At 36.9% G+C, this 72,089-nt stretch overlaps 4 protein-coding genes and 2 long non-coding RNA genes across 8 annotated transcripts; all 6 read left to right on the top strand.

Annotated features, from left to right (window-relative positions):
- The first annotated feature begins 9,836 nt into the window (after positions 1-9,836).
- On the top strand, positions 9,837-15,072 carry LOC118492427. 2 transcript variants are annotated; one of them, XR_004893659.1, is made up of 2 exons: positions 9,837-12,432; positions 14,711-15,072. It is a non-coding gene; the product is annotated as an uncharacterized LOC118492427 (long non-coding RNA). The 2 variants fall into 2 exon arrangements; XR_004893658.1 differs by having other exon boundaries at positions 14,743-15,072.
- Positions 15,073-26,664: 11,592 nt separating this feature from the next.
- Positions 26,665-27,777, top strand: LOC110942253 (extensin-1). The gene is made up of 2 exons (XM_022184005.2): positions 26,665-27,387; positions 27,521-27,777. The coding sequence occupies exon 1, from the start codon at positions 26,710-26,712 to the stop codon at positions 27,364-27,366; it is 657 nt and encodes a 218-aa protein (XP_022039697.1). The 5' UTR covers positions 26,665-26,709; the 3' UTR covers positions 27,367-27,387; positions 27,521-27,777.
- Positions 27,778-36,039: 8,262 nt separating this feature from the next.
- LOC118492211 (extensin-1-like) lies at positions 36,040-36,748 on the top strand (the record flags this gene model as incomplete). Its single annotated transcript, XM_035990073.1, has 2 exons — positions 36,040-36,590; positions 36,640-36,748. Coding segments are annotated over 2 exons (660 nt in total), but the record flags the coding sequence as incomplete, so codon positions are not given.
- LOC118492428 lies at positions 36,749-37,092 on the top strand. The gene is made up of 2 exons (XR_004893660.1): positions 36,749-36,783; positions 36,887-37,092. It is a non-coding gene; the product is annotated as an uncharacterized LOC118492428 (long non-coding RNA).
- An 8,385-nt stretch (positions 37,093-45,477) lies between these two features.
- Positions 45,478-46,627, top strand: LOC110942252 (extensin-3-like). 2 transcript variants are annotated; one of them, XM_035990425.1, is made up of 3 exons: positions 45,478-46,126; positions 46,175-46,317; positions 46,421-46,627. In XM_035990425.1, exons 1-2 carry the CDS (start codon positions 45,504-45,506, stop codon positions 46,290-46,292), a joined length of 741 nt encoding a protein of 246 aa, XP_035846318.1. In that variant the 5' UTR covers positions 45,478-45,503; the 3' UTR covers positions 46,293-46,317; positions 46,421-46,627. The 2 variants fall into 2 exon arrangements, with proteins under 2 accessions (XP_035846318.1, XP_022039696.1); XM_022184004.2 differs by having other exon boundaries at positions 45,478-46,317.
- Positions 46,628-66,672: 20,045 nt separating this feature from the next.
- Positions 66,673-68,153, top strand: LOC110942250 (extensin-3-like). Its single transcript, XM_022184001.2, has 2 exons — positions 66,673-67,640; positions 67,959-68,153. The coding sequence occupies exon 1, from the start codon at positions 66,690-66,692 to the stop codon at positions 67,617-67,619; it is 930 nt and encodes a 309-aa protein (XP_022039693.1). The 5' UTR covers positions 66,673-66,689; the 3' UTR covers positions 67,620-67,640; positions 67,959-68,153.
- Positions 68,154-72,089: the final 3,936 nt, after the last annotated feature.

The following is a 72,089-nucleotide window of genomic DNA, read 5'->3' on the forward strand; positions in this document are numbered from 1 at the left end:
AATAAGGGTATTTAATTTAGTTTTATAATTAACAAAATGTTAAATGAAAAACAGTTGAACAAAAATACCCCTGCACAAAAAAACAAAATAGGCATGTTGGAACAGTAAAAAATAAGAGTTTTTGAATTTTGGACCAAAATAACAATAAAAATGAAACCACACGGACCCAGATTTAAAAAGTTTGCGATTTGGACTAAAATGACAAAAGTGCCCAAACCACAAGGACCAAAATGACAGTTTACTCTTCATATTATAACATCTTTTAACAAGTCCATAAACAAGATTGAAAAGGGTTTTATGCATATAGAATTAATAAAAAAGTTGAAAATTTCAACATGAATACACATATCCCAGCCTAAATTCCAATATAATCGGTGGTGGATCTAGTATTTATTTTTTGAGGGGCGATCGAGAGGTTTAACCGAACTTTTAAAAGAGCCAATCAGCATTTGTGCTTATAAAATACACTATTTTTTTCTGGTGGCACCCACCCCCTTACCCTTACTACAGAACTTAGTCTTAAGAGCATTCACTTTGGGTTTGATTCATTGTTCGTGTTCGTTTGTTAAAAAATATATGTGTTCGCGAACCGTTCACGAACACTTATCGAATGAGATTTTATGTTCATATTCGTTTGTTAAGAAAATGAACTTGTTCGTGTTCGTTTGTGTTTGTTTGTTAATTTGAGGCAACAAACAAAAATGAATGTTGACGAACACAAATGAGCACAAACTAATGTTCATGAACACAAATGGAAACAAACAGACACAAACAATCGTTCATGAACAGAATATATAATACATCGACACTTATTAGATATTTAATTTGTCGGAATTTTGAAGTATTTAAATAAATATAAAAACTAAAAACACCAATAAACTATCGAACACAAACGAACACACGTTACCGAACGTTCACGAACATAAACGAACAAACACGACCTCTGTTCATGTTTGTTCATTTAACTAAACGAACGAAATTTCTTGTTCGTGTTCGTTTGTTTAATAAACGAACGAACACAAACGAACTTCCCGCCGAACGGTTCACGAACTGTTCGCCGAACGTTTGGTTCGTTAACAGCCCTATACAGATCCATATAATTACACTAAAAATTCTTACTTTTTCTCTCCCTTTTTATTTAAATAATAATTTTGTACCTTTATTATTTTTTCTCTCTCCTCCACTCATAACCATCTTTAAAAATATTAAAAAATTATCAGGGATAAACAGTGTTTTCTATATATTTACAAATAAACAGTAACATTCTCATATATATATTTTTTTCTCTTTCACTCATTACCACTTAAAATCATTCCTTATAATGTAAGTTTTCTCACTCACATAAATTTAAGAGATACACTGTGAATACTCTAAAGAGTAAAATATTTATTATATAGTTACTTAAAAGGCTATGCCGATGGGTCAATCCAACATAGCCATGTGTCCCTTATGGGTGGTCAAAATTGTTTTACGTATTTAATCCTTAGACCATGTGTAGTGGTACACATGAATAATGCCCCCACCCTTGGGCGTTTTGCGTCATGTGACAGTCCACTCAGTACTAGGACGTTATGGGGCGTTTTTTCGTAAATGGGTGTAGTGAGGATGTGGGCATTGTGGGGCATTTCCAACTTATAAATTAGCAACATTTAGTTGCTTTATGTAGTTGTAACTTGTGGATGGGGAGTTTTTCAAAATTTTTTTGCATTTTTCATTTTTAACACCTTAGAGTTTTTTAGTTTTAACCCTAAGCTTTTTAACTTTTCAATTTAACCTCAACACTTTTTAATTTTCAACTTTAGTCTCTCATACTTTTCATTTTTTGCAAGTTTTTCAGTTCACGCTTCGTTCTAAATTTTGCGAGTCAACACGCAGCAACGTGCGTGTGGGGTTCAACGCTTTTTTGTCTACTTCTTCACATTTGACAGGCCAGTTGCAACGCAATTCTTTTTCTCCGTTTGATAAGTTTGTCGCAACTCGCAGATCTTAGATCAACTTAGTTATTCTTTTCTACGTTTTACGTTTCTGTCTAATTTCATATGGTTAACGCATCACATAAAGTTCGGACTAATCCATTTGATGTTTGCGATGTACCGCGTCGCAACGCGCGCGGGTGTTATTGCTAGTTATTTTAAAATTGGTGTAATAGAATTAAAAAAAACCCCCAAAAATATTTCATTGGCCACCATCTTCTTAATCAGGGATTTTATTAAGTACGCCCAACCCAAAAAAACCATAAAAAACGCCCCTGGGGGTGGTTGCGGGGCATTATTAGGCGTTTTTAAGTGAAAACGCCAAAAACCCCACTACGGGTGTTCTTATCATGAATGTCATACACCAAACATGTTATAAATTGTTGAAACAAGAAATATCAAACATGTAATTTTTTAAGTTAAATTTGGAGGTGTTACTGTTACTTTTAACAAACCACATATATTCTTTTTGTATCAACTTTTAATTTTAATTTTATGATAAAGTGCATAAGAATATGATAAAAACTTTATATAAATCAATAATCACCATTTTTGCGTACCAATGAGGCAATGATTTGATTTAGTAGGAACAAGTTATTTTCCATTTTTAATATTATTATAACAAATTTGTAAGTATTAATATTAACAATTTCAAACATTCTTAACTAACTTTTACTTGTTCTTGATTGTTTGAACTTAACTAAAACCCCCGAGAAGAATTCATAAAGGAAATTATATACTTAGAAAAGGGATAAGAAATTAAACACCTTGAAAGACCAAGTTTAGTCCTACCTTACAAATCAAACATATTCAGATTCTAGATGAAATTTTTATTAACCAAGATGCCTGCATAGTATAGGTGTTAATAATATTTTACATCGATAAGTCACATTCACTAAACGCTCCGATTAGTTTTATAGGGGTCGGGGGACCCCCCGAACTTTTCGCTCAGTAGTGTTCTGTATGTAGTTTTCGTATAGCATTTTTTAGGTATATATGTTTTCGACCCCTCGGTTGGAAATCTCAAGCTTCGCCACTGGCTCCGATCGTTATGAGATCACTTGTCGTTGGAAAGGATCTTTGTCAACTTTAAGAAGATGGTGAGAGGATTCTTGGTCTAGATGTGTTATATTAAGTGTTATTATTTCATCAATCATCAGTGTTTGTTATTGGTCTACATGACATGATATACCCATTTCTTTTAATTTGTTGGTTTAATTTGCATGTGTTCTATGAGGAAGCATTAGAATGAAATAAAAGAAATAGTTCGATACATTCAATGTACCATGGATATATGTTTATATTTTACTAACATGTATAAAATAAGCTTAGTTGATTTTGTTGATGCAACCATAATGGTGGGTCGCAAATTGGATATCTTTTATGATTAACAATATTATAATTTTTCATGATGTTCAATAAAGGAAACAAAGTTTTTAATAAGACATTATTATAAGGGTATTAGAATAACTATGTACTTTTATTTAACTAGGTTTCATTACACTTTGACATAGTGTAAATAACAAAGTGTTGGATATTCGTCTTTGACGCTTCCGTTTATGTAAATCCTTCTGCTTGAGTAGTAGCTCTGTGATTTTTCAAATGGAAGATTATGGGTTAGAGTCTCACCTGAGACAAACTTTGTTTCAGGTTGAGCCATGGAGTTTTCCCGGGTTTTCTCCTGGGAAGGTGGGCCAGGTCACCACGTTGTGTTCTTAGGGCGAAATAGTGATCCGCTTGCCATGGTGATGCGGATGTCCGGGCCTTTGTTGTTAAAAGAAAATGTAAGATTCTAACATCCTCACCATGTTTATACAATATGATTTTTTTTAAAGATTTATGTGGTTTTTATATAATAATCGAAATCATCAAAACCTAACATATTAATTAGGCTCTGGTCTAAATCAATTCAGAAGTTTAAAAATACAATAAATAAATGATTTGATTTGATCTAATGTAAATAACATAATTTCATCTATAAACATAGCCAACAAAAAGATTTGTTGCACTTAACTTGGGACTACTTAAAAAAGACATTTCAAAACTTTTGGTATCAGTTAAATATTTGAATATCTTTGATATATAAAAATGTCACATATGATTATAAGGGTAAGATCAAATAGAAAGTTTATTTTGGCTAGGAAGTGTAGGAAGCAATAGGATTATGACATGTAGCAAAATTTAAAATAAAGAGGAAGGGTATTTTAGTCAATCATATCCTTTTTTTTCTTCCTTCTTCCCAGTAACATCAAAACCCACCATTTTCAAAATCCATCATCTTCAACCATTTCTTCACTTTCTATCTCAATAATCACTATATTATAGTGCGATTTTCGTCACCAATCAATGATTCAAACACCCGATCAACGTGTTCTTCAGCTTTTTTGAAGAAAACCCAGTTTAATTTCATACAAAATCTCGTTTTTTCTGGTGATTTTGAAGATAATCACTCGATTTGTTCGATTCGATCTCTGATAAGTGTTTCAATCATTCAAATTTCGTCAATCATTGAAGAAACCGACTTCGATCCATGTAAGAAATTCTTTAATTTCATTTTTATTATCTGAGTTTTTGATTTATTCATTGCGTTTTACAATCTTGGCGGGGGTCCGGGGGCGGCAGCCCCTGGTAGCAGGGTCCCAGGGGCGGCAGCCCCTGGCGGGGTCCAAGGGGCAGAGCCCCTGGCTGGGGTTGAGACAGATTCACAGACAGGTCAGCTTGTGTCCATTGCGTTTTAGAAATAAGAGAGTTTTATGTGTTTTCTGGCCATTCCGTTTTAGAAAAAACACATTTTTGAAGTGTTTTTAGTTCATTGCGTTTTAGGTAAACACATTTTTATTTGTTTTCAGTCCATTGCGTTTTAGAAAATACACTTTCTTTTGTGTTTTTAGGCCATTGCGTTTTAGAAATAAGACATTTTTATGTGTTTTTTGGCTATTGCGTTTTAGATAAACACATTTTTGAAGTGTTTTTAGTTATTGCGTTTTAGGTAAAACAGATTTTTGAAGTGTTTTTAGTTATTGCGTTTTAGGTAAAACACATTTTTGAAGTGTTTTTAGTTATTGCGTTTTAGGTAAAACACATTTTTATGCTTTTTCAGTCTATTGCGTTTTAGAAAACAGACATTTTAAGTGTTTTCTTGCCATTGCGTTTTAGAAATAAGACATTTCTTTGTGTTTTTGGTGCATTGCGTTTTAGGTAAAACACATTTTTATGTGTTTTCAATCCATTGCGTTTTAGAAAGCACACTTTCTTTTGTGTTTTGAGGCTATTGCGTTTTACAAATAAGACATTTCTTTGTGTTTTCTGGCCATTGCGTTTTACAACTAAGTCATTTTTTTTGTGTTTTTGGTGCATTGCGTTTTAGAAAAATGTAATTTTTTAGGTTTTTTTTCATTGCGTTTTACGTAACTGGAGGTTTTTCTATTGCGTTTTACGCAACTGGGTTTTTTTTTTTTTAAATATAGCAATAGTATACTCGTTTTAAAGATAAAAAACGCTCGTTTTTTTTGGTGCAATTTTTATAAAAAAATAATGTCGAATGAAAGAGTTATTAACGTTTAAAATATGGGGGGAATTGGAGGAGAGAGAAACTATTGGCTTGGATTGACTAGAATGTTCCTAAACAAACTCACTGCCTCTTTTCTCCCCTTCAATTTCCCTGATTTAATCTTAACCCCTTGATTAACTAAATGAATAGTCAAGATCACTTCCTAGACTTCCTAGCCAAATAAACTTTCTATTGTATCTCCATCCGTGATTATAATTCGAAAATTGCAACTTTAATAACCAGTTAGAAAATAAAGATTTAGATATATAGTTTTTAAAATTGATGATTGAATTTATCAACATTTTGTTTTGAAAATATGCATTAGTTAGGTCGGTTTGAATTATTTTGTTGAAATATGAAACTTGTTTGTGTATAAAGTTAGTTAATTTGTTGACGTTTTAGACACAAAGTCTTAGGGTGTACGGGGTGTAAGAGTGGAATGCATTCGGTGACCCCATTCACCTAAGGGGAACACCGCCGCCATCCCTTAGGTGAGTGGGTGAGGGTAGGGGTGTTCAAAACTATCCGTATCCGAAAATCCGATCCGAAATATCCGATATCCGAATCCGAAATATCCGAAAAATCGGATATCCGAAATTTCGGATATCCGAAATTCGGATATCCGAATTTTTCGGATTCGGATTCGGATAGTGATTTTCAAAATTTTCGGATATTTCGGATATCCGAAATATCCGAAAATTTGATTTTCATTTTTTTCGGATATCCGAATATCCGAAAATATCCGAAGTATCCGAAAATATCCGAAAAATATCCGAAATATCCGAAAAATATCCGAAATATCCGAAAAATATCCGAAAACTTATATTCGGATATCCGAAACTATCCAAAATATCTGTTTCCGAATATGAAAAAAATAATAAAAATTAAAAATTAAATAAAAAGTTGGATTTTCGGATATCCGATTCACTATCTGAATCCGTATCCGAAATTTCGGATATCCGAAATTCGGATATCCGAAATTTCGGATACGGATTCGGATAGTGAAATCTAGTATCCGAAAATTTCGGATATCCGAAATTCGGATATCCGAATTTTCGGATATCCGGTTTTGAACACCCCTAGGTGAGGGGAGTGAAATGGGTGGGGGTTCACCGAAGAGAGGGGAGGAGAGAGGGAGAGCTTGACCAATCAATGCTTTTCTTTCTTTTTTTTTTAAAAAAAAAAAAAACCAATTCACCTAAAAGGGGAGTGCCGCCATCAATTTAGGGTGTTAGGGGAGTTTAAGAGGGGAGTTGACGTGGCACACGAGGATTGGTTGGCGTAAGAGAGGGGACTCACCTCTTAGGTGAACACCCCTTACACCCTTAGTACGGACTTCAAAATCTTGATTTATCTATTACAGAAAGATATTTCTACGTATGAATTGCCACATGTTAGTTATGCAATAGTGAAAGAGTTTGTAGTCACAAATACTTAAAAAATATTAAGAGTCTAGTAAAAGCAGTGTTGCAGAAATCGGTCTAGGCGGCCGATTAATCGGCGCCTAGGCGCTAGGCGGTCACTTACTGCCTAATTTTGAGCTAGTCGGTCAATTAATCGGCCATGGTCAAAGTCGGTCCTAGGCGGTCAAAAATCGGATTAATCGGACTATATTAATCGGTCAAAATCGGTCAAAATCGGTCCTAGGCGGTCAAAATTGGTCAAAATCGGTCAAAATCGAACCATACTATCTGAAACTTGAAGTATTTATGTGAATTTTGAAGTATTATTTTTATATTATTGGGTATATATATATAATTTTGAAAAAAATACATATAAAAATCCCATTCCGATTAATCCGATTAATCCCGGTTAATCCCGATTAATCCCTAGGCGGTACCTCACCGCCCGACTAGCGCCTAGCGCCTTCTACAACATTGAGTAAAAGTGTTTATTAAAAATTGGCGTAGGGTTTTTAGTCAAATACTAAATATTGATGTGTTTAAAATGTAGAGGTGTGAACAAAACAAGCCGAACGTCAACTTGTTTAGGCTCGACTGGTCGAGCTTGGCTTATTTATTATTATTATTTTATTATTATTATGTATTTTCTTATAACTACTTATATATTTATTATTATCTTATTATCGACGATGAATATATGAACACGAGTGAGTAAGACTAAAGGGATGGTTTTCATATTTTAGGGTGGGGGGCCAATAACTGTTATCAAGCTAGGGGTGCTGCCCCTTGGACCCTGTCTGGGGTTACCGCCCTTTGGACTTTACTCTTAGGGGCGTTGCCACATTGGAACTCTCATTGTTTAAAGGCTTTGCGCCTAATAGCCATTAAGGTTCCTAAAATACTTAGGGGTTGTTTGACAACTTCTGAATTGTTAAATGCTGAACTAGTAAGATGTCTGAACCATAAGTGCGGAACCAGTAAGATGTCTGAACCATTAAAAGTCAGTATAATGCTTAACCGTTTAGAGGCAATTGTCTGACAAATTCAGATTAGAGCTCTTAACCATTCAGACTTAGTATAATGATTAGCCATTCAGAGGCAAACGCCTGAACCATTCAGACATCTGCTTGCAAAACAAACAGTTTAAACCATTAAGTGCTGAATTGGTAAGAGGTCTGAACTATTTAGATCCCCATTAAGAGCTAAACAAACAACCCCTTAGAATCGTAATAAACTCAAACAAATGTGTACTCCGCACCCACCAAACTTCTTTGAAGCATATTATGATACACTTTGGTCAATAAGTCAATCCAATTACACTAAAATAATCAACATCTCGTTTATTGAATGACACTTAATAAAAATTTAAGCTTAGGCTCAACATGTTTAAGCTCGACTTATTTTATAGTGGAGATGCAATTTATTGATTTATTTATTAACCACTAAATAAAGTTCAATACAACAAAACAAAGGAACATCACATATCGACTGTCGAATTTGTCGATAATCTATCAGTGAAAGTGGTTATCAACGAAAATCATTGGTAATGAACCATTAAATGACTATGGGAAATCTTATTTGCGACATATTATGACCGATGTTACCAAAGGATAATCTACGAACTACATTAGCGTTTAAAGTGATCGTTAACGGACTACCTTTAGTTTTACCGACAAAACTACTCTTGGTACTATGTAGGTAATAGTAATTAAGTAAGAAAATAATTAAAATTTTATTAAAATTCTTGGAAATAACAAATGATTTGTACTTGCTGAGGTTATAACAACTACGTCATATAACATAATAGCATACTTATGGATTAGGATGATGAGCATAAGATATCCTAGTCATGGTGCATTAGGGATCAACATTGGTACCGAAGCAAAAAATGAGCCCCTTCTTCCAAATCAATAGCAAAGTATTAAAATGCCGAGAACACTATTCCAACAAACGTGCAAACATTGTATCAATTATTATCACAAACCACGTTCAAATAACGATATGCCATATTTGAAATACATGAAGATTGCCATTTTTAGGTTTGAAAGACTCGATGTTTACCAGCAAGCTTGTGGCTATAGTTATAGAATTTTTAGCGGCAGATAATAAGTGCAAATGGCCTCACACTAACAAACGACTAAAAGTCTGATCGTGAATCCCAAAATCTTACTCTCTTGATTCGACCGGATTACCGACTGTTTCATCATCAGTTGCAGTGGCGGAGGTATAGTATTAAGAGGGGTACCACGGGCTACGGCTCAACTCCGTCTTCGTAGTGTAATTTTTTTTTCGGTTTTATGTAAAGGATACCACTAAATAAATACAAGGATATCCCTAAATAAATAGGATACTTTAATTTATTAAAATTCCAAATTTATATAACCCCAAACCTTTTACAATACTAGACTCATATAATATTTAATCACAAATGATAGAGTTAACCCAAATTAAGTATAATATTATTGAAAGAAACCCACTTGACAAATATAACCCAAGCCCCAAAATAATAAAATATCCTTTTGTTTTGTGTGTGGAAGGTGTTGAAAATATCCTTATATGTTCATTCATATTCTAGACTGCTTATTTATTGGGCTTATGTTGTTGTTGGGCCCGGTCAAGTTATAACTAATACAAGCTGGGCTTGTGATTAATTCATTCGGTTATAACAACTTCTAAATGCATCAGTGTTATTGTTTTAAGTTCAAGGGTGTAATATGAAACTTCTCAGGGGTTCCGATCATATGTGATGATTTATGTGGGTGCAAAGTGTAAATGTATTTTTGCAGGTGTATAAAAGGCCTCTTGTGAGCTAGGGTTTCTGGAACGTTCATTCATCTTATCTCACACTCTCTAACTTTGGGGTTTTTGTTCATACCAGTTGAAGACGAATCAAGTTGAAGACGAATCAAGTTGAAGACGAATCAAGTTGAAGACGAATCAAGGTCTGTTCGTTTTAGTTGATGTTCGTTTGATCTGCTGGTGATATGTCGAAGATTTAGTGAAGATTAATCTCTTCGTCTGTTTAGTATTATTTTCCAGATCTTGCAAATCTTCTTTGTTCAGGTTGTAACATTTCATTCTAGTTGTTTTTTTGTTTTGATTAATCAACTGATCGTTATCAGTTGATTGTGAACTTTGTATTGTTCGTTTTTCTGATCTTACAGTTCTGTAAGATCTTGGGTGGTTTGGGTGTTTTTCGGGTTGGTAAAGATAATAAAAGTTACGTCATGTTTTGTCGCTTCCTCTGTGTTCTTTGTTATTTCTGTGTTTGTGCTGTATATTTTATACCATTTTGACATGGTATCAGAGCTAATAGCTCATGAGTCTGATTTATGGGATTTCCGCTGTGCGTTGAGTTCGTTTTTTGGTTTGTCCTTGTCTCGTTTTTTTTAATCCGTTTCTTGTAGTGTGTACAGGTACAGATCTGGTGGTTCATAGTTCGGAATCAAGATTGGATAGTTTTTTGTTTTTATTAGATTTGATGATCTGGAAAGGGTTTTGATCAGAAAATTGGGAATTTTGATTCTGTTCGATTATTCTCTTGGGTTGTGTTGAAATTGTGGATCTGTTTTTGGTGTTATTTGTGAGTGAAAAAAAAAAAAAACCTAAAAATTAGGGTTTCGTTCATTTTTTTTTCTTGTGCAAACTCCTCGGTTCCAATATCTGACCATTCAATTTTTTGTTTTGTTTTGTTTCAATCATCATTTTTTAACTCATCATCCATAAGAAAGGTTATCCTTTATTCGTTCGAGCTTTAACAAATGTAATCTGCACTCTGTATGTAGTGTTTCTGTTACTGTTGATAGTCTTGGTGCTGCTTATGGTCTCTTTTGTTTTTCGTTGTTTCCAGCCAGTGGTTCGATTTTCTTGTCTTTTTTGTCGCCGGAGTTGTTCTGGTCGCTCAGTGGACCTTGTCTGTTCATGTCACCTGGAGTTTCTTGACCCGTGGTTGTGTGCGGAGATGAGAAATGTGGGAACTAGATCTGATCGGGTTTTTTGGGTGAAAGAGTGCTTTGTAGACTGCTCGTTAAGATCTAAGTCCGTGCTTATGGTTCTTGATATTAAAAGTCAAGGTTAGACATGTTGTTTACCAGATCTGAAGGTGTTCTTCGGAGATCCACAATCCACCAAAAGAACTATTCACAGGGAATCATGAGAAACTTGTTACAGAAGGCCTGTGTGGTGTTACAAGATCAGGTTATTTCTCTTCATTTTTGGTGTTAAGGTTGCTTAAAAATCTCATAACCCTTAGTGAAGGTGTTTTTACCTCTGTTGGATTAAGCACTGTGAGATCTTCCTTATTCCTTTTTTATTTTTTGTCACACGCTTTTGTATTGTTAGGCATATCTTGGCTGGGTTAGGTGGACCAACAATTGGATTAGATAACAGGGTGTGTCATATCCTGTTCTTATGTGTTTGTATATACATGTTGCATTTCTTTGTGATTGTTATAGTTACAGTTGATCACATTAAACACTTATTATATGTTCATCATTTGTGTGATAAGTTTTTATCGATTGTGTGTTTGCATCAACTTTAATTAATCCTTGATATGCCACACTGAGTTGTGTAACTACCTGCATCTTGTTCTGGTTGATTTATTGAGTATGCTATTTGTACCTTCATACTATAGTTGGAGGATTTTGTTGATAACAATTGACAACTATATTATATGGGTCAATAATATGAATTTAACTTGCAAGTTAAAAGAAAATTAGCTTTATTGATAGGACATGCTTTAAATCTCCCAAGATGAGGTATTTTTACTAGACAATGGGAAATATATTTTATGTTCTCTCGTGTGATTCTCTCAAAACGTTTTCATTGTTATAGATTCATTTTTTGTTGAATTGGCTGATATCATTAAATTGAAAGGTTGATATCTATGATGATTCTAAGTGATTATTCATGAGGATTGAGCATATTTGGTTTTGTTTTCCTGTTAGATCTAGTTGTGTGAGCTATAAGTTTTTTGTTGAGACTTTCAGTTTGTTTTGGTCATATTTAGTCATGTATATCGTTCAGTTTCAGTTGCGTTTCTAAGTGTTAGGGTTTGGTGTTAATTGGTGAAATATATCAGATCTTGAATTTCGATTTTACAAGATTGTTGATCCTTATTAATTCTACATGTATTTGGAACTGGTATAGTATATTGTGTTGAATTTCCGTTGTTGTCTTGTGTTCAGATCAGTTGTTTGGTTTCTTCTTCTTGTCTGTTCTTTTTTTTAGCGATTGCAGGTAAAGATCTTGTAAGATCTGTTTGGATTTGGATTTTGTGAGACGCAATCTATTTGATGTTTGGATACCTGCAAAGTCTTGTAACAGTAGTTTGGTGCTGAAGAAGGAGTTCTTCTATCGATTGCTTATTGAAGACCTGTGTTGGTCTCTAAAACCCTTGAAGGTTTTAGGGCAAACCAACCAGAGATATTTTGCTGTGACTTGGCTAGTTTTTTGTAGTTCTTGAAAACTACAGTTGTGATCTCTATTGATATTATACGCACCCTCTGTAAGATCTTTTCTGTCTCGTCACTGTTTTTTTTAATTTTTGTTGTTGTTGGTTAGTTGAAGTCGGGGTAGTGAGGACCGGCATTGTTGTTTATTTGTTATTTTTGATTACGTGACTATTTTGTGTCTTAGATCGTGGCTCCTGTATTAAGACCTGTCCAGGCACTATGAGTGATGAACCTGGAATCTGGAAACTGATACAGCTTCGCCTTAGGATTTTACATCTAGGTTTTTTGTCTATTTGTATTTTTTGTTCCTTGGCTGGTTTATTGGTTGATTCTGTTTGTCTATGTGGTTTCTTGTATAGAAGTGGTTTAAAAATCTGTCATTATATGACTATTAAAATTGCTGAATGTAACTTTGTTTTTTTAAATACCATAAAAGGTTTATAACGGAGTTTTGGTTTTTTAAATTTCAAGGGTTATCCAGGATCTCGAAATTGTGTGTTATAAGAACCATGTCTACTGTATTTTGCATGTCTGTCTGGTCGCTTGATTATCATGATAGAGGATGTTGTCTAAGTAAAAAAATGTTTACCAACTCATACGTTGTTTAGTTTGAAAGGTTGTATTCTGATTGTTGAATCATGTGGTTCAGTGTATTGGTTCAAGATTGTTTCTTGAATTATGTTCTATCTTGTCTAAGAGTTATTGTCTCTTGTTGTATGGTTAGGTGAACCATGTGGTTCGAGTGTTTCTAACCAGTTGTGTTGTCTCAAGATTGTTCTTGGATATGTTTTACAGCCTTGTTTATCTCTTTGGTAGGTGAGTTGGTTCTTTATCTAGTTGAAAAAGTTCTCTGTTTTTATTCTCCTAGGGGTTTTTTAGCTGTAAAATTGTTATGTGACATAGAATTGTGTGATTCTAAGTTTTGTCATAACTGTTTTTTGAATCGTGTGATTCAAAAGTTTCAGACTTGGTTCTGTTTTTTTAAAGTCGTGTGACTTTTTATGGTCTTGAAACATGTGATTCAAGTTTTCAGACATCGTTCTGAGTTGTATAGAGGTTTATATCTCTTTGTTTTTCATCAGATATGTTTCTTGAATTATGATAGAACCATGTGGTTCTTCATTCTTTGTACTATTAGTATTGTATCTGATAGTTGTTTTGTATGGGGATTTGTAATTCCATGTTTGATACTCATGTTTGCGAGTTTTGTCTTAGTTGTGAAAGTCGTGTGACTTTATGATTGTCAGATGTGTATCTGATTGTGTTATGCATTTGGTATGGCTCTTGTGATTTTGTATTTGTTGTGGAGTTGTAAAAAGTTTTTTGCTTTATTCAAATTATCTTTGAGTTCTTCACACGTATTGTTTTTTGGACTTGGTTCTGAATTCTTAGAATCGTATGATTTGTTGTTTTCAGTCTTTGTTCCGAGTTATGTTGTCTCGTGTGAGATATGTTATTCTGGTTACAAATTGTGTAATTCTGTGTTTAACCAGGATTTGTTTGGCTGTGTCTTATAGTCTTGGTTTTTTGAATGTATGTAATGTTAGCCTTGTAAGTTTTCTCTTGTGTAAGAGATATGTTTCTGGTTGCCAGAACCATGTAGGCTTTCATCGTTGTCTGGTGTTCTTATCATAACAGTTTTGTCTGTTTTGTTAGTTGTCTGTTTTGTTAACTGTCTGGTGTGTTCTTGTCATATCGTTTGTAAGAATCCTGTTATACATCAGAGGTCTGTTCACTTTGAAATTGATCTGTATTTTTTGAGAAAGGGATTTTACGCTAGTATTATTGAACCTGAAAATTTTTTTTGCGAAGGAATTGTGTGTTAACCGATGTCAATCTCTTTGTAAGGAACTTGGTAATTTTTGCCATGTTTACCCCTGAATGAAGGGGGCGTGTTAAAAGTGGCTTTTTAGGCTGTCATTCAGGTTACAACACACTATGTGTCATAAACTGGGAAAATTGACATGTACAGAATATGAATGATGGGGGCATGTTGAAAATATCCTTATATGTTCATTCATATTCTAGACTGCTTATTTATTGGGCTTATGTTGTTGTTGGGCCCGGTCAAGTTATAACTAATACAAGCTGGGCTTGTGATTAATTCATTCGGTTATAACAACTTCTAAATGCATCAGTGTTATTGTTTTAAGTTCAAGGGTGTAATATGAAACTTCTCAGGGGTTCCGATCATATGTGATGATTTATGTGGGTGCAAAGTGTAAATGTATTTTTGCAGGTGTATAAAAGGCCTCTTGTGAGCTAGGGTTTCTGGAACGTTCATTCATCTTATCTCACACTCTCTAACTTTGGGGTTTTTGTTCATACCAGTTGAAGACGAATCAAGTTGAAGACGAATCAAGTTGAAGACGAATCAAGTTGAAGACGAATCAAGGTCTGTTCGTTTTAGTTGATGTTCGTTTGATCTGCTGGTGATATGTCGAAGATTTAGTGAAGATTAATCTCTTCGTCTGTTTAGTATTATTTTCCAGATCTTGCAAATCTTCTTTGTTCAGGTTGTAACATTTCATTCTAGTTGTTTTTTTGTTTTGATTAATCAACTGATCGTTATCAGTTGATTGTGAACTTTGTATTGTTCGTTTTTCTGATCTTACAGTTCTGTAAGATCTTGGGTGGTTTGGGTGTTTTTCGGGTTGGTAAAGATAATAAAAGTTACGTCATGTTTTGTCGCTTCCTCTGTGTTCTTTGTTATTTCTGTGTTTGTGCTGTATATTTTATACCATTTTGACAGAAGGCAACGTAAGAAAGAACGTCACATAATTACAATGTGATGGAACGATTTCAAGCTATGGAAAAAAGGACAAATCTATTAGTTATTTGTTTTACTTTATTTATTATCGTTTTTTTATTATTGTATAACTGCACGATAAAAAGTTTTTTTTGGATACCCCTAAATCAATAGGATAGTTCCGCCACTATCAGTTGTGGTACCCAGTACCCACATTGACAATCGACTAAAAAACCTAGGAGAACATCTAATAACAAAAATCCTATCCACATAAGTTCTCACGATCACTAACAGGTTGCTCGTTGTTAAACTGTGCCACCCAAAGATAACAAAATCAAACTTTCCCTCACCATATGTTCGTTGGGGTATTTTCTCATCAATGGAGTGGTGGTCAATTGACAAACGTAAAACCTTTAAACACCTGAGTTTGAAAGGGAAAAATCTTGAGTTCAAGTTTCACTAACGACATAAATTAAAAGAAATTTGCCGTTAAAAAAAAGAACGGTTTTTTAGTTTACAATTTATATTTTCTCTTCTCAGGGGCGGACTTAAAGGATGATCAAGGTGGGCGGGCGCACCCCCGGGGAAAAAAAAATTTAGTGCTAAGTTCCGTCGAAAATCCCGTCCGCACCCTTTGAAATTTTTAGTCCGCACCCCTTGGAATTTTCTGTCCGCACGCCTTGGAATTTTTTGTCCGCACCCCTTAGATAAAAAGTGTTATCAATTTAGATTTTAATTTTTTTTAGTAAACTCTTATTTTTTTAAAAAACACTACCTAAATTATATAACTTTTAATAGCTAAATAACTAAACTCAAATACCCAATATCTTTAACTAGCCCAGTACTAAGTCTTAGCCCAATAAACAAACCCAAAAATCAACAATTTTTTTATTTTGTGGTGGGTTATATATTTATATTTTGTTAGTGATGATGATGATATTTTGTCCTTTTTGTGGTGGGTTATATACGATCACACCTGATGTTTGGGTTTTTTTTAATGGTGTATATAATGTTTAGATAATTTTTAGTGTGATATACATTATGATTTCTAGTGTTTGAATACTTGATACATTATGTAATATGTTATATGAACTTATAGATCAATTTGTTTGTGATAGCCAATAGGAACCATGAGTAGGGACATTATGGCGCGATTTCTCAAGAGGAAAGTTGATACATCTTCCGAATTCGTTGATGTGGATACTCTTCCTTCGGATCCTTATAATCGCAAGCCGATTGAATCATATAACGTGAATCAACGAGATGAGATTAGAAGGGCATATCTACTAAGAGGACCATATCAACCATTTAGTTTGATATTTTTTTGTTTTACATGACCCGACCCGACTCGAACCGACCCGATACGAACCAATTTTTTTACTTATATACATTGGGGCCTAAAATTTTTAAAAATGTTCCGCACCCCCATGAAAAAATTCCTGGGTCCGCCACTGTGTCTTCTAGTTTTTGGGGATGTGCCGAATGTTTATTATCCGTCGGGTGCAAATGGTTAATGATGAGTTTGTGTCTATTTCTTTTGAAAAAAAATTAATCTTAAGAACATAAGTCAAACTAGCATTTAATACTTGCATGATGAATAATTTAAAAACAAAAAACACTATTTATTAAATAATTTATATTTAGCCAGACGTCTCATATTCATAAATAGGAAAATTGATTTTCTATTACCTAGTATTTACATTTAAAGTTTTCATATAAATACATATATTTAAACACTACAATGAAATACTATTTTACTATGATATATTTGTCCACCATCCATTTTGAGGTATATTTATCATTGGTTTTTTTTTGTAGAATTAGATTTGCTATTCAAAAGGGTATAGCGACGTAACTTGTTACCCTTTTACCTGCCATTGTTATGTAATTTTCTTAACTTATGTTATAAAATTTAATTATTTCCATGTAAAAAAATATGGCATAAAAAGTTATTAAAAGATAACTATTAAAACAAATACTTTTTTTCCTCCTTGATTTAAGATTTGCGGGTTTATTTCATCACGATATATCATATCATATTGCACAAAGCATTTGATTAGCATCAAATAAAAGTATAAAACTGTGATTTTTAACAAAAAATAAAGACTTAATTGTTCTCAATATGATGTTTAGTGACACTTGAAAATAATTACTCGACGTTGCCTCTAAAATACCAAGCGTAATACAATTCTAAAGCTTTGTTGTACTTATTTATTAAAACATTAATGTATTAAGCAGTGTTGTAAAAGTTGCTAGGCGGTCCCTAGTCGGCCGACTGAGGAGTTGGGAGTACTCGGAGAGTACTCGGGGAGTACGCGGACATGGTAAATATAAAGAAAATTAATTGTTATATATTATTTATGTGTTAAAATAAGCATAATTCATCTTAACTGAGTATAATTTAAAATGAAACATGTTTAAAGTTCAAATATTCTGAATACAAGTCCGACTAGTCTGAGTACAAGGCCGAGTAGTCCGAGTACAAGGCCGAGTAGGCCGATTTTGACCGAGTTTGACCGATTAAAAGTCAACAAACCGCGTTGACCGCCTAGACCGACTAGGCCGACTACGTCCGACTAGGCCGACTAGGCACCGACTACTCCCGAGTAATCCCGAGGCCGACTAATTGAGACCGCCTAGGAGGAAGTCGCCTCGGAGGAGGTCCGAGGACCGAGTACTCGCCGAGTACTCGGCCGAGTAATCCGACTTTTACAACACTGGTATTAAGTATGCATATTGTGTAAAAAGGTTTATGATCCAAAACCTTGGTTGCCTTATACCAAAAAAAACCACAAGTTGATGTCCCAATGCTTCTTAAAATATTATTATTTTTTATATATCTCATATATATGAGACTTTGTAACCCAGGGGAGGGTTCAAGTGAAAACTCCTTTTATCGTGAGAACTCGAAAACTAACTAAAAAAATCTAAAAACATACTAATTTTTTTTACAATTTTTTTATTAAAAATCTCTTTTTTTATATATAAAAATGAACTTAAAAAAAAAAGAAAAAAAACTTGTAACTCACGTGTGTAATAATACACATGTGTAGTACACATACATATGTGTAGTACACATACACATGTTACACATTTGTATTATTACACATGTGTGCTACAAATTTTTTTTTTTTTGAAAAAAAGTTTTTTTTTTATAAACAAAAACTAGCGAAAATTGGTATGTTTTGCGAACTCAAATTAAACTTAATAACATATCTACTAAAAAAAGACACCTTGTTTGATTATTATCAAAAGATTTAGGTGAAAGAGTTCATATTATATTGCGAACTCAAATTAAACTTAATAAGATGAAGTCTGCCGGCTTTCTAGAAAGCCAAATGAACATGGTCTTGATGTGGTTCAGGTACATTCAACTCGAATTATGTTAAAATCATATTACTTGTATCTTATCTCTATACTAACAGTATTGTGAAATATACAAATAAAATTTATTTTATACTTTAATATCATGTATCATCATAACTACCTTGTGATGGATAAATCTTCACCATTCTTTAAAAATAAAATTGTAAGGGGGAAAAATAGCAAGCAAAAATTTTATTTACAAATATAAAGTAAAGAGTGGTTCATGTTTGTATATTTCAGAATAGTCTAATGATACATACATATCTGATCTGAAACAAGTTTTATCGCAGTGAGTCTTTGGGTGGTAGGTCCTGGAGCTGGAGATGGTGGGCTTGGGTTATCCATCACTGCCTACGGTCATTGACGTATGGGATTACCCTTTGTCATTTGGTTACCTCGGGTAACTGGCCTTTTATTTCGTTGGTCGTTAAAAAAATACACAACTTTTTATGTATTTCATTACCTTTAATATAAAAGTTAACCTGACATTTTGTAGATGTATAACTGAAGCAAAAAGATGTTCTCCACAATTAACCATCCCTTTTTATTACGTTCATGTTTCAAGCTACATTTGATCGTATTACTTTTATTTATATGAATAAATGAGACTTTTGAAGAAAATAGTGGTCTCTACTAGAATCGACCACCAAAATTGACGAGAGCAAGGTGAACCATAACCTTAAATGATATTATTTGATCAAATGCATACATACCCACACGTTAATTTAATCAACGAATTTAGATTAGAAGCGATTAGACTTAAATCGGTAATAAGTTTTCAGAAAAATGGTATAATGAGTTAAAATTTAGCAAAATTGTTATACAAAGATCAAAAGAAGTCTATAGATGTGAGTAAAAGAGTTTGTGTTTTTTTTTCATACATGAAAACTAGTAACATTTGTTATACTATTTGATGGTTTATACCAATTGTAGTATAAAAGAACTCGTTCTAGTTACGTTGTAATATTTGTTATACTATTTGATGGTAGGGGTGTTCAAAATCGGATATCCGAAATTTTCGGATACCAGATTTCACTATCCGAATCCGTATCCGAAATTTCGGATATCCGATCGGATAGTGAATCGGATATCCGAATATCGATTTTTTTCTTTAATATTTATTTTTTTATTTTTTTTATATTTCGGATAGTTTCGGATATCCGAATATAAGTTTTCGGATATTTTCGTATACTTCGGATATTTTCGGATATTCAGATATCCAGAAAAAAATAAAAAAAATTAAATTTTTTATATATTTGAAGAATTTATTGTCTAACAATTTCGTTGTAATGCACCCATCATTGCAGTGAGTTTTTTTATATATATGTATATGTAAAAACAAAACTTATTAAAACAATGAAACAAACTTGCAAAGTTATACGTGTAATGAGTTGGACACTTTGTTATATATATTTACATGTAACAACAAATGAACCTTGAAAGTTGGATGCCATTATAATAGGTAGACAATACGTGCATGAAAACCAACTAGAACAATTAATTGAAATGGTACATTAGACACACCACTATTATATGAGTATCCATCAAATCATATTATAACAAAAATCAAAACTTACAACAATTAATTGAAATGGAAAATTAGACGAACCATTATTATATAACCATCCATCAAATCATATCATATCATACTATAACAAGAAATCAAAACTTAAAAGATAATAATAATAATAATAATAATAATAATAATAATAATAATAATAATAATACTTCAAATATCTCAAATTATATATAAATCTAGTGCACTAAAGGGAAAATGATATTAGTCTTTAATGTTGAAAAAATATTATCCGGAAGTAGAAATTTGATTTATTTGTCTCCTTTTCACATTACGTTTCTTGAAATCGCTTGATATCATTTTTCCCGGTTTCATATTGACATCTTTTACAAGAGAAAATGAAATATGATAAAGCATTTGTATTGTAGCCTAGATTCTGTGAAGCTTTATCTTTTATTGTCTTTTCTTTGCTGTATTCGACTAGCTAACATGATTAATATTATAAATTTGATATTTCCTTTATATAATTTATCAACATTGTCTCCTCACATATATTTACTATTCAATTTTTTTTTTTTGTTTTAATTGGTCTAAAAACTCTTATATATTTCTCATGCAGTCATGCTCCCCACTCTCAATTTCACACACATTTGCTCAACACCGAGTTTATTATTTATATAAATGACACCTTTTTTATTATCTTTATATTTTATAATTTATAATTTAGCACATTCTTTAGATAAAATTATTATATTATATGAAATACAATTTGTTCTTTTAGTTTTGTATCTATATATTTATTAATTCTATGATTATATTCGGTTCTTAAAGCGGTTTAATTGGTCCAACCGATCTGATCAGTATACCCGTAAGCAGGTCGGTTCGATTACTGATCCAGATGTTAAAGCATTATTTTGTGGGTTGTGTTCTTATTTTTTGGGTTTTCTCTTTCGTTATTTTTTGGATTTTAAAACGTTTTTATGTCTATTTTTGTTAATTTAATGGGATTGATGCAATGCACGAGTTCTAAAAACTCTTTGTTTTTATTTGTCATCATTATTTTGATTCTTTATGTGATAGTACTCTAATTCATCACCAGATATGCTACTAGATATTCTCTTTACCATATAAATCTTTTTCCACTGCTAGAACTTTTTTCTTTTTCCTTTTTTTTAATGTTTTTGCGCGTTTCTTTTAGCCATGCATTTGACCCGATGAAAGTGTTGCTGATTTTTGTGACACCTAAAAATATGTCGAAAATAGCAACATTTAAAACGACGTAAAGGAATTTAGCTAATATTTAGCAACATTTAAAACGACGTAAAGGAATTTAGCTAATATTTGGTTAGTTAATTACTAGTTAATGTATTATAGTTAGGTATGTCGGTGAATAAAAAAAAGATTGTTAGACGCGGAATTTAACAAAGGCGAAGAACACACGCATTTTTTAACACCAAATATATGCTTCCAATTACTCGAGGTTGGAACCATCAAATCCAAAAGTAACGATGTTTTTTAATCACACGTGTTTATAGATTCAAGTTACGTTAAACTTTTGACTTTTGATACACAACTTTTGACATAAAATATTGAGAAAAGGAAAAAAACTAGTTGTGTATAATTCTTTTATGTTACTAATACATATGTGATGTGAATAGGGGTCATTTGTAATTGTAATTATTTAAACTGTTGTAATTATATATATACAGGGGAAGGTTCAAATGAAAACCACTAGTTATTGTGAAAACTAGAAAACTAACTAAAACCCACTAAAAAGGAGGGAGGGAAGACTTTTAATGAAGGAGGGGTAAAATTGGAACAAAAAATATATAACTTTTCAAACATTTCTCATTTCTCCATACGTTATCATTTTAAAACAAAAATGGCACCATAAGATCACAAATTTTCTTATCTTTCATTCAAGTATATTCGAGCATATTTTTTATGACATAAAAAAAGATTTATGGTGTCGTCTTGTTTTCAATACTATTATTATAGTAGTGCACATGTGCAATATAACATGTACTACAATGTGCATTACATGCTTTAAATTAGTTTTTTGATTCTAGTTTAGCTTTTAGGGTTAGTTTTTTTGAGGATTAGGATTAGGTTTTTGGGTGTGGGGGAGGGGGGGGGGGAGGGGGGTTTAGGTTTTTGGGGGGTGGGGGTGGGGGGTTAGGTTTTTTCGGGTTTATGTTTAGGGTTTAGTTTTAGGTTTTCGGGAGGGTGGGGGGTGGGGGGGTTTAGGTTTTTTTTTTTTTTTTTTTGGGGGGGGGGGGGGTTAGGCTTTTGGTGGGAGGGTGAATTTAGGTTTTTTTTGGGGGGGGGGGTGGGGGGTTTAGGTTTTTGGGGGGTGTCGGTGGGGGGTGGTGGGTTAAGTGGTTTAGGCTTTCCGTATTAGTGCACATGTGCAGTACAACCAAATTTTTATTTTTTTTTTTTGAAATTTTTTTTCCATATATAAAAAGTAGCGATTTTTCTAAAAAAAAATTGTAAAAAAAAAAAAAAAATTTTTGTATGTTTTTTAGGTTTTTTTAGGCTTTTTTAGTTAGTTTTCGAGTTTTCACAATAAAAGTGGTTTTCATTTGAACCATCCCCTATATATATATATATATAGAGAGAGAGAGAGAGAGAGAGAGGGAGAGAGAGAGGAAGGTTAACGTACATTACGGCTTAACGTACATCACGTACGACAGGTAATTACGCACATTCATTTTAAAATCACGCACGTTATAACTCAAAAATCCAAAATCACGCATGTTGAAACACAATAATCATGCATATTGAAAACATTAATCACGCATGTTACATAACAAATCACGCACGTTGTTGTACGCGAAGTACGTTAAGCTGTAATGTACGATATATATACTTTATATATATATATATATATATATATATATATATATAGAGAGAGAGAGAGAGAGAGAGAGCGAGAGAGAGAGAGAGAGAGAGAAAGTGTAAAATACAATTTTCCTTAACTTGCGACCGGTACGCGACCAAAAGATAACATCCGTAATTATTGATACAACATGCGTCATTAGGTAAAAAACCAACCATGCGTGATTTTGTGTCAAAAAATAACGTACGCAATTATTGAACCTATAATCACGCATGCTCCTGCATCCTCTGTTCTACGGGCTGTTTTTCGAGTCGTCATTTTGATGAAAATTTTCAAAATTAAAGATGAATTTGAACACAATTCGATAAAATTGACCGAACAATGGCCAATTTGGACTGAAACGAAAAGAAAATTGAAACAAATTGGACGAAATTGATCAAACAATTGATCAATCCCAGGCTAATTGAAACGAACCCGAATCACACGTGATTTTTCTTCTTCATGCGTAATTAGGGTTTAAAATTTATAACGTGTGTAATTTACAAATGAACGTGCGTAATTATAGGTCGTACCGGTCTCACGTTAAAAGTTATTGTACGTTAACCTTCCCATATATACATATACAGGGTAGGGTTCATGCGAAAAACATCTTTATTATGAGAACCGCGAGAACCAATATGAACACAACAAAATAAACTCACTACACCACCCAAAACCTAAAAAACCTACCCCCACCCCCCAAAAAAACCTAAAAAAACCTAAAAAAACCTAATTCCCCCCACTCCCACCCAAGCTACATGCTAACAACTAAACCATAAAGCTAAACCCCCCAAAAACCTAACCCTCCACTCTTTAAAATTCTAAAAAAACCTAAACCCCACCCCCATTCCCCCAAAACCTAACCTCCCACCCAAGCTAAATCCTAAATATTAAACCATAAAGCTACCCCCCACCCCCCCCCCCCAAAAAAAAAAAAAAAAAAACCTAAAAAACACACAAAAAACTTTTTTTAATACATATTTTTTTTTAAAAAAAATCGCTAATTTTCATCATCATCAAAAAAAAAAAAAATTGTGTGACAAAAATTAGCGATTTTTTTATAAAAAATATTAATTTTTTTGTGTGTTCTTTAGATTTTTTTAGGTATTTTTGGTTGTGTTCATATTGGTTCTCGCGGTTCTCGCGATAAAGGATGGTTTCTAACGGATCCTTCTCCTCTCTCTCTCTTTATATATATATATATATATATATATATATATATATATAGGGTCAGAATTTAGGGAAAACGGTGAAAAATGTGAGAACGGTAAGAACGATTTTGGTGTTGACATGTGGCATTGATGCTAAATTAAACTAAGGGGTAATATTGTCAAAAAAACTTACTCACATGAACTGAGTGTTGAAATAAAACGCCATAAAAACACCCAATTCAGAAAAACGCCATGAAAATACCCAGTTAAAAACGCTATAAAACACTCAGTTCAGAAAAAACGCTATGAAAATACCTAGTTAAAACGCCATGAAGACACCTAATTCATAATAAACGCCATGAAAATACCTAGTCTAAAACGTCATAAAAACACCTAATTCAGAAAAACACCATGAAAATACATATAGTCTAAAACGCCATAAAACATCTGGTTCAGAAAAACGCCATAAAAACCCAGTTCATTTTTTTCGAAAAGTATATCAATAGTATACTCGTTGGAAAGATAAAAAAACGCTGAGTTTTATAATTTAATTTGTTTCGAAAAATAATCACGTATAAAAAAGTTATTGTCGTTTAAACACGATGGGGGAAAATGGCTTGTGATTAGCATGTGCACCTTTTTTTGAATATTCCTATTTTACATCTCCTAGTAGTTCCAAGGCCCCTAATATTTACAAAAATGCCACCGCTTCAATCTCAGCCAGAAACCACTAAGTTATTGTGGCTGATAACCATTCTCACCGTTCTCACACTTTGAGCCGTTTTCTCCTGATCTTGTTCCTGTATATATATAGGGTAAGGTTCATGCGAGAACCGCGAAAACCAATGTGAACACAACCTAAAATAGCTAAAAAAACTAAAAAAGACCTAAAAAAACCTAACCCCTACCCCCCCCCCCCAAAAAAAAAAAAAAAACCTAACCCCCCAAGCTAAATGCTAAAAACTAAAATCCCTAAAAAACCTAAAAAAACATACCCCCAAGCTAAAATGCTAAAAACTAAACCCCCAAAAAACCTAAAAAAATCAAAAAAAAAAAAATCTAGATTTTTTTTAAAATTTCTATGTTAAAATCGCTACTTTTAGTAGCCAATTTTTTTTTTTTTGGCTACTACAAGTAACGATTTTTATATAAAAAATATTAAAAAAATTTTTTATGTGTGTTTTTTAGCTATTTTTAGGCATTTTTGGTTGTGTTCACATTGGTTATCGCGGTTCTCGCAATAAAGGGTGGTTCCTCACGGATCTTTGTCCTATATATATGTATATATGAAAAGAATCATTATAGAACACTAATTATTGCGAGAATAAAAAGAACAATTTTAAATCATTAATTTTGGGATTTAAGGTTTATATTTTCTTAAATTTTGTGTTTTTTACATTCATATGTGTATTGCATATACATAAAAAAATCATATAATTTTCCCTACACATAGTCTACATACATGTAGATAATTTAGCCTACACATAACCTACATGTGTGTAAGTTATTTAAAAACTGAAGATTTTTCATATTTTGTTTTAAATTATAGTGTGAGAAATAATAAATCTTACATTTATAACATTTTCATTTACTTTTTAGGTTTTAGGATTGAAAAAATGAGTGAATTATTTTGTTCTGCGTGTTCTCGCAATATTTAGTGTTCTGCAAATAACCTTCCCATATATATATATATATATATATATATATATATATATATATATATATATATATATATATATATATATATAGGGAGGGGCTCATGCGAGAACTCCATTTATTGTGAGAACCACGAGAACCAATGTGAACACAACCTAAAATAGCTAAAAAAAACCTAAGCCCCACCCCCTCCCCCACCTCCCCAAGCTAAAATGCTAAAAACTAAACCCCCAAAAAACTTAAAAAATCTAAAAAAATAAAAAAAAATCTAAATTTTTTTTAATATTTTTATGCTCAATCGCTACTTTTAGTGGCAAATTTTTTTTTTTGGCTCCGAAAAGTAGCGATTTTTATATAAAAAATATTAAAAAAAAATTGTGTGATTTTTAGCTATTTTTAGGCATTTTTAGGCATTTTTGGTTGTGTTCACATTGGTTCTCGCGGTTCTCGCATGATCTTCTCCCTATATATATATATATATATATATATATATATATATATATATATATATATATATATAAAACTCTTTTAGCCAAATTAAAATATTTTTTTAACTTGGTGTATAACATATAAAAAAACCTTGATACATATATTATTAAAAATATCTATATATTAATATCCATTTTTTAATACAAAAATATTGTTTAAGACCTAAATCAGTAGCATCAGTTTGTATGAAACAAATAAATACTTTATGTGTACTTTTGTGTGTGTATATATATATGTATGAAAATGATTTTTCTTCAAATTTGAACCAAGTTTGTGACAAAATAGCTATACTAAATGCAAAAGTTGAATAATTCCAGGGTGGTAGTATATGACAACTTGGGATACATTGATCGTTATTTTATTGTAGTTGGTGGATTAATTTTCAAAAAAAAAAAAAAAAAAAAAAACTAATATAATTACTCATTGTTTAAAGCATTTTAAAATAGTGATTTTTTTTGGGTATATAAGGGATGACATGCAACCTCCAAAAACACAACTTAGATCCCAATACTTTTACTAGAAATGGGAACCAATACGAAGATGTCTTCAATGACCACACTTTTAATCACTCTTGCGGTGGTTATTGTTTCTTTAAGCTTGCCGTCATTAACCACCGCCACCTACCACTACTCATCTCCACCACCTCCTCCACCAAAGAAATCTCCACCACCTCCACCGGTTTACAAATCACCACCACCACCGGTTCACAAGTCACCACCACCCCCTATTTACAAGTCTCCACCACCCCCGGTTTACAAATCACCACCACCACCGGTTCACTACTCACCACCACCACCGGTTTACAAGTCACCACCTCCCCCGGTTTACAAATCACCACCACCACCGGTTTACAAGTCACCACCACCACCGGTTCACTACTCACCACCACCACCGGTTTACAAGTCACCACCTCCCCCGGTTTACAAGTCACCACCACCACCGGTTCATAAGTCACCACCACCCCCTATTTACAAGTCTCCACCACCCCCGGTTTACAAATCACCACCACCACCGGTTCACAAGTCACCACCTCCACCGGTTTATAAATCACCACCACCACCGGTTCACAAGTCACCACCAAAGACACCTTATGTATACAAGTCACCCCCACCACCCGTGAAAAAATACCCACCACCACATTACACTTACAAATCACCACCTCCTCCTTACCACCACTAAAGGGGGACTGTGGTTTTAGAGGTGAGTACGTACTTTCATGCATGAAATATTATTTTAACTACACAAGTTTTTTTTTTTTTTTTTTTTTTTTTTTTTTTTTTTTTTACGTATTGGTATATATTTTGCTAATGTATATGTATATTTTTGTTATCAGTTCTTTCCATGCTTGCTGCATTAAAGAAATAAATATATATGAGATTATACTTTGGAGATTCTAGTAGATGGAGACAAAATCAGGACAAGAATGGTTCAAAGATGTATGGAAAGGGCTTTTATCTTCATGTATTCAATAAATAGTTAATCTTCTGTTTGTGTTTGAGAATAAAGAAATTAGTAGCAAAAAGATAAGTTGTTCTTGTACTTCCTTTATATTCTGTTTCATGCTTTAATAATTAGCCCACTCTTTTAACTTTGATGGTATGGTTTAACTAATAGTTAAATAAAATTAAATAAAACGGAAAAAATTAAGAAATAAAAAGCGAAGAAAATTGATGATTGGTGTAAGAATCCATGAGCCCCACCTCATCATCCTTTACGCTCGCTAAGGCTTTCACGAGCAGCAGCTTTGCGCTTGGCCGGTTTCACTGTGGTTAACGGGCTGAGTTGACGGGTGGCGTGAAGCCACACCACCAATTTATGGTTATTATTAATTTTAAAATCAGTGTTTATCAACCAGTTTATACTTATTCTTTACTATAGGATCACGTAAATGATAAAAACTAACCATTATGATGTTGTTAATTTAATCATATCCCTAGAGCTATGTTATAGTTTTTCTTAAAATTAACTTTGAAATATATAATTAGTAAAATCCATGTTATCTTTTATATTATTTAAGAATAACTTAAAAAGCACATCCGAGTAGTTTTTTATATACTGAAATAAATTGATACTGAGATTGAAGAAAAGATTAATTAAGATCATATTGTATTGCCAAATGACTCGTTAGACTTCTAAAAAAAACACCAAAAACGCATTCCAGAAATTTTAACTTTCAATTAATGTAACTAGTAAAATGCACACCGCGCTTCGCCGCGGGTTGCGATATTTAAACGTAATCATTTTTGGTTAATGAATCTACTAAAGTAAACGTGATATAGGAAGACTACGACAATAGAGAAATAACTCATGTGAAAACCATATCAAAACATCCATCATATCTATCACTTGTACCCTTTATATAGGCAATGGCCAGAAAGCATGTACACAAAACTATGTTCAGTCATTCTTCTTTGGAGATCAAGTTTTACATTTCTGAGTGTATAACTATGCAAAACATACTAAAATGTAACCAAGTAGATTTTGGTCAGGTTTTCTACTTGCCACAACATCCCAATTTTTCACAATTGCTACTTCATTCATCACTTTTCTTAAGGAAGTAGTAGCGATGTGTCCACTGTGTTCCAGCTGGTAACTTTCGCAATTGCTACTTCATTCATCAGCTTTCTTAAGAGAGTAGTAGCGATGTGTCCATTGTGTTAAAGCTGGTAATTTTTGGGATTGCTGCTTCATTAGCCTCAGATTTTGCTGATCGGTTTTTTCACACTTTTACTGCATTGACTTCAAAGGCGTTGTGCTCAACGTTACCTTGCTCTGACTCTACCAAAGACGGGTCTTTAAGAGCATCTGATGATCTAATCTAGCCAACTGGCTTTCTGATTTACTAAGAATGTCTGAAATATATGCGTTAAAATACTAACAAATTGTTAATACAATAAGAAACGGCAAATGAGACAAACAAATGTGAACCAAACCCGACCTATCATAAACTTCCTTAGCATCCAAAACATTTCCTTGCTCTCTAAACAAAGTTTCGAGAGCACTCCAATCTAGATTTCCAAAATAAACCATGTTCGCCGCCTTCTCTTGGCCCACCATACGACGATTCCTCCCTCCTTGGCGGTGGAGGACCTACATTCACCCTCAGTGCTCTCCCATCAAGCTCCTGCAAGTTTCCAGAGGTTCAAAACTCAAATACAAAATCTAAACAAAGTTCGCTTGGCACGCATTAAACAATCCTGAAAGTGATAAAGCTTTCGACTTTTTATATCCTAATTGAACTTTATACAAACTTACATATCCGTTGAATTTATGAACAGCATACTCGACTGATGACATTGTAACAAAGCCATTAAGCCAAAACCTTTGCTTCTTCCACTAACTTGGTCATATATAACCTGCATAAAGTAACTTTTTAGTACACATGATAATTGATGATTGCTCTTTGCTACTAAGGAATCGAATTGTGTTAATTATTATCTACAAGAAAGTATACTCTGATACATGTTATTTTATGAAGTTAACCCAAATTTAGATCAAATTAGCACAAAACTTGCAATTAAAATATATCTAATTAGACCAGATTAACACAAAAATGCATCAAATCTAAAATTAAAGCATTAGGAATAATACATAAAATCTACAACAAAATATTTGAAAACTTTAGTTTCATAGAAATGTACAAAAGTTTTATCATTATAAAAAATATATTTGGCCTAACGCCACAGTACCCCCTCTAAACATCTCAAAATACCACTGGTAACCGTCATCACCGTTTACCAATTCCGGCACAAACGTTAACATCTACGTTTGCTAAAAGTAAGGGTTTTAAACGTTTACCTCGTCAATGATACTCGTCGGATTATGTTTGTGTCATCTTCGCCACTCACTGTTACAACACCGTCGTTCACCGGATTTTGGTCGGAGTCTAGAATAACCCTAAACAACTTCAACCATTAGAATAGAGATCGATTTAAATAATTATAGGACTTGCGATCGAATCAAGGCTTACCGGAATATTGTCGGGATTTAGATCGGAAAGCACCTCGCCGGAATACCAACCCTTCAAACAGAAGTCGTCATTCCTCTGTCAAAACCCAAACACTTCCACCGTTGTACATCAACCCAAATCGCTACCACCCTTGGGATCGAAACCCTAACTGCTTGACCACCGCCTCATCGCTCTCCGGCACAAACCATTTTCGCCGCCACCAAAGACCACCGCAACGACAATAATTCCGTCACAAACCCTACTCTGGGCCACCAAAGACTACCGCCACCACAATGATCAAAACTCCGTCGTCAAGTGTTGCTGACGACGACGAGCAGGTTTGGACACCGGCGGAACCTTCTTCGTCATCAGCCTCTCTCTCTCTCTAACAGAGCTTTCTGTCTCCACCAGATTCTCAATGTCACTGTATTCTCTCTCTTCTCTAGCTTTTAAACTGTTAGACAAGCAAATTACAAAATTGCCATTCTAATTCTAGTGTTCATTTCTGTCACACCCCAACCGATGGCGGAATCATCGGGGCGCGGCACTGAGCGAGTCCAGAAGTTTCCAAAACAACTATAATTACCAATTATTTAAAGCAACATGTCCCATACCATGTCATAAAAGATAACATAATTATTACAGACAAGATCTAGTCAAATTGTTCTGTTCCGACAACTGAGATTTCAAAATACAGACAATTGTTTATTCGTTTGTAGACCTTTCCTAGCCTCGATTTCACAGCAAGCTAAGCATATAAGCATCCTAAGCACCTGTCACATACGTTAAAGTAAAAGTCAATACACATAGTGTAAAGGTGAGCATACAAGTTTAATAGATATAATAGAGTTTGAAATCGTTACGCATAACCAGCACGTACACAGTGTAAAATGAGGCATGTTAGTTATCGACATGAACCTATCGATACCAATGAGTGCGGGTTGACTGCCCAAGGCAGTTCGTAATACACACTCACCACTGTGAGCCATGTAACAAATTGTCCTTAACAACCCCTGAGTGAACAGGTGCTGAGTCCAAACAAATAGTACTATCGTTGCTAAGGCAGGTAGACAACATTCCATGTGTAAACATAACAAACAAGCATTCATTAAGTCACGTATAACATACGGTAATCGGTTAGCGTTTAATGTATTGCGTAGTGTGTTCGATGTGATTTAGAATAAGTAACGTATGTAACACCCAAAAGTGCGTAAATCAAAAAGGGATCGAGTATACTCACAGTGATTGATGAATTGAAGGGAGCGCTAGAGAGTAAGGTTAGCCTGATCAAAGCGATAGCACAACGATAAGCAACGCGTAAGATGATGCAAAGTGTAAGTGGGTCGGACAGCAATCCGATCGATGGGTAGTCCGATCAGGTGGCCGGTCGTTCGGGTGACAATCTGCTCGGGTGACCTATCGAGTGGATTGCTACTTCCTTTGTGAAGGATGTGTTGTGTATGATGGCTTGTCTTTCGAAGTTTTCGTTGTAGCATTTTGAAAATATGGTAGTATCTCTACCTTTCAGGTCGGTCGATCGAACGGTCGTTCGATCGGCGACAATCCGATTGGTTGGACACTTTAGTGAGAACAAGTTCACAGCAGTTTGTCACTCGATCGGTTTGTAGTCCGATTGGGTGGCAATTCGTTTGTATTGAACTTGTTGGAAATTGTTTAAGTGTTGAAGTCAGAACATTACATGGTCGAGTGGTAGTCCGATCGGGTGGTAATCCGATCGGGCAGCACTTCGTTCAATGTTTATCCTTCAAGTGTGGGGCCAAGGTGCAAGCCGATCGGGTGGCAACCCGATCGGGTGACAATCTGATCGGAAGGTAGTCCGATCAAGTGGCACTCCGTTCTGGTGTCCCGGTCGTCTTCTTCCTTGGTCATTTTGATAGTTTGTCATTTTATCGAGATGGTTCGATAACGTATTAGAAAACAGTAACCTCGTCAAGACTTAGTAACCTGGTCAGGCAGGAATCACCCAAATCCGACCTGTTAACTGTTCCAGACAGTGTTCCATGTTTAACCCGAAATCGGTAATCTCATGGGTAGAATCCAGATCTTGAACCAACACATCCAAAAGAAAGAGTAGATAATCAGAACAAGCTCCGATTCTAACAGTTTTGAGTGCATTGAGTGTAAAAGAGTTGAAAGAAAGTTGGAAAACCATCTTTCAATCCCTTTCACCGTGAATCTGTTCAGATCTATGAAAGATCTTTGTTTATTTGTGTGGAAATTGTTCAGATCTAAGTTGTTCTTGGTGGTTTGAAGCCAAAACATGAAGCTCATAAGAACACCATGATGACATCATCCTAGAACACCTCAAATCTAGTGATTTCACGGTTAAAAGTTAAGATTCAAAAGATAGAAGGGTGTAGGAGTGCGTGTAGATCAATAAAGTACAAGATTTAGATGGAAAACTTACAAGAATCGCGAGAAATCTGAAGAAAAGTGGGCAAGAACGCTGGTCGGACGAGAGGTGCCGAAAATGGTAAGTTTGGGATGTTGACAGGGAGTATTTATAGGCTTACCATAAAAGGAAAGGGCTGGTCGATCGAGTGGCTGCCCTGGTCGGGTGGCAGCCCGATCGAGTGGCACCTCGATCGGATGGCAGGCCGATCGGGTGGCAGCTCGATCGGCTGACCACTCGATTGGAGGCACGACACGATGAGTTTTGCGATTTTGATTCGTGTATTGAGCGTTGCGATGCGATAGAGTTTCCTATTCAAATTACTTTTAATCCCAACTACTATATCGACATACAATCATCCTTAATTGACTTGCGTTTAGTGTTTGCGATTGCGATTGAGTTTCGATTGCGGCTCGATTAATCACCACAACATAACATAAATAATCATGCACAAGTAACACATAAGGCACACACACACACGTAAAACAATATCCAGAACGCGTAATTCGAGTTGCGAGTGCGATTGCGATAATCGATAAGCGATAAGTGATCAAATATGCGATAAATATCAAATAAACCTCGATTATTAATAAGTACTCCACGTAATACAACTAACGTATAGCATAAAACAGACTATCTACGAGTCAAAGAAGTCAAAACAAGAATTGAGCAAAGAGTGACAGATTGAAATTAGCAATCTTGTCTTCCTTTGACTTCAATCTTGACTTTGACTTTGACTTTCGAAACACGGGGTGTTACAATTTCGTTTGGTTTTTAATATGTAATAATAATATGAAATATTAGCGCTTTCAAGACTTAATTCATTTATTTTTTTTTAAATGCCAATCAAAAGAATTTTATTAAAAAGAAACTGATTAACAGATTGTTAATCAGGCAGATTACATAGATAGAAACAAAAATTAAAGCTATCAAACCCCCATGCAAACTAAATCAAAGTTACACCATGTTTCCCATGTAAGACCAACGACTTTCACCCGAGTTTTTAGCCACAAATAGCCTAGTGACTTTATTTCTTCCTTCATCCTTATGAAGTTGGTTTGCTTGTTTATGAAAATCCACTCGTTTCGACACCTCTAGATAACCCAAATCGCAGTTTGTATCACTAAGGTCACCGCCTTCCTCCACTTCTTGGAGCCTCTGTTTTGGTTGTAAAGGTTGCGAAATTCGAGATGAAATCCCAAACCTGAACCGCAAGACTGCAAGAAGCAAAAAGATGCAAGGCAGACTCCTCTCCCGCATCACACATCCTACACCGAAGATTCGGGATCGGTACATTTCTTCTAGTTAAATCCGTGGCTGTGGGAAGTCTATCTTGGATAAGCCTCCAAAACAGAAAATTCACCTTCGTAGGCGCCTAGTCATTCCACTCAAAACCCAAGTGAATATCTGAGAATAATAAACTTTGGGCCTTATCTCTAATACTTCGAACTGAAAATTCACCCGACCCATCTGGAACCCATCTCCAACGGTCCTCCCCTGTGCCAAATTCGTACCTTAGAATATCTCTCGTAAGCATGTCGAGTCCAACCTATTCAGCAGGAGTCGAGGGGTACCAAACCTAGGAAAATGACAGAACCAAGGTGCCATCATTTATCCCAACTCTGTCCGAAATCAATGCAGTTTTCAACCTCTCCAACTCATGTGAATTTGGATATTTAAACTCGAGTGGATCGTCATAAAGCCATATTTCTTTCCAAAAAATCATCTCTTTATTACAACCCGGGAACCCACGAAATAGTGCCGATAACTCAATACCCACCGTTTGGAAGTCAAGCGAGATATTGTGTATTTGTTTCCACGGGCCCAGTAACGAAAGTCTTGCCGGTATAAAACTCCATGACCTTGACGTGTGATGTAAGTTCCATATTACTTTCCTACACAAACTATTCCTATCCACTTTCAATCGCCACCACCATTTAGCCAACATCGCCAAATTAATGCCAAACCCCAGAGCACCATATTCCTTAGGAGTCATGAAATTGTTCCATGCGACCCATTTCATTTTATCCTTATCCAGAGACAAACCTCATAGAAAATCTGGTGCCCATTTAATATATGTTTAATTATATATTACCATACTGTAAATTAGAAACATATTGGTGCATTAGTGAGTTGTACTCCAAAGTTAAGTTAGGGGGTTTTCCAAAAAAAAAAAAAGTTTTCGCTTTGGTTTTATTTTTGCATGTTAACTTTTTTTTTTTTTACTTTTAACACAAATTTTTCTATCTTTTGCATTTAACCCCAACACATTTTTTATTTTCAACTTTGATTCCCGTGTTTTTATCTTTTGCAAATTTTTCGTTTTATGTTTTGTTCTAATTTTGCGAGTGAACACGCCGCAACGTGCGTGTGGGTTTCAACATTTTTGGTCTATTTTTTCCCGTTTGACAGGATTGTCACAACGCGTCTATTTTTCCCTGGTCGATAGGTTCGTCCCAACGCGCGTGGTCTTAGGTCGACTTAGTTATAATTTTTTCTATTTTTACGTTTCAGTCTAATTTCTTCGCATTATCATGCCACAACGGGCATGCGTGATCAATGATTTTACATATGTTATCCGTTCGGTATTATTTTTTCCTTTTTGTTTATTTTGTTTTTACAAGCTTTTTCGATATTGTTGGTCGCTGGTAATTGTATAGCATTAGTGCTATTTGGCACGGTTTATGCCCCGCTGCAACGCGGTGGGACTAAATAGTTAGTACTAGTTATATATTAATATTATACATATAATTTGCTAATGTGTAATCGTAGCTTGAACTTGCTAATACAAGGAGTTTATAGCACCCGGGGAAGATATATTCATTTTTCGATCAGATTAAAATATTCAATTTTACCTTGGGACTTTTTTGAAAACGGTGATGTATAAGTTATAGAGAATAATTATTTTTTATTTTATTTGTTATTTTTAAATAATTATTTGTTAATATTTAAAAATAAACTCTATATTAAATTAAACTTATGGATTACAATCACTAGTATCAGTTCACATGAAACAAATTAATACTTCATACACAAATTATGAAGATTTCTTATTTATAAATCGAGCAAAGTCACACTTCAAATCGAAACTAATTAATAAATAAACTGCCATTTCTTATATTAAAGATGAATTCTGTAAAAATATAATCAGTTTTCTGAATTAAAAAACTAAAATAATGTAAACGTTGAATTATTCCAGGATGATAATAGGACACCTTGGGATGCATTGATAGTCTTTAGTTTACATTCATATAACTTATTCTATTGTAGTTGGTAGAATAATTTTCAACTAAAATTTAATTTCATTACTTTCATTGTTTAAAATATAATAAAATAATGATCTCTTTTGGGTATATAAGGGATGATATGTAACCTCTAAAACACAACTTAGATCCCATTAACTACTTATAGTAGAAATGGGAACCAATATGAAGATGTTCTTCTATAACAACACTTTTAATCACTCTTGCGGTGGTTATAGTTTCTTTAAGCTTGCCGTCGCCGACCACCGCCACCTACCACTACTCATCCCCACCACCTCCTCCACCTAAGAAATCTCCACCACCACCAATCTAAGCAACATTATGTTTACAAGTCACCACCACCACCTCCACCGGTTTACAAGTCACCACCACCCCCGGTTCACAAGTCACCCCCTCCACCTGTTCACAAGTCATCACCTCCACCGGTTCACAAGTCACCACCACCACCAAAGAAACCCTATGTTTACAAATCACCACCTCCACCACCCCCTGTCCACAAGTCACCACCACCCCCGGTTTACAAATCACCACCACCTCCGGTCTACAAATCACCACCTCCCCCGGTTTACAAATCTCCACCTCCCCCGGTTTTCAAATCTCCACCACCACCGGTTCACAAGTCACCACCACCTCCGGTCTACAAATCACCACCACCACCTAAAAAGCCTTATGTATACAAATCCCCTCCACCACCCCCTGTGCACAAGTCACCACCACCCCCGGTTTACAAATCCCCACCACCACCGGTTCACAAGTCACCACCACCTCCGGTCTACAAATCACCACCACCACCGGTTCACAAGTCACCGCCACCCCCAGTTTTACAAATCACCACCTCCACCTAAGAAGCCTTATGTATACAAATCCCCTCCACCACCTCCAGTGAAAAAGCACCCACCCCCACATTACATTTACAGCTCACCACCTCCTCCTTACCCACCACTAATTAAGGGGTGCTTGCTTTGTTTAAGGTATCTCACTTTCATGCATTCACTATTTTAATCTTCACTTATTATATATTGATGTTTATATGTATTTATATTTTACCAATATATGTATTTTGTTATCATGCAGTTCTTTTCATTCTTGCATGAATAAAGATATCAAAGATTTGAGATTTTACTTCGGACGTTCCTAGAGATGAAGAAAAACATGGAGGACAACTAATGGTTCAAAGTTGTATAGAAGGGCTTTTATTTTCATGTTTTCAAAAATAGTTTTCTATCATATTGTGTTTGATAATAAAGAAAGAATTAAATTGCAAACCGTGTTGTACATCATTTATATTCTCTTCCTGTTTCCCAACTAAATAACTACAACAATTGCCATTCAAAAAAGTAAAATAATTATTTTATCAATGACATTTGATTCTATCATCATAATTTGCATATTTTTGGAGGTTTTGTTTTAAAGATAACTATATTATATTTGCTAATAACTAGTATTATGCACCTCCGCGTTGCGGCGGGGGCGAGCGCTAATTGCCATACTACTGTTAGTGACCACCGTCACTGAAGTTGCGTGTTAATGCGAAGAAATTAAACCGAAACGTAAAACATAGAATAAAATAACTTAAGTTGATCTAGGACTTCGAGCGTTACGATGAACCCGCAATCTATTTTTTTTCCGTTTGACAGGTTCATCGTAATCTATATATAATATATTATCATTACCACTATACAACGATAATTGCATAAATTACAACAACCATTGTATTCAATAAGTTTGGAAAGTATATTTATACAAGATTTTGGCTAAATTAATTAGATTATTATAAATAATAATAATTTACAAATAAAACAAAACAACTTTGAATAGATCAAAGCGATTGAATATGGTAAGTGTTGGTGCACTTGTGTCTGTACTTTGTCTTGTATTCGGTCACGGTTAATAAACGATGTCCTTGTTAGTCATGTAAGTTTGACCAAGTCAAACCGTCCTCCTGGATTGACTTGGACAAACAGTTAGAATTATGGTTGTAATTGTCTGTCTCGAAGGATAAGAGATCAAAGATCATTTAGATCCTCGATCTGCTCGAAAGATATGCTTCGATGGATGCAGATGGACCTCGAAGGAATATTACCATCCTTCGAGGTATGCATGAGATCCTTCGATGCTTTGACATCGATAGATGATCCTTCGATCATCTATCGGATCCTTCGGACAAGGACAATCTGTGCTGAGTATATATATACCCATGCAGTGTGTGTTAGTAGTTAGACTTGAAAGATAAGAGAGACAGATGCACACAATAGATAGATAGAAAGTTGAGAGCATTCTGTCCGAAACACACCACACACCTTGAGAGTTTGCAAAACTGATTTGTAAACATTGTGCTTGTAACCGGAACTTCATTCGTATTAATACAAGTGGTGTTAAATCGGTGAACCTTTGTGTGTTTGTGTTTATACTTGTTTCATCTCGGTTTGCTTGCTAGCTTGGATTCCGCACTCGCTAGTGGGTTTGTATAACAAGGTTTAGGTTCGTCATCCTCCGCGAGGGACCTACAAGTGGTATCAGCAGCCGTGGCTCTTTACCTTGTTTAAAACCGGGTTTGTTCAAGTTCTTGGTGTGTTTGGACACTTGGCTTAGCACCCCGTTTTTTGGTGGTTTTCCTGCATCTTTAAACTGAAAAACGCGTTCTAAACCTTTCGGGAGTGTTCAAGTTTGGGTTGGGTAACTTAAAAACTTGTTTTTAAGGCTTTTGGTGATTTCCGGCCAAATTCCGGTAATAATTCCGGTGACCGGTTTCTGGATAGGGTTGTCCATTTTGGGTAATATTTTCAAAGTTGGTAGAAAAGTTGTGTCAGGACATCCCTTCTGCTGAAAGTTGCTTCACCAACCCATCACCTTTTTCACCTACCCGTCAACTTCGTGTCAGTGTGTCAGAGCTCATCGAAAGACATCCTTCGAAGTCGAAAGATCATCTTTCGATCAAGGAGGTTCGACAGATACCCATCCTTCGAACATCTTTCAAATCCTGTGTTCTATCTTTCGAGCCAAGGAATCTTTTCGAAGGATACATCGTTCGAGCTACTGTTACTCTTCGAAAGATAAGGATCCTTCGTGTTGGTGAATCTTTCGAGATCTGTGTTCGAAATATAAGGATCTTTCATTGTGAATCTTTCGAGATCTGTGTTCGAAAGATAAGGAGAATCTTTCGAAATCATCTTTCGAAAGATAAGGATCCTTCGTGTGGTCAATCTTTCGAAGTCAATCTTTCGAAGTCTTTGTTCGAAACTCAACAGTGATCTTTCGAACACTGTTGATCCTTCGAACAAGTCTTGATCTTTCGATTCTTGTCTGTTTGCATTTAACAGTTTGTGTTTGTGTAGGTTTTTCTATTAGTATTTGAGAAAGTATACTCTGATACATGTTATTTTATGAAGTTAACCCAAATTTAGATCAAATTAGCACAAAACTTGCAATTAAAATATATCTAATTAGACCAGATTAACACAAAAATGCATCAAATCTAAAATTAAAGCATTAGGAATAATACATAAAATCTACAACAAAATATTTGAAAACTTTAGTTTCATAGAAATGTACAAAAGTTTTATCATTATAAAAAATATATTTGGCCTAACGCCACAGTACCCCCTCTAAACATCTCAAAATACCACTGGTAACCGTCATCACCGTTTACCAATTCCGGCACAAACGTTAACATCTACGTTTGCTAAAAGTAAGGGTTTTAAACGTTTACCTCGTCAATGATACTCGTCGGATTATGTTTGTGTCATCTTCGCCACTCACTGTTACAACACCGTCGTTCACCGGATTTTGGTCGGAGTCTAGAATAACCCTAAACAACTTCAACCATTAGAATAGAGATCGATTTAAATAATTATAGGACTTGCGATCGAATCAAGGCTTACCGGAATATTGTCGGGATTTAGATCGGAAAGCACCTCGCCGGAATACCAACCCTTCAAACAGAAGTCGTCATTCCTCTGTCAAAACCCAAACACTTCCACCGTTGTACATCAACCCAAATCGCTACCACCCTTGGGATCGAAACCCTAACTGCTTGACCACCGCCTCATCGCTCTCCGGCACAAACCATTTTCGCCGCCACCAAAGACCACCGCAACGACAATAATTCCGTCACAAACCCTACTCTGGGCCACCAAAGACTACCGCCACCACAATGATCAAAACTCCGTCGTCAAGTGTTGCTGACGACGACGAGCAGGTTTGGACACCGGCGGAACCTTCTTCGTCATCAGCCTCTCTCTCTCTCTAACAGAGCTTTCTGTCTCCACCAGATTCTCAATGTCACTGTATTCTCTCTCTTCTCTAGCTTTTAAACTGTTAGACAAGCAAATTACAAAATTGCCATTCTAATTCTAGTGTTCATTTCTGTCACACCCCAACCGATGGCGGAATCATCGGGGCGCGGCACTGAGCGAGTCCAGAAGTTTCCAAAACAACTATAATTACCAATTATTTAAAGCAACATGTCCCATACCATGTCATAAAAGATAACATAATTATTACAGACAAGATCTAGTCAAATTGTTCTGTTCCGACAACTGAGATTTCAAAATACAGACAATTGTTTATTCGTTTGTAGACCTTTCCTAGCCTCGATTTCACAGCAAGCTAAGCATATAAGCATCCTAAGCACCTGTCACATACGTTAAAGTAAAAGTCAATACACATAGTGTAAAGGTGAGCATACAAGTTTAATAGATATAATAGAGTTTGAAATCGTTACGCATAACCAGCACGTACACAGTGTAAAATGAGGCATGTTAGTTATCGACATGAACCTATCGATACCAATGAGTGCGGGTTGACTGCCCAAGGCAGTTCGTAATACACACTCACCACTGTGAGCCATGTAACAAATTGTCCTTAACAACCCCTGAGTGAACAGGTGCTGAGTCCAAACAAATAGTACTATCGTTGCTAAGGCAGGTAGACAACATTCCATGTGTAAACATAACAAACAAGCATTCATTAAGTCACGTATAACATACGGTAATCGGTTAGCGTTTAATGTATTGCGTAGTGTGTTCGATGTGATTTAGAATAAGTAACGTATGTAACACCCAAAAGTGCGTAAATCAAAAAGGGATCGAGTATACTCACAGTGATTGATGAATTGAAGGGAGCGCTAGAGAGTAAGGTTAGCCTGATCAAAGCGATAGCACAACGATAAGCAACGCGTAAGATGATGCAAAGTGTAAGTGGGTCGGACAGCAATCCGATCGATGGGTAGTCCGATCAGGTGGCCGGTCGTTCGGGTGACAATCTGCTCGGGTGACCTATCGAGTGGATTGCTACTTCCTTTGTGAAGGATGTGTTGTGTATGATGGCTTGTCTTTCGAAGTTTTCGTTGTAGCATTTTGAAAATATGGTAGTATCTCTACCTTTCAGGTCGGTCGATCGAACGGTCGTTCGATCGGCGACAATCCGATTGGTTGGACACTTTAGTGAGAACAAGTTCACAGCAGTTTGTCACTCGATCGGTTTGTAGTCCGATTGGGTGGCAATTCGTTTGTATTGAACTTGTTGGAAATTGTTTAAGTGTTGAAGTCAGAACATTACATGGTCGAGTGGTAGTCCGATCGGGTGGTAATCCGATCGGGCAGCACTTCGTTCAATGTTTATCCTTCAAGTGTGGGGCCAAGGTGCAAGCCGATCGGGTGGCAACCCGATCGGGTGACAATCTGATCGGAAGGTAGTCCGATCAAGTGGCACTCCGTTCTGGTGTCCCGGTCGTCTTCTTCCTTGGTCATTTTGATAGTTTGTCATTTTATCGAGATGGTTCGATAACGTATTAGAAAACAGTAACCTCGTCAAGACTTAGTAACCTGGTCAGGCAGGAATCACCCAAATCCGACCTGTTAACTGTTCCAGACAGTGTTCCATGTTTAACCCGAAATCGGTAATCTCATGGGTAGAATCCAGATCTTGAACCAACACATCCAAAAGAAAGAGTAGATAATCAGAACAAGCTCCGATTCTAACAGTTTTGAGTGCATTGAGTGTAAAAGAGTTGAAAGAAAGTTGGAAAACCATCTTTCAATCCCTTTCACCGTGAATCTGTTCAGATCTATGAAAGATCTTTGTTTATTTGTGTGGAAATTGTTCAGATCTAAGTTGTTCTTGGTGGTTTGAAGCCAAAACATGAAGCTCATAAGAACACCATGATGACATCATCCTAGAACACCTCAAATCTAGTGATTTCACGGTTAAAAGTTAAGATTCAAAAGATAGAAGGGTGTAGGAGTGCGTGTAGATCAATAAAGTACAAGATTTAGATGGAAAACTTACAAGAATCGCGAGAAATCTGAAGAAAAGTGGGCAAGAACGCTGGTCGGACGAGAGGTGCCGAAAATGGTAAGTTTGGGATGTTGACAGGGAGTATTTATAGGCTTACCATAAAAGGAAAGGGCTGGTCGATCGAGTGGCTGCCCTGGTCGGGTGGCAGCCCGATCGAGTGGCACCTCGATCGGATGGCAGGCCGATCGGGTGGCAGCTCGATCGGCTGACCACTCGATTGGAGGCACGACACGATGAGTTTTGCGATTTTGATTCGTGTATTGAGCGTTGCGATGCGATAGAGTTTCCTATTCAAATTACTTTTAATCCCAACTACTATATCGACATACAATCATCCTTAATTGACTTGCGTTTAGTGTTTGCGATTGCGATTGAGTTTCGATTGCGGCTCGATTAATCACCACAACATAACATAAATAATCATGCACAAGTAACACATAAGGCACACACACACACGTAAAACAATATCCAGAACGCGTAATTCGAGTTGCGAGTGCGATTGCGATAATCGATAAGCGATAAGTGATCAAATATGCGATAAATATCAAATAAACCTCGATTATTAATAAGTACTCCACGTAATACAACTAACGTATAGCATAAAACAGACTATCTACGAGTCAAAGAAGTCAAAACAAGAATTGAGCAAAGAGTGACAGATTGAAATTAGCAATCTTGTCTTCCTTTGACTTCAATCTTGACTTTGACTTTGACTTTCGAAACACGGGGTGTTACAATTTCGTTTGGTTTTTAATATGTAATAATAATATGAAATATTAGCGCTTTCAAGACTTAATTCATTTATTTTTTTTTAAATGCCAATCAAAAGAATTTTATTAAAAAGAAACTGATTAACAGATTGTTAATCAGGCAGATTACATAGATAGAAACAAAAATTAAAGCTATCAAACCCCCATGCAAACTAAATCAAAGTTACACCATGTTTCCCATGTAAGACCAACGACTTTCACCCGAGTTTTTAGCCACAAATAGCCTAGTGACTTTATTTCTTCCTTCATCCTTATGAAGTTGGTTTGCTTGTTTATGAAAATCCACTCGTTTCGACACCTCTAGATAACCCAAATCGCAGTTTGTATCACTAAGGTCACCGCCTTCCTCCACTTCTTGGAGCCTCTGTTTTGGTTGTAAAGGTTGCGAAATTCGAGATGAAATCCCAAACCTGAACCGCAAGACTGCAAGAAGCAAAAAGATGCAAGGCAGACTCCTCTCCCGCATCACACATCCTACACCGAAGATTCGGGATCGGTACATTTCTTCTAGTTAAATCCGTGGCTGTGGGAAGTCTATCTTGGATAAGCCTCCAAAACAGAAAATTCACCTTCGTAGGCGCCTAGTCATTCCACTCAAAACCCAAGTGAATATCTGAGAATAATAAACTTTGGGCCTTATCTCTAATACTTCGAACTGAAAATTCACCCGACCCATCTGGAACCCATCTCCAACGGTCCTCCCCTGTGCCAAATTCGTACCTTAGAATATCTCTCGTAAGCATGTCGAGTCCAACCTATTCAGCAGGAGTCGAGGGGTACCAAACCTAGGAAAATGACAGAACCAAGGTGCCATCATTTATCCCAACTCTGTCCGAAATCAATGCAGTTTTCAACCTCTCCAACTCATGTGAATTTGGATATTTAAACTCGAGTGGATCGTCATAAAGCCATATTTCTTTCCAAAAAATCATCTCTTTATTACAACCCGGGAACCCACGAAATAGTGCCGATAACTCAATACCCACCGTTTGGAAGTCAAGCGAGATATTGTGTATTTGTTTCCACGGGCCCAGTAACGAAAGTCTTGCCGGTATAAAACTCCATGACCTTGACGTGTGATGTAAGTTCCATATTACTTTCCTACACAAACTATTCCTATCCACTTTCAATCGCCACCACCATTTAGCCAACATCGCCAAATTAATGCCAAACCCCAGAGCACCATATTCCTTAGGAGTCATGAAATTGTTCCATGCGACCCATTTCATTTTATCCTTATCCAGAGACAAACCTCATAGAAAATCTGGTGCCCATTTAATATATGTTTAATTATATATTACCATACTGTAAATTAGAAACATATTGGTGCATTAGTGAGTTGTACTCCAAAGTTAAGTTAGGGGGTTTTCCAAAAAAAAAAAAAGTTTTCGCTTTGGTTTTATTTTTGCATGTTAACTTTTTTTTTTTTTTACTTTTAACACAAATTTTTCTATCTTTTGCATTTAACCCCAACACATTTTTTATTTTCAACTTTGATTCCCGTGTTTTTATCTTTTGCAAATTTTTCGTTTTATGTTTTGTTCTAATTTTGCGAGTGAACACGCCGCAACGTGCGTGTGGGTTTCAACATTTTTGGTCTATTTTTTCCCGTTTGACAGGATTGTCACAACGCGTCTATTTTTCCCTGGTCGATAGGTTCGTCCCAACGCGCGTGGTCTTAGGTCGACTTAGTTATAATTTTTTCTATTTTTACGTTTCAGTCTAATTTCTTCGCATTATCATGCCACAACGGGCATGCGTGATTCAATGATTTTACATATGTTATCCGTTCGGTATTATTTTTTCCTTTTTGTTTATTTTGTTTTTACAAGCTTTTTCGATATTGTTGGTCGCTGGTAATTGTATAGCATTAGTGCTATTTGGCACGGTTTATGCCCCGCTGCAACGCGGTGGGACTAAATAGTTAGTACTAGTTATATATTAATATTATACATATAATTTGCTAATGTGTAATCGTAGCTTGAACTTGCTAATACAAGGAGTTTATAGCACCCGGGGAAGATATATTCATTTTTCGATCAGATTAAAATATTCAATTTTACCTTGGGACTTTTTTGAAAACGGTGATGTATAAGTTATAGAGAATAATTATTTTTTATTTTATTTGTTATTTTTAAATAATTATTTGTTAATATTTAAAAATAAACTCTATATTAAATTAAACTTATGGATTACAATCACTAGTATCAGTTCACATGAAACAAATTAATACTTCATACACAAATTATGAAGATTTCTTATTTATAAATCGAGCAAAGTCACACTTCAAATCGAAACTAATTAATAAATAAACTGCCATTTCTTATATTAAAGATGAATTCTGTAAAAATATAATCAGTTTTCTGAATTAAAAAACTAAAATAATGTAAACGTTGAATTATTCCAGGATGATAATAGGACACCTTGGGATGCATTGATAGTCTTTAGTTTACATTCATATAACTTATTCTATTGTAGTTGGTAGAATAATTTTCAACTAAAATTTAATTTCATTACTTTCATTGTTTAAAATATAATAAAATAATGATCTCTTTTGGGTATATAAGGGATGATATGTAACCTCTAAAACACAACTTAGATCCCATTAACTACTTATAGTAGAAATGGGAACCAATATGAAGATGTCTTCTATAACAACACTTTTAATCACTCTTGCGGTGGTTATAGTTTCTTTAAGCTTGCCGTCGCCGACCACCGCCACCTACCACTACTCATCCCCACCACCTCCTCCACCTAAGAAATCTCCACCACCACCATCTAAGCAACATTATGTTTACAAGTCACCACCACCACCTCCACCGGTTTACAAGTCACCACCACCCCCGGTTCACAAGTCACCCCCTCCACCTGTTCACAAGTCATCACCTCCACCGGTTCACAAGTCACCACCACCACCAAAGAAACCCTATGTTTACAAATCACCACCTCCACCACCCCCTGTCCACAAGTCACCACCACCCCCGGTTTACAAATCACCACCACCTCCGGTCTACAAATCACCACCTCCCCCGGTTTACAAATCTCCACCTCCCCCGGTTTTCAAATCTCCACCACCACCGGTTCACAAGTCACCACCACCTCCGGTCTACAAATCACCACCACCACCTAAAAAGCCTTATGTATACAAATCCCCTCCACCACCCCCTGTGCACAAGTCACCACCACCCCCGGTTTACAAATCCCCACCACCACCGGTTCACAAGTCACCACCACCTCCGGTCTACAAATCACCACCACCACCGGTTCACAAGTCACCGCCACCCCCAGTTTACAAATCACCACCTCCACCTAAGAAGCCTTATGTATACAAATCCCCTCCACCACCTCCAGTGAAAAAGCACCCACCCCCACATTACATTTACAGCTCACCACCTCCTCCTTACCACCACTAATTAAGGGGTGCTTGCTTTGTTTAAGGTATCTCACTTTCATGCATTCACTATTTTAATCTTCACTTATTATATATTGATGTTTATATGTATTTATATTTTACCAATATATGTATTTTGTTATCATGCAGTTCTTTTCATTCTTGCATGAATAAAGATATCAAAGATTTGAGATTTTACTTCGGACGTTCCTAGAGATGAAGAAAAAACATGGAGGACAACTAATGGTTCAAAGTTGTATAGAAGGGCTTTTATTTTCATGTTTTCAAAAATAGTTTTCTATCATATTGTGTTTGATAATAAAGAAAGAATTAAATTGCAAACCGTGTTGTACATCATTTATATTCTCTTCCTGTTTCCCAACTAATAACTACAACAATTGCCATTCAAAAAAGTAAAATAATTATTTTATCAATGACATTTGATTCTATCATCATAATTTGCATATTTTTGGAGGTTTTGTTTAAAGATAACTATATTATATTTGCTAATAACTAGTATTATGCACCTCCGCGTTGCGGCGGGGGCGAGCGCTAATGCCATACTACTGTTAGTGACCACCGTCACTGAAGTTGCGGTGTTAATGCGAAGAAATTAAACCGAAACGTAAAACATAGAATAAAATAACTAAGTTGATCTAGGACTCGAGCGTTACGATGAACCCGCATCTATTTTTTTTCCGTTTGACAGGTTCATCGTAATCTATATATAATATATATCATTACCACTATACAAACGATAATGCATAAATTACAACAACCATTGTATCAATAAGTTGGAAAGTATATTTATACAAGATTTTGGCTAAATTAATTAGATTATTATAAATAATAATAATTTACAAATAAAACAAAACAACTTTGAATAGATCAAAGCGATTGAATATGGTAAGTGTTGGTGCACTTGTGTCTGTACTTTGTCTGTATTCGGTCACGTTATAAACGATGTCCTTGTTAGTCATGTAAGTTTGACCAAGTCAACCGTCCTCCTGGATTGACTTGGACAAACAGTTAGAATTATGGTTGTAATTGTCTGTCTCGAAGGATAAGAGATCAAAGGATCATTTAGATCCTTCGATCTGCTCGAAAGATATGCTTCGATGGATGCAGATGGACCTCGAAGGATATACCATCCTTCGAGGTATGCATGAATCCTTCGATGGCTTTGACATCGATAGATGATCCTTCGATCATCTATCGGATCCTTCGGACAAGACAATCTGTGCTGAGTATATATATACCCATGCAGTGTGTGTTAGTAGTTAGACTTGAAAGATAAGAGAGACAGATGCACACATAGATAGATAGAAAGTTGAGAGCATTCTGTCCGAAACACACACACACCTTGAGAGTTTGCAAAACTGATTTGTAAACATTGTGCTTGTAACCGGAACCTTCATTCGTATTAATACAAGTGGTGTTAATCGGTGAACCTTTGTGTGTTTGTGTTTATACTTGTTTCATCTCGGTTTGCTTGCTAGCTTGGATTCCGCACTCGCTAGTGGGTTTGTATAACAAGGTTTAGGTTCGTCATCCTCCGCGAGGGACCTACAAGTGGTATCAGAGCCGTGGCTCTTTACCTTGTTTAAAACCGGGTTTGTTCAAGTTCTTGGTGTGTTTGGACACTTGGCTTAGCACCCGTTTTTGGTGGTTTTCCTGCATCTTTAAACTGAAAAACGCGTTCTAAACCTTTCGGGAGTGTTCAAGTTTGGGTTGGGTAACTTAAAAACTTGTTTTTAAGGCTTTTGGTGATTTCCGGCCAAATTCCGGTAATAATTCCGGTGACCGGTTTCTGGATAGGGTTGTCCATTTTGGGTAATATTTTCAAAGTTGGTAGAAAAGTTGTGTCAGGACATCCCTTCTGCTGAAAGTTGCTTCACCAACCCATCACCTTTTTCACCTACCCGTCAACTTCGTGTCAGTGTGTCAGAGCTCATCGAAAGACATCCTTCGAAGTCGAAAGATCATCTTTCGATCAAGGAGGTTCGACAGATACCCATCCTTCGAACATCTTTCAAATCCTGTGTTCTATCTTTCGAGCCAAGGAATCTTTTCGAAGGATACATCGTTCGAGCTACTGTTACTCTTCGAAAGATAAGGATCCTTCGTGTTGGTGAATCTTTCGAGATCTGTGTTCGAAATATAAGGATCTTTCATTGTGAATCTTTCGAGATCTGTGTTCGAAAGATAAGGAGAATCTTTCGAAATCATCTTTCGAAAGATAAGGATCCTTCGTGTGGTCAATCTTTCGAAGTCAATCTTTCGAAGTCTTTGTTCGAAACTCAACAGTGATCTTTCGAACACTGTTGATCCTTCGAACAAGTCTTGATCTTTCGATTCTTGTCTGTTTGCATTTAACAGTTTGTGTTTGTGTAGGTTTTTCTATTAGTATTTGATCAAAATGAGCTGTACAAGTCCTTGGGATTGGAGTTTGGACTCACAATCTAGTCAAGAACTAACTTCTGCTGCAGCTTGGGCGAAAAGGCAGCAGGGCGAAAAGTATGTTTCCACCGCCATCAATCAGTCCAAGTCAATGGGCATTGGTATCCAATCAAAGTCAAAGCATTCAAAATCTTTTGATTAGTGAAAGCGAAACAGGAAGCAACAATCGGCCACCGAAGTTGAACCATATGAACGACTTTCCATCATGGAAAAACCGCTTTCACACGTATGTTCAAGGGCAAAGCACCGATCTTTGGACGTGTTTCATCAATGCATTTAATGCTAATCTTGAGGTTGCGGCGTCCACTTCAGAAGGTTATGCCAACATGCTGGAAAATGACAAGAAGGCTTATGAATTGGAGAAAAAGGCCTTTGCTACACTTACACAAGCACTCAACAAAGATATCTATCATCAGTTCTCCTACTGCAAGACCACGAAAACATTGTGGGATGCCTTAGTTGCTAGAGGAGAAGGCAATGCAGCTACTCGAAAGTCTCGTCATGATTTGTTGAAGAAAGAGTTTGAATCGTTTCAATTTTTGGAAAACGAAACTCTAAATGATATGACAACACGTTTCTGCCATCTGATTAGTGAAATTTGTGCTTATGGGGTTGTCTCTACTCAACAAGACATGGTAAATAGGTTTGCTGACGCCTTACCTCCAAAATGGAGTTCTTTTATTGAGCTGTTGAAGCACACTGGAACTCTAGACACGGTTAATATCTACGAGTTCATTCAGAAGCTGGAACATAAAAATGATGAAGAAATCAGAAAAGCAAAGCGAGCTCCCGCTCCTCAGAATACAGAGATGTACCTTCCAGGCTTCGATGCTTTGGCAAGATCCGCTGCAGCTCAGCAACAGCAACCTAAACTGCAAACTGCATTTGTGTCCAACACAAGTTCTCTTCCGTTTCCTCAATCAACTGCTGCTCCGGCTTTTGATCCGAGGTCTTACATTCCTGTCCCAACACAGCCACAAGTCCAACCTCCACAACAACAACAGCAGGCTCACTATACAAGCAATCCTCAACCTCAAAACCCTAACACAATCCGAGTCGATAATTCAAACCTTTCACACCTCAGCATTGAAGTTGCTAAGGAGCACATGGAAATTATCAATACAATGGTCAGTGCTTACTGTGGTTTGGTAGCAGGTCAGCTTAGAAACATCAACATGACCAATGAAGATTATCAACAGATCGACAAGGAAGAAATGGAGTTGATGGATATTAAGTGGGCTTTTGCAAGTGCAGTTAGAAGGGCAAAAGACTTCATGGCTCGTACTGGTAGAACTTCGTTGGAAGGAAAGAAAGATACGAAGTATGGGTTTGATATCAACGCTGTTACATGATTTAATTGTGGTAATAAAGGGCACTTCAAACGTGAGTGCACTCGACCAACAAAACAAGGCAATCACAACCCCTTCAGAAACCAGACGAGTACTGCAAATGTGAATGCCCAACAAGAAAACCGTGAAAGGAGGATGGTGGCAGTTAATAACAATCAGGGCCAGCCTGGAACTTCAAATCCCAATCGGGCTTTGGCTGTTCAAGCTGATGAGGGATGTGACTGGTCAGTGCAGTTTGGTGAAGATGATCAGAGAAGTGGAACAACTTGTTATGCAAAGATCATCGAGCATGTTCATAAAGAAGAGCCCTCTGGAAGTGATGACAGTTCTGGTTATTCTGGAAGTTCTGATGAAGAAGGCTCTGTTTCTGGGGATAATCACTCAGAGTCTGATGTGAAGGAGGAAGGAGGTGATGATATTCAAGATCTACTGAATGAAGCTGATGAGCTTAAATGTCAGAAATCAATTCTGATTAGGAAGGCGGCTACTGCATCAAAGGAAATGGAGAAGTTATTTTCTGAAGATGGAGCTTTTTCTTTTCAAACTGCCTTTATGGCAAACTTGTCAGACTCTTCTAGTCAGGTAAATTCTGAACCTCCTGCTCCTAGTGTTTGTAAATCATGTGTTGATATGAAGCTTGAATCAGAAAAGCTTCATAGTCATAATCAGAATTTGGTTATTGAACTGTCGAAATGCAAAGAGGCGAACATGGCTTTAACTCGGAATGAAAAAGAATTTAAATCAGTAATTGAAACATTAAAGAAAAATGTGTCCGAGGTTAACAAAGTAGTTTACCACAAGCAAGTGAGTATAAATGAATACATTAATATTGTGGAAGAAACTAAGAAGCAATTAGCCATTGCCTAATGCGAGCATGATGCGATCAAACAAAAATTGGAGAGTTATTCTAACTCCCAATTTGTGCTTGATCACATCATCGATGTTCAGCAACCGAAGGGAAATCAGAAAGGCATAGGGTATAAGAAATGTCCGCCCCCTTTGATGAACAATTATACCAAGATGCCTGATGAGGAGGAAATGCCTCGGTATGAACCCAGTGTGCCTCTTGATGTTGAGGAATTTGCTGCTGGCCTAGGGTTCAAACCGGACAATTCTTCAAACACATCTTCTGAGCAACAAGAAACTTCATCATCCGTGAAGCAAAGTCCTCCAATTATCGAGGACTATGAGACATCGGATGATGAGTCAAAAGTGGAGGTAAGTGATCAGAATAATTCACTTAACAAGATGAAAGGAGTAGTTATTCCACGAGAGAATCACATTCTTTGTGATCCTGATACTCCTGATTCTGTCAAAGTTGATAAGACATGTGTGTCTACTGTTAAAAGCAGTAATGTGTTGTATACATTGGTTGGAGACAATAAAATCTACTCAGATCACGTTTTCCCAATTAAAAATGTAAATCAATCTTTGATTGACAAAGTCTTTGAAGACAACACAAACAAATTTTTGGGAAAAACACTTCCGGGAATTGTTGTAACACAATGTGATCCAATTCCTAAGGCTGAGATTAGAAAACAGTTTGGTAATCAAAAATCTTCAACCACACAACAACCTACTGCTTCTAATGGTAAACAACCAGTCAAACGAGCTCAAAAGCATAAGGTCTCTCAGATGAAGTCTGAAACAAAAGGAGCTCGATTTCAAAAGAAAGCAAAAGATGTCAAGTTCGTGTCATCCAAGGGTACTGATAAGATTGAAACTTTTGAGAACAAATCTAACACGGATTTTGTAAAACAAGTGACAATCTTAAAACGTAACAGTGATAACAATTACACTCAACGCACAAATGGGTGTGATGAAAAAGCTAGTACCTCGGGTTCCACGAGTTCGACATCTTGTGGTCAATCAAGTTCTCCTAAATTTGTTGAAAGGAGAACATGTTTTAAATGTGGAGAAATTGGGCACATCATCAAAAACTGCCCAAATGCTCCAAAGAGTAAATTTGTTGAGAAAGCTCCACCTGAAACAGTTCATCTTCAACGTCAGTCAGTTTCACCTAAACATGATAAACGAACTGTAAAAGAACAAGAAACTAAACAACGACGTAAGAACATGAAAACTGTTGAAAAAGCTTTAAAATCTGAAGTTAAAACAGTTCAAAGGGAACCAAGTGTGTCACAACCTGTAAAACCAGAATCTTCAAAAACTGGTAGGCAAAAACGAACTTGGTTACCTAAGGCGGGTGACAATTCAGGGGGAGCAGTTGTTCTTGAAAAGCATCAAGAGATTGATATCACGTTTCGTGATGCTCAGGGACGACCCAAGACCACTAAGGCTTGGGTCCCCATTCTCAACTGATGTTTTTAAATGACATGTGCAGGATGTTCTAGGAGGAACTATTAATAGTCATTGGATTGTTGATAGTGGGGCATCAAGGCACATGACTGGCGACTTACGGCTCCTATACGACGTGAGAAACATTAGAGGAGGGTATGTTGCTTTTGCGGGAGACAAAGGCGGATTCATCACTGGAGAGGGAAGTATCTCAAATGGTTTTGTGTGCTTCGATAAGATCAATTATGTTAAGCAAATTGATCATAATCTTCTCAGTGTGTCGCAAATCTGCGATAAAAAAATTCACCGTGCATTTTGATGATGCCGGCTGCTATGTGCTGAAACCTGGATTCAAAATTCCACAAGAATAGATTCTCTTCTCGGCTCCGAGAGTTAATGATCTTTATATTCTCGACATGAGCCAAGCGATTACAACATCTGCACAAGTCACTTGTTTTGTCTCAAAAGCCACGGAAAAGGAGTCTATATCTTGGCACAGAAGAATGGGACACATTCACTTGAGAAAGATGAACCATTTGGTGAAAAATAATCTTGTGAATGGTGTGCCTGTGAGAAGTTGTCATTTGCAAGATATCTGTGTCTCGTGCCAAAAAGGGAAGCAAACAAAGAAGTCTCACCCTTTGAAGAAAATCAACACTGTCAGCATGCCTCTCGAACGTCTTCATATGGACCTTTTTGGACCTATGAAACACAAGACAACGTTCGGTGATGCCTATTGTCTATTGTCTAGTTGTTACTGATGATTATTCTAGATTTTCTTGGGTATCCTTCATGGCACACAAGAGTCAAACTCCTGGCATCCTCAAGGATCTTCTTACAATGTTGGAGAATCTCTATTCGTTGAAAGTGAAGAGGATCCGAAGCGACAATGGAACCGAATTCAAGAATCAAGTTATGGATGAGTTTTGTACTTCTAAAGGCATTCTTCATGAGTACAGTTCTCGTTATACTCCACAACAAAATGGTGTCGCGGAGAGGAAGAATCGGACGATTATAGAAACTGCAAGAACAATGTTAGTAGAGTCGGAACTCCCTATTCAATTCTGGGGGGAGGCTGTATCGGCTGCATGCTACACGTTAAACATAGTTCTTACAGTAAAGAGACATGGCAAGACTTGCTTCGAACTCCTTTAGAAAAGGAAACCGGATCTTTCTTACCTAGAACCGTTTGGTGCTCCATGTACTATGATTGAACCGGATGGAAAGTTTGGAGCAAGAGCTATCGAGGGTTTCTTCCTTGGATATGCTACTCCGAATTTTCGTGTTTGGAATCTAGCTACCAAAAAGATTGAGCTATGGAGTGAAGTGAGGGTTCAAAGGTACACGAGTCCTGTTAGAGCTCCGGGTGATCCGTGGATGTTCGATTATGATGGGCTATTTGACTCCTTCAATCTGCCAACCTTTGACGAAGAATCAGCAGCGGCTAGGATGTTGTTGGAAAGTGACAATGCTGCTGTCTCGCCTTTGGTTAGACCTATTGTTGTTGACCCACAAGCTTCTTCGTCTGTCAACAATATGGTTCAGAATGAGGTTTATGAAGATGCTGCTGATTATAATGAATCTTCTGAAGATGATGAATATCATGATGCAGCTGAAGGATCTTCGGCTCCAGTTGCTCCTGTTCAAGGTGCCTATGGTGATACACCTCATATGCAGAATGTAGACACTGCTGAAGGGAATGCATCCACTTCTACACACATTCCTGGTGTGGAGTTGGTTGTTGATCTTAATCTTACCAATTTGGGTATCAATGCACGTGTGCCAAAAAATCTTGAAATGAGGATGCATGATACCCACCCCCAGCAGAACATTATAGGAGATGTCCATCGCGGTGTGCAGACGCGTAATCAGCTGAGAAACAACCGGAATGCTGGTTTGTATTCAGCTATAAGAGAATCTGGTCAACAAAATGACTGGTCCTTCGCGTGTACGTGTCACAAGAAGAACCAAAATCGTGGAAAGAAGCGTTGAAAGACAGTGCTTGGGTTGAAGCCATGCAGGAAGAATTGCAGCAATTTCAAAAGCTTGGTGTTTGGAAGCTTGTTGAAAGACCTGAGAATTACAAGAAAATTGGCACTCGATGGGTCTTCAAATGCAAGAAAGACGACCGTGGAGTGGTTATTCGGAACAAAGCTCGTTTAGTCGTTCAAGGTTTTCGTCAGATAGAAGGAATCGACTACAACGAAGTCTATGCACCTGTTGCACGTCTGGAAGCAATTCGGATCTTTCTGGCTTATGCCTCATTCAAAGGATTCAAGGTTTACCAGATGGACGTCAAAAGTGCATTTCTACATGGTGTGGTTGAAGAAGAGGTATATGTCGAACAGCCTCCAGGTTTTGAAGATCCTGTCCATCCTGATCGGGTTTGGTTGCTCAACAAAGCTCTCTATGGTCTTCATCAAGCGCCACGAGCTTGGTATGCAACCTTATCCACCTATCTGCTGGAGAACGGTTTTCGAAGAGGTCTTATCGATTGTACTATCTTCATCAAAGAACAAGATGGAGATCTTCTTCTGGTACAGGTATATGTTGATGATATTATTTTTGGTTCTACTAATGATGTCTTGTGTAGGAATTTCGAGCGCATTATGCAGGATAAATTCGAGATGAGTGCTATGGGGGAAATGACCTTCTTCTTGGGCCTACAAGTGCAACAAACTGAGTCTGGGATATTCATCCATCAGACTAAATATGTTGGTGACATCTTGAGCCGGTTCCAGATGTCCGATGCAACGCCCATTGGTACCCCACTTGTTGATGCAGATTTTGTGTCCGATGCTTGTCGAATAGATTAGTTATTATTTTACGCTGAATTTGTAATAGTTAGTGAAACGGTCTATCGAACATGTATAGACTCGCTCGTTTGAAGTGGTCAAACGAGAGGGTTATTCGGTTGACCGTGTGTTGTTGCAAGACAAGTTATGGTTGTTAATGTTGGTGTCGAAGGATAAGGCATCGAAGGATTGTTGATATCCTTCGATGAGCTCGAAAGATACCCATCGAAAGTTGAAGATGGACCTCGAAGGATATGGTATCCTTCGAGGCATGTGTGTATCTTTCGAAGACTGTCTGATCGAAGGATGATGTTTCGACCAGTCAGTCTGATCCTTCGACCTGCAGCCTGTGTTTGGGTATAAGTACCAACACCTTGTCTTGTAAAACACAAGAGTGAGAGCACAAGTGTGTGCTAGAGAGTGAATGGAGGTTTGAGTCCTCACCGGGAGAAATCACCACTTGATTTCTCCCTGGATGTATACTTCTTTGGTATTAGTTCGGTTATCATGTAATCGGGCCGACTTGTAATGTTTACTACCGGATTAATACAAAAGTTGTTTGTTTATCATCTCTTTATCTCTTCCATCTATGAACATGAACATGAAAATCACGGATTGGATCCCGAAACACGGACCTACAATTGGTATCAGAGCCATGGTGCCCGATTTAGTAAAACTAACCGTTTACTAAGTCACATGTGCTCTAGATCTGTGATTTTTGTGGGTTTTTGTTCAAGATGTAAAAATGGTGAAAGTGAGAAAAACTCAGATCTGGACCCGAATATCCAGATCTGTGATAAAACGAGTGTTGGGTTTTATGTTTTTCTCCTAAATCTTCAAGTTTTCTTCATCAAAATTCGTGTACAAACGTTTTCATTGAATCTGCAAATTTACCCAGATGTCTGTGTTCATGATGTTCTTCACATCTTCATAGTTTGAAGGATGTGAAGAACTTCGAAAGATCAGGTTGCTTTTTCGAGAGATCAGTCCTTTAGTCGAAGGGTTATCCTTCATTGATTCGAAGGATCATTCTTTGTTTCGAAGGGTCAAGCTCTTTTTGAAAAATCAGTTCTGATATGACAGCAGCTGATGTGTGTCAGATCCAGATCTGACATGTGCCAGAAAAGTCAATTTCACAACCTTCGAAAGATTCTTTTCTCGAAGGATTATCTCACAACCCCGAAAGATCAAGCTAAAATCTCGAAGGATATCAATTTCGAAGGATACAGTTGATGTTTGCTTCGAAAGATCCTCCTTATCTTCAACAACCAACAACCTCGAAAGATAGAAACTGTTCGAAAGATAGAAACTTATCATTTCAACAACTTCGAAGGATGTTTAAATAAATAAAAAAAAAAAGGCGGTTGTTGACTTTTAATGAGAAAGAATCATGGCTGCTGCTACTTGTTGATTAACAAAATTAATAAAACAAAAAAAGGGTCAGACATGTCATGATGGTTGTCGGCTGATCTTGGAGTTAGGGGTGTTGACCATTGGGCTTTGAATATCCACAACAAACCAACGAATTTCATTTGATAATTTGGTGGTGCATTGGGCCTTGAGTTGGACAGTTAGCATACAACAAACAACTAAGCCTTGAAGCACATGGCGGTGCACATCAACCAACCATCAAATGTTATTGGCCTTTTGGGGCGGTGCCTTGGGCAGCAAACCCAAACAATAAACAACAAAATTTATTGGTGAAATGGGCGGTGAAAAGGTTGTTTATGTGACTGATGAGTGGGCCATGAAAGTTCAAGAAACAATGTTGGGCTCTACATTTCACGTACTGGGCCACACAAAATGATGTGAAAATTTATTTCTATGAACTTGTTGGTGTGGGCTTCTATAATTAGAATGTATTATTTGGGCCAAAGATCTTACCTGGTTTGCAAAGTGAGATCGGGTATTTGCGGAGTTGATCTGAATCGCGCTCCTAATATCAAGGTCAAAATTTGTATGGATTTTGGGAGCGCGCGGAATGATTCGGAACGATGAAAACAGAAGATGATGAAAACTTGATGTTTGAAAATTGTGGGGTAGTCACGGTTACCGATGCAATGACAAAAATGGTAACGCGACTATTATGGGCCAAAAACAACACGATATGTTCGCTTCCGCGCATCAGTATTTATGATTGTTACCGGTTATTCGGAAATGTTCGAAAGGATTTTGTTTATTGTCATATTCTCGCATTTGAAGACGAACGTATGAACCTGGAACGTCTATACCGATCCTAACGAGTTCACAAAGTCTTTGGAGGGATACAAGTCGGATCCTACGGGGTACTAGGCGAAATTTCTTTATCAACTAGAATATGCAACGAAGAAATCTTTTTGTTTATTGTCATATTCTCGCATTTGGTAACGAATGAATGAACCTAGAATGTCAATACCGGTCCTAACGAGTTCACAAATTCTTTGGAGGGATACAATTCAGATCCTACGGGGTACCAGGGGACGTTCTTATTCAACTAGATTATGCAAAGAAGAAAGTCATGTTCGTGAATTTTCGGAACCGAGAACATTCAATGAAGATTGATGACAGTTCCGCTCAGTGGAGGGAATTGGTGAACATTTGACGACAGTTTCTTTGAAGTGGAAAGAATCTGTTAAGGTTTAGAGATCTTACCAAAGAAATGGGGGGATAAAAATTTTCAAATGTTGAATTTCTTCGGTAAAATTTCTAAACGCAATCACAGGTGGTAGAGTTTGTGATTTTCTGGTGAGACAAGGGGGTTCTGCGTGGAATGTTTTGCACAGACACATATTTGAGGATTTTAATTAATTCTCCAGCCAGCGTGAAGGGTTTTGCACGGAAACATACAGGTATCTAAAGTCGACAGTTGTTTCAAAGCGCTGTTTACTGAAGACCTGGGGAATCTTTATGGAAGTTGATAATTCAAGGCTGAAGACCTGCAGGATTCGGTTTTGGGTTTGATGTTTCTTTGGGATTTTACAGGGATCTGGGGGTAACTCAATTCGTTGAGTTTGCAAACGAGGTACTTGGTCAAGCTGACTTCCTGAGTACTGATGCTGAAGATTCGTAGTGCATTACGTGGTCAACTTCACAAAGGCGAGACAATGAGATCTGGATGTAGTGAAACTAAGCGTGCCGTTTGGTTGAACTTGCAAGGGATACACTTGGTCTAGCTGACTTTCCTGAGTGTTGATGCTGAAGATTAAAGTGCATTACTTGGTCGATTCCACAAAGACGGTTTACAGAAGACAGTTCACCAGAAATCTCTATCAATGTAGTATGCTTGAAGATCAAGACTTGATGCAGTTGTTAAAGAATGGAACCCTTATCAAATGCCGGTTGGAGTATTGGAAGATCAGCGGAAGATCGGTCAATTGAGCCTCTTGAGGAAATTGCACAACACTCAACACGGATACGCGTACTTTAAGGGGGAAACATTATACAAGGAGCATCAAGATACTACTTACCTGGATCATCGGTCAAGGGGGAATTGGTTAACACAGAGAAGATGAATACTTGACTGAAGATCGATTGCAGTTGCATTTTCAGCATTCGACAGCAACGGACAAGGGGGAATTTGTTGATGCAGATTTTGTGTCCGATGCTTGTCGAATAGATTAGTTATTATTTTACGCTGAATTTGTAATAGTTAGTGAAACGGTCTATCGAACATGTATAGACTCGCTCGTTTGAAGTGGTCAAACGAGAGGGTTATTCGGTTGACCGTGTGTTGTTGCAAGACAAGTTATGGTTGTTAATGTTGGTGTCGAAGGATAAGGCATCGAAGGATTGTTGATATCCTTCGATGAGCTCGAAAGATACCCATCGAAAGTTGAAGATGGACCTCGAAGGATATGGTATCCTTCGAGGCATGTGTGTATCTTTCGAAGACTGTCTGATCGAAGGATGATGTTTCGACCAGTCAGTCTGATCCTTCGACCTGCAGCCTGTGTTTGGGTATAAGTACCAACACCTTGTCTTGTAAAACACAAGAGTGAGAGCACAAGTGTGTGCTAGAGAGTGAAGGGAGGTTTGAGTCCTCACCGGGAGAAATCACCACTTGATTTCTCCCTGGATGTATACTTCTTTGGTATTAGTTCGGTTATCATGTAATCGGGCCGACTTGTAATGTTTACTACCGGATTAATACAAAAGTTGTTTGTTTATCATCTCTTTATCTCTTCCATCTATGAACATGAACATGAAAATCACGGATTGGATCCCGAAACACGGACCTACACCACTGCCACAAAATCACGGGATTACTCCAGACTTGAAGGGTGAAGCTGTTAGCCTCTCATACTATCGCGCAATGATCGGATCTCTTATGTACCTCACAGCATCAAGGCCAGACATAATGTACCCAACGTGCCTGCTTGCCAGATATCAAGTCAACCCGAAGGCCTCACATCTTGCAGCTGTAAAAAGGATTTTTCGTTATTTGAAGGGTTACCCTGACACCGGTCTATGGTACCCTAGGGATAATAACTTTGACTTAGTCGCATTCAGTGATTCTGATCATGGCGGATGCAAAATCGACGGCAAATCCACAACGGCTGGATGTCAGTTTTTAGGAAATCGCCTAGTCACATGGCAGTGCAAGAAGCAGACGTGCGTCACTACATCAACATGCGAAGCTGAATACATTGCTGCCTCAAGTTGTTGCTCCCAAGTCCTTTGGATCCAACAACAATTGCGGGACTACGGTTTTGAATTCCTAACTACTCCTATTTACGTTGATAATTCTGCTGCATTACAGATCACTAGAAATCCTGTGCAGCACTCAAAGACCAAACACATCGAAATCAAATATCACTTCATACGTGATTGCTTTGAGAAAAGGCTAATCGATGTTGTTAAGGTCCACACCGATGACCAACGTGCCGACCTTTTTACCAAAGCATTTGACAAATCAAGATTTGACTTTTTATTATTGGTAAACGGCATTAAGGTCAAGCAAGAGTAAACCAACATCGGAAAATCATTTTTGTAAATACATTTGTGTTTTTAAATTTATCTTAGTTTATTGATTTTAGGGGAGTAAATCCAAAAATCAGAAAATCCAAAAACATCGAAAAATTTCAAAAACACAAAAACAATAGAAAAACAAAAATGAGTTTCCTGGCGAGCAAAAGAGAAAATGATAGTACATCAGTGGTCTATCCAAACCTCTTTAAACCTTAAAATGAAAAACGATAAGCAGCTCTATATAAGATGTATCGGTAGGCTCACAATCATTTTAAAGTGTGCAGGGTGATATAAATCTTAAATCGACTGAAGACCAGGTGGGAACCATTCATTGGCATATGGTCTTAGTACCGAAATTTCGTTTGATAGATTGCCAAGGTTCTGAGATATTCGGTCTTTATGCTGCTTATCATCTGGGTATCATGGTTGTATCTTTTACCGAAAAATAACGGGGACGCAAGTCTAGATCTTCCATGATACTATACATACGTGTACATATTACATACTGCATTCGACCTCAATAAGTGATAAACAATCACATGTCCAAACAAATAAGTGATAATATATCACATTTATCCGGGAGTCAAGTTCGTCTCTCTGCTGTACGGAAGTACTGACCTGTTCACGGACTTGCTCCTGTGCCCTCATGCATATGAAAATCAAGTTCCTCATAAATAAGTGATTCTATCACAAAGGGCTTGTTTTCAAATCAAAATAAGTGAGTATCTCACAGCTTATACGGTCAAACAGATGATAATCGGTATACTCACCGGTAAGATGAACTCTCGTGCATACCTTGATACGGGAATGTGTCGTGATGTGGATGAACACCGGTCGGTAAGTATAAATCATACCTTAACGTATCCCCTCGCCATGATTACATCTGATAAGTTGAGCTTAAGTGGACAACAATACCGATAATTGTTATAGGATGCTTATTTTAATGTTAACTAACTGAACAACAAGAGTGTTTTGACATGACCGTACACTGATATGATTTTCTTACCCTCGAAACTCGCAAAAAGAATGTCTGTATATATTTATTTACTGCTTAACTTTTATTGTTTTCTTTTAAACAGTTTCGTCGTTTGGTGCATATCAGCACGACATTAGCGGTGATGTCGTTTGATAACACTCAAAGGACATTAAAATTGTTGTCTTTTAATTTATTCAAAAATACCAAAAAAATTTTAGGTGTGTTTTAATATAAACTTTATAAAAGCCAAAAAGATTTTATTTCTACTTTATTTTCGATCGTACGATGTTGGAACTCGAGTCTTCGTTGCCTGAAACCTGAACGAAAACCGAATTGACTAAATCTTCATAAACGGTCGAAATTTGCAAGTTTTGAAAGTCAAATCTAAAATTGAGAAATTTATTAAACTTTCAAAACTGTCGGACGGTGTTTGATTGTGACATGGTCATTCGCGTGTCATTTGTTTATACTAACAATTCCAAGCAGTTGTTCTCATTACGCGTTTAGATTTCTTGCATGTGCAGATTCTAAAGGCTAGGAGAACATGGTCGATGACAAGCTTCGGAATGAAGACACGACGTGAAGGCACTCAAATGATGAAGATGATCGAGTTGCCGCTGGCCATCATCAACACCACAAGGATCTAACTTCATAAAGATCAAGTATTTCACGAGCATAACTCAAGGGGGAGCTTATGTTAAGTGGGAGTTTGTCAACACACTTCCTACATGATACGGGTAGTTTGTTGATACACTCTCTACTTTCAAGACGTGAAGACTTTGAAGATCCTCCGACATTGAAGACTTGAAAGGACATCAGAGTCTTGAAGACATGAAGATCAAGGATGATCAAGGTCAAGGCAAATCTGCAAACATCGAAGATCGAGACAAAGCTACAGCCAAGGGGGAGTTTGTTGGTGCACTTGTGTCTGTACGTTGTCTGTATTCGGTCACGTTATAAACGATGTCCTTGTTAGTCATGTAAGTTTGACCAAGTCAACCGTCCTCCTGGATTGACTTGGACAAACAGTTAGAATTATGGTTGTAATTGTCTGTCTCGAAGGATAAGAGATCGAAGGATCATTTAGATCCTTCGATCTGCTCGAAAGATATGCTTCGATGGATGCAGATGGACCTCGAAGGATATACCATCCTTCGAGGTATGCATGAATCCTTCGATGGCTTTGACATCGATAGATGATCCTTCGATCATCTATCGGATCCTTCGGACAAGACAATCTGTGCTGAGTATATATATACCCATGTAGTGTGTGTTAGTAGTTAGACTTGAAAGATAAGAGAGACAGATGCACACATAGATAGATAGAAAGTTGAGAGCATTCTGTCCGAAACACACACACACCTTGAGAGTTTGCAAAACTGATTTGTAAACATTGTGCTTGTAACCGGAACCTTCATTCGTATTAATACAAGTGGTGTTAATCGGTGAACCTTTGTGTGTTTGTGTTTATACTTGTTTCATCTCGGTTTGCTTGCTAGCTTGGATTCCGCACTCGCTAGTGGGTTTGTATAACAAGGTTTAGGTTCGTCATCCTCCGCGAGGGACCTACAGTAAGATAATGAAACTATTATTTGATTAGGGTACAACCACTTAAGCACAATTTACAACCATACATGCATACAAAACATATTGAATTTGGTAAAGTAATGAAACCATTATTATTTGATTAAGGTACAACCACTTAAGCACAACTTACAACCTATATTTGATTAAGGTACAAGTATTTAAACACAACTTACAACCAAACATGCACACAAATGTTTCAAATTAATAGTATATAAATATCTCTTTTGAGGCTCACTTATTTTTGAATGTTTTTATCTAAGCTTATTGTTTTTATTCATATAATAACTTTGCAGTCCTTTAAATAAAAAAAATTAGGATACCCTTAAATTTTTGGGTTAGTACTACAAAAATACATACATATTTTACACATAAATTTAGCAAACATATAACATACACAAACCAATGAAAAAACACGTAACAGACAAGAAACCCACAGATAAACACATACAAAGACCAACAACATACAACCAAACAGTGGCGGAACTAGCCCAAAAATTTAGGGGTATCCCAATTTTTTTGGATCAGAGGTATTTTTTGTATAACAGAGACGAAGTTGAGATTTATTTTACATTACGAAAAACGGAGTTAAGGGGTATTTTTACAATACGGAGATGGGGTTGAGGGGTAGCACGTGCTACCCTACTAACATTCTTGAAGTTCTAATCACTCACATTCTAAAAGGGTTATTTATGTAAATAGTATAAAGATAATTTGTGTTTTTGATTAGGGTAGTTATTAAGCACAAGGACTAGATGCGACAAAAGAAAAGATTGTAACCTACAGTAAATGAAAGGATGCCTCTCCTGGAGACACATCACTTTGCAATCGCAGGCATCAACACAGAGACAAAGGGACGCAACTTTTCACAAGAGACACACCTTTTCATATTCAATCTCATCCACAAGATCAAGAGAAACAACCTTTTATGAAGAGACTTGTCCATTCATCGCACATGTTCGTTTAGTATAAATAGGGTTTATTTATTTCAATTGTAATCATCAGAATCACTTATACTTTCACATTCAATATAGTTATTCGTTCGATTGTTCGTAGTTTATCATTTTGTTCATGTTCGTAAAGGGTTCTGACCAACAGTGGTATCAGAGCGCATGTTTCAAACCTGGGAAGAAGTCGATTTGAATCATCATAACCAGGTTCTCTCGATTTTTTTTTTGGATTTGTATTCGCTTCAAAATTGAATTGCAGATTGATTGATTGCAACAAAATATTTCGTTTATTTGAATTCTTGTTTTGAAATTCAAATCTCAAATCAAATCAGGGAGAATTAATTTTTTCTATAAAATCAAATCAGTAGGAATTGATTCTATTATATTTTGGAATTCAAAAACAAATATGTTTTCAAAAAGAACATAAAGTATGTTTTTAAAAGAGAATTCAATTCAAAACGAATCTGAAATAGCAAGTAAGAAATTCGAGAAATCCTATGTGGTACAAAACCTTCGTGGTGGAAAATCCTTCGTGGTGCAAGAACCTTCGTGGTGACAAGACCTGTGTGGCAAAGCAAGAAAGAAGACATGTGTGGCAAAGAAGACATGTGTGGCAAAGAAGACTTGTGTGGCAATCAAAAACCTGTGTGGTGCAAGCAAAAAAGAAAGATTGAAGTAAAGCAAGGAAGATAGGAAATAAAAAGTCTAAGAAAGAAAATCAGAAAGGAAGTATGTTAGGCAGAGACGACAAATTAGAAAACACGTCAACGTCAATTCGCGAGCAAGGAAATACATCCCTTCAATGCCCCAAGTTGACTGAATCGAATTACACTCAGTGGGCAATCTTGATGGAAATGATCTTTAAGACATATAGTCTTTGGGATACGGTTGTTTCAAAAGAAGGAGTAAATGAAAAAAAGGCGCATACAACGAAAGCAATGAACTTTCAAACGTTGTCGAGAGATATTCTAAGCAAGTTGCGCAATACGAAAGTGCAAAGAAAGTTTGGGATGCAATCAAAGTTCGATATCTTGGAGCCGATATGGTTCAGAAAGCGCGTTTGCAAACTTTAAAAAGTGAATTAAAAGCCTTGAAGATGGGAGAAAACGAAAAAATAAGTTGTTTCGCAAGCAAGTTGGGTGGTATAAAATCAAAGTTTAAAAGTCTCGGTACCACCATTAAAGATAAGAAGATTGTAAGGAAATTACTTATCTTTGTTCCAAAGAAGTTTCTACCGATTGTGGCATCCATCCAGCAGTATTCAGAAATAGATAAAATGACATTTGAAGAAGTAGTGGGTAGGATTACATCATTTGAAGAACGCCTCAAGAGCCGAAACGAACCAAAGAACAATAATCTATTAATGGCAAGTTCCGACAACCATTTCGGAAATTGGTATCATGGAAAATGACATGGCAATCAAAGCCAAGGTAGAGGGCATGGAAGAAGTTCGTTTAGGAGAGGAAGATGACGTGGACAAAATATGGATCGAGGAAATAGAGACAAGAACGAGTTCAAGTGTTATGAATGTGGTGAATTTGGTCATTTTGCATACGAGTGTAGCAAGCGAAAAACAAAGAAAAAGAGAAGGACGAAGATGCTTATCTCGCGTTGGAAGAAGAACCGATGCTATTGCAAGTATAGCAAGTTGAAGACCTACAACAACTCAAGGATGTTCGTGATTAGGGGGTGAATGAAGTTCTAATCCCTCACATCCTAAGTACAAGGGTTATTTATGTAAATAGTATAAAGATAGTTTATGTTTTAGATTAGGGTAGTTATGAATACAAGGACTAAATGCGACAAAAGGAAAGATTGTAACCTACACTAAATGAAAGGATGCCTCTCCTAGAGACACATCAGTTCGCAATCGCAGGCATCAACACAAAGACAAAGGGACATGACTTTTCACAAGAGACACACCTCTTCATATTCAATCTCATCCACAAGATCAAGAGACACAACCGTTCATGAATAGACATTCTATTCATCGCACCTGTTCGTTTAGTATAAATAGGGTTTGTTTATCTCAATTGTAATCATCAGAATCACTTATACTTTCATATTCAATATAGTTATTCGTTCGATTGTTCGTAGTTTATCATTGTGTTCGTGTTCGTAAAGGGTTCTGACCAACAATTCTAAATCTGCCCCTGCAACCAAAGCTTTATATAATACCCATGAATTAAATGTTTCTTCATATAACAATATTAGCCACACAAACCGAGTTCTCAGAAGAAATAAAGAAACAAACATAGATAAACATAACTCCAAAAATAAAACCCTAATAATTTAAGGTTTGCTCGTGTTTTTGATTGACATGAGTTTACAGGTTAAGAGGTGACTGTGGGTCTCCCTAGAGTTGGTGTCCGATGTCAGCCACACAAACCGAGCTCTCAGAAGAAATCACAAACACAAACATAGATAAACACAACTCCAAAAATATAACCCTAATAATTTAAACAAAACCTTCAATTCGGGCATTGTATATGGCTGAACTGCCTTTCTAATTAACAAAATTACATATAAAATGACCGAATTCCTCTTCTCGTTAACAGAAAAAATGAATAAAATTAACCCAGGGGCCACGGGGACTAATATGGCATTTAACTCTAAATTAACTTATGGATTACGATCACTAGTATCAGTTCACATGAAACAAATTAATACTTCATATACAAATTAAGAAGATTTCTTATCTATAAATCGAGCAAAGTCACACTTCCAATCAAAACTAATTAATAAATAAACTGCCATTTCTTATATTAAAGATGAATTTTGTAAAAATATAATCAGTTTTCTGAATAAAAAACAATAATAATGCAAACGTTGAATTATTCAAGGATGATAATAGGACAACTTGGGTTGCATTGATAGTCTTTAGTTTACATTCATATAACTTATTCTATTGTAGTTGGTAGAATAATTTTCAACTAAAATTTAATATAATTACTTTCATTGTTTAAAATATAGTAAAATAATGATCTCTTTTGGGTATATAATGCATGATATGTAATCTCTAAAACACAACTTAGATCCCATTAACTACTTATAGTAGAAATGAGAACCAATATGAAGATGTCTTCTATAACCACACTTTTAATCACTCTTGCGGTGGTTATAGTTTCTTTAAGCTTGCCGTCGCAGACCACCGCCACCTACCATTACTCATCTCCACCACCCCCTCCACCTAAGAAATCCCCACCACCACCACCACCTAAGCAACATTATGTTTACAAGTCACCACCACCACCTTCACCGGTTTACAAGTCACCACCACCCCCGGTTCACAAATCACCACCTCCACCGGTTTACAAGTCACCACCACCACCAAAGAAACCCTATGTTTACAAATCACCACCTCCACCACCCCCTGTCCACAAGTCACCACCTCCACCGGTTTACAAATCCCCACCACCACCGGTTCACAAGTCACCACCACCCCCGGTTTACAAATCCCCACCACCACCGGTTTACAAATCCCCACCTCCCCCGGTTTACAAATCACCACCACCACCACCGGTTCACAAGTCACCACCACCCCCGGTCTACAAATCACCACCACCACCTAAAAAGCCTTATGTATATAAATCCCCTCCACCACCCCCGGTCCACAAGTCACCACCACCCCCGGTTTACAAATCCCCACCACCACCTGTTCACAAGTCACCACCACCCCCAGTTTACAAATCTCCACCACCACCTAAGAAGCCTTATGTATACAAATCCCCTCCACCACCCCCTGTCCACAAGTCACCACCACCTCCGTTCTACAAATCACCACCACCACCGGTTCACAAGTCACCCCCACCCCCGGTTTACAAATCTCCACCACCACCGGTTCACAAGTCACCACCACCCCCGGTTTACAAATCTCCACCACCACCTAAGAAGCCTTATGTATACAAATCCCCTCCACCACCTCCAGTGAAAAAGCACCCACCACCACATTACATCTACAGTTCACCACCTCCTCCTTACCACCACTAAGTGGTGCTTGTTGTGTTTAAGGTAACTACTTTCATGCATGCACAATGACGAAGCTTGAAAATTTCCACCGGGGTCAGAAGTTACCGGACCTAAAAATTCTATATAAGTAAATTTTATTTTTATAAAACAGGGGGGTCGAAAACGTATATACCTAAAAAATTCTATACGAAACGTACATACATAACACTACTGAGTGAAAAGTTCGGTGAGTCGGATGCCTCCCGGCCCCTTGAAAGTTACGCCCCTGTGCATGCATTCACTATTTTAATCTTATACGTATTATATTTTCATCTTTATGTATTTATATGTTACTGACTTGAATACTTTGTTATTATGCAGTTCTTTTCATTCTTGCATGAATAAAGATATATAAAAGATTGAGATTTTACTTCGGACCTTCCTAGAGATGAAGAAAAACCATGGAGGACAAAGTTGTATGGAAGGGATTTTAGTTTCATGTAATCAATAAATAGTTGTTTCACATTTTGTGTTTGATAATAAAGCAATAATAGCAAAACATATTCTTGTATATCATTTATATTCTTCCTGTTTCCCAATTAATAACTACAATAATTGCCTCCAATGGATTGATGGTTAATTTGCAAAACCAAAACTTTTAAATATATGAGATTGAAAGTGGAAGGTTCCGAGTTTAAGTCCCACATATGACATTGATTTTTTTAATGACAACGCTTGCTCCTATACTACTACATTAATAATTTAAAATATTCACAGTTACCCATGATTGAACTTGAGACCTCTTTCTTCAAATGCGTATGTCTCTACCAAATAGAGACAACATTGATTAAAAGAAATTTGCCGTGAAAAAACCGGCAATAATTGTCCTTCAAAAAAGTAAGAAAAAAAGTAAAATAACTATTTTATCAATGACATTTGATTATATCATCATAATTTGCATATTTTTGGAGGTTTTGTTTAATGATAACTATATTATTTTTGCTATAATATCACTTGTGAGGCTCACTTATTTTTGGATGTTTTGATCTAATTAGCTTATTGTTTTTATTCAAATAATAACTTTGCGGTCCTTAAAAAAAAACTTTGTAGTGAGTTAATTAGTACTACAAAAATGCATACATATATACATATTTTTCATATAAATTTAGCAAACATTTAACATACACAAACCAATGAAACACACGTAACAGACAAGAAACCCATAGATAAACACATACAAAGACCAAAACCATACAACCAATGCTTTATATAAGCAATACCCATGAATTAAATGTTTCTTCATATAACAATATCACCACACAAACCGTGTTCTCAGAAGAAATCACAAACATAGATAAACACAACTCCAACTCTTGATTGACGGGCGTTTAAACTTTAAAGGTTAAGAGGTGACTGTAGGTCTCCCTAGAGTTGGTGTCCGATAGATGTCGACGGATATCAATGGTTGGCGCATTAGTTAATTTAACCTAAGTTTTTAATAAAGTTGCTTACACTTCTAGCACTTTAATCAAAGTTTTTTCAATCCGGTTAATTATTTTTTGATTTTTTTTTACTTATTATAATTGAACATATGTTTTACATGTTGACGTCTCACTTGATTGTGCGAGTTGTTTACTAGTATCACCATTTTAACGTGGTTTTGTTTCATAGGATGAGTACTAATGTATAAGTTTACATGTTTCTCGCCGTATTTATATACCTAGCAAACATACGACACACCCTCCAGTTTTGGTAATTTAATACAGCATTGGCTGGTTATTTACTCCGTCATATTTTACTGGGTTTTGTTATTTTCTCATATTCTTTTTACACTTTAAAATTTTAAAGAAAATAATCCATTTTGTCTCTACTTCGCTAAACACCTACACCCATAAATTATATTCTCCTAGATGCATGTTCTCACATTTTTTTGTTACTACCTCGTCTTACTTCACACCGACCTTGATTCATGTTTAGGTAAAAGTCCACACGGACTATTAAATCTTCATCTTCTAGACAAAGTATATCCACATATTAATATATACTTTAACGAATTAATTTGTCTTATGTTAACACATGATTTCAACCTAAAATAAATATACTAAGCCATTCACCAATTATATACTATAATTTTGTAACATTTGTAGGCTATGCAAGTTATACCTTTTGCTTGATTGATGTTTCTTTGTAATTTGTGGACATTTTTACATTTCATAACCACTTCCTCTCTGTTTTACTCATTTTACCCCAATCTAATACACAGTTACACACATTTAGAGAGAGTGTAAGAGGGTATTGTTCTCAAACCTTGCCTCCTCTGTTCACATAGCATCGTATAAATAATTACAATAGAGATCAATTAGGATCTCTTATAAATGGCAGGACAATCATCACAATAATTACAATATTAACATAGGTATATTCTATTACACCCCCGCAGTCGAAGTGGGAGGTGATCGTATGCTGAGACTGGAGCGGAAGTCTTCAAACAGAATTCGTGGTAATCCTTTGGTGAAGATATCGGCAACTTGATAGCGGGAGGGGACGTGGAGGACCCGAACTTGACCGCGCTGCACTTGCTCGCGAACAAAGTGAATGTCAAGTTCTATATGTTTCGTCCGTTGATGTTGTACCGGGTTGCCCGAGAGATAGATGGCACTAACGTTGTCACAGTACACAATAGTAGCCTTGGACAGAGGGCGATGAAGCTCGAGAAGAAGGTTGCGGAGCCAGCAGATTTCGGCGACCACATTAGCAACGCCGCGATATTCCGCCTCTGCGCTGGATCGAGAGATGGTAGGCTGACGCTTGGACGACCAAGAGACCAAATTGTCACCAAAATAGATGCAAAATCCACTCGTGGAACGGCGTGTATCTGGGCATCCAGCCCAGTCGGCATCCGTGTAGGCAAGAAGGGCCGGGTCCTTTGAAGATGAGAGGGTAAGACCGAATGAGATGGTGCCTTGAATGTATCGGATGATGCGTTTAAGTGCGTTCCAGTGATCCGTTTTTGGAGCGTGCATGTGCATGCAAACTTGTTGGACATCATAACTAATGTCTGGGCGAGTGAACGTGAGGTATTGCAGCGCCCCTGCTAAGCTTCGGTAAAGAGTCGGATTATCAAAGTCGGTACCCGTATATGCACTGAGCTTAGAAGTAGTGTCCACTGGAGTAGCAACGGGCTTGCACGAGGACATACCAGCACGTTCAACGATGTCCGCGGCATACGTGTGCTGAGATAAGAACATCGTGTCACGGTCACGAGTGACAGAGATACCGAGGAAGAAACTTAAGTCACCCAAGTCTTTCATTGCAAACTCAGCAGACAAATGACCCATAAGCTGAACCCGAAGTCAGGCGGAGGATGTGACGAGAATGATATCATCTACGTACAGCAGAAGGTACGCAGTGTGGCCATTGTTGTGAAGAATAAAGAGAGAAGCATCACATCCGCTTTGAACGAAGCCCAAGGTAAGAACGTAGTCAGTGAAGCGTTGATACCAGGCTCGAGGGGCCTGCTTTAACCCGTAGAGAGACTTCTTTAAACGACACACATAATCAGGAAATCGTCTGTCTCGAAAACCCATTGGTTGATGCATATATACCGTTTCATTGAGATTACCATGAAGAAATGCGTTGGTGACGTCGAGTTGATGTACCGGCCAAGATTTTGACAAGGCGATAGTTAGGACAGTGCGAATCGTTGCCGGTTTGACCACTGGACTAAAGGTTTCCCCACAATCTATGCCAACCTGTTGAGAACGCCCGTCGCACACAAGACGAGCCTTGTACCTTTCCAAAGTACCATCAGACCGAAACTTATGTTTTAGCAGCCACATACTACGGATTATATTCATTTGCGGTTGCCGTGGAACCAATTCCCAAGTATTATTGTTAATAAGGGCATGAAACTCATTAGTCATGGCATTATGCCATTCCGGTATGGACAGGGCCTCAGACGGGTTTCTGGGAACTGGAACAATGGTGGTGGTGGTAAGGTTAAGGAACTGCTTAGGCTTGACGATCCCATCCATCAACCGGGTTCGCATCGAGCGAGTGTTATCGGGTTGAACAGTGGGAGTCGGTTGGGTGGGAGGAGATTGGGTTGGGAGCGGACTAGGTTGAGCAGAAGATGTGGGTGCGGACTGAGCCGAAGGGTCGGGATGGGCAGAGGGTGAGGGGGCCGGGAGTGGGCTGTTAGGTGCGGTAGTCGGGTTTAGAGAGTGTGGGCTACTAGGTGTGGTAGGTGGGGTGAGAGTGTGGGCTGAGGTTGTGGCATTTGGGCCGCTAGGTGAGGGAGGCGGGGGATGTGTATGGGCCGGGTAGATGGGAGAATGGGCTGGAGGGATGGGGCCGATAGGAGTAGTGTGGGTTGGGGAGGGGAACGTGTGGGTCGAAGTGAGTGGGGGAGGGGTGTTAGGTGGATGGGCCGCGTGGGAAAAGAGACATGGGGCCATAGGTTGGAGGGAAACGAATCAGTGAGGAAGTGGTAGGTTGTGAGGGAATGAGAGT

This window comes from Helianthus annuus, chromosome 5 (assembly GCF_002127325.2).
Source record: "Helianthus annuus cultivar XRQ/B chromosome 5, HanXRQr2.0-SUNRISE, whole genome shotgun sequence".
NCBI classification, from domain to species: domain Eukaryota; kingdom Viridiplantae; phylum Streptophyta; class Magnoliopsida; order Asterales; family Asteraceae; genus Helianthus; species Helianthus annuus.

Coding starts and splice junctions, on each gene's coding strand:
- LOC110942253 (XM_022184005.2), top strand. CDS start 26,710: ATGGGAACCAATACGAAGATGTCTTCAATGACCACACTTTTAATCACT.
- LOC110942252 (XM_022184004.2), top strand. CDS start 45,504: ATGGGAACCAATATGAAGATGTCTTCTATAACAACACTTTTAATCACT.
- LOC110942250 (XM_022184001.2), top strand. CDS start 66,690: ATGAGAACCAATATGAAGATGTCTTCTATAACCACACTTTTAATCACT.